Raw genomic sequence first — 71127 nt, 5'->3', positions numbered from 1 at the left:
GTCTTAGAGTCAGAAGATGAGTCTCACTCCAGACTCAGACTCATGTGTTAATGTCATAAAAGACACATGTGAGACTTGGAGTGAGTTTGGAAGATCAAAACTTATTTCTAAACTTTGCATGGGGAACAAAATGCAAAAACTTTTAATCCCGGGTCAATCAATACTTGTCACCTCACCTAACAATTCTTTTTTTTTTTTTTTTACAAAAAAAATCATTTAAGATATTTTTTATAAAAACATAAATATATTTTTGAGAGGATAAGTGAGTCTTGGAATAATGTGTAAATTTGAAAAACTCTTGTATGAATCTGAATAATAAAAAACATTTAAAAGTAAGTGAAAAGGTGATGTGGAAGAGTCTGGAGTATGGGAATAAACTTGCTCTAAGAATGTACTTTTGACATGGTTGATATTTTCTCAAGGTTAACACCGTTTCCTCCATTGAAATACTCCTACCTCCACCTCCTTCCTCATTCGCTTGATCTCCACCATTTCCAATACAATCTTCAATAATAATAAGCTCAATGGCAGCTTCAATGGAGGGCTGGTCAACTCCTGGGGTTGACCATGCCCTTAATTTTACCCTTCATTCATAGGGTTTTTGTTTATTTTGATGGAAAAGTTGTCGATCATTGGTGGAAGTTAAAGATGAGGAAGATGGTGTCGGTGGAAAGTGGGCACGATGAAGATGATGGCGTCGGTAATATGGTGGGTGGAGACCGGGTAAGCTTAAATGGAGGAGGCTTCACGATACACCGTCAAGCCAACAAACAGAGTTAACTAGCTGTGCAATTTAGTTAATTAAGCTTCTATCCTCATCACTTTTTATGGTAAGAGTTCGAATACAAACAACACATATCTAATCTGTCTCATACACTATTGCGTTTATTCACTTACATAGTTATATGCCACAAGATATAAATCAAAAACATTAATAGGGGCTCCCTATATATTACGAGTAATTCGGTTTACTTCGATTCAATTCAAAAGAAATGGGCCCATATTTACCCCAAGTCCCTCCCTAACATCATAAATGGCTCTACAAGATCTTCTCTCTTCCAATAAAATAAGTTTCACCTCAAAAAAATTCATGTACTTTTTATGTCGACCAGATAAAAAAAATCTAAAATTAGTGTACCATGAGAGAGAAAGCGTGTGATTGCGAAAAAGTTAAAGAGATGAAGGTCCCATTGAAAAAGATCTATGAACCAAATTGGAAATTATGGGCAACATTTTTAAAAGGCATAATTCAACTGAAAAATCCAGGAGATAGCCAATCCAATCCATTCTTCTCTCTTTTTTAACCTCCTGATCACCTGGAAAACCTGTATTTAATATGCCTACTGTTGCAATTGAACCGCTTCTTCATCATTCTATCAGACAACCATGTCCCAGAATTAATCCAATTAATCCTCGGAAATTGCTACCCTTTTCACTCAATTTCAGTTCGAGGGCAGCTAGAATTTGTGGGAGTTATTCTAGCTATGGACGTTCAAAACCCCTTTTTGTTACTGCTTGTTCTGCGACCAGTACTCTTCCTGTTTCCTCACAACCTACTGAAATTGTTTACAGTGAGACATTTGAGCTGCCATTGGTACAAAAGGTCTGAAATTTGATTACCCAATTCTTATTTTTATGTTTGATGAAATGGGTTTTTGTTGTTTGCTGGAAATGTCTATTATTTTTGCCTAAATTGGTGTGATCATAATTTTGCTTATGGGTATCTTATATTTTGGTTTTTGTGAAATGAATTACTCTTGTTCGATGATTTTTTCTTTTAAATTTTTTCATGCATTTTGTTGAGTTGAGGTTGATGATATTGTTGAATTATATATATGTTTTAAAAAGTTGGGTTGTTTAGTTTTTGGTAAAATGTTTATTAGTAAAGATTTTGATTGATTTGGAATTGTAAAGGTGGAGGGCAAGATATGCATTAGCCTGGATCAAGGGAAGGATGGAGATAGTTGGATATTGAAAGTTGGGTGCACTCTTCCAGGGAAATGGGTTCTGCACTGGGGTGTGAATTATGTGGGTGACGTCGGAAGGTAATTTCTTTCCATCTATTGTTTGTGTTTGACATGTTTGAATGTTAAGGGTTTCTTAGTACGAGTTTGGTTATTATGATCTTTGTTTATACTTGTATTTGGTTAATTTGGATTTTCTTTGAGAATTGCAATGTGTGCTATTTAGACTCTTTATTTGAACCCGTAATAATTTGTCTGACCCTCTGATTCATGAATTGAGCTGGTCTTGTAGTTGATGTCTTGATTCACACCCATACTCTTTTTCTTGTTTCCTATTTATTTGGTAGGTTGATTTATTCATTTGTTTTATTATTTAAATGGATGTTCAGGGAGTGGGATCAACCTCCAAATGAAATGAGGCCTCCAGGTTCTGTTGCTGTTAAGGTATTCATGATTTTAGTTTTAGAGCTCGTAATATCTTGGAGCTACTGTTTTGTGTGTATATAGTTTAAGGCTATTTGTAAAATTTCAGGACTATGCTATAGAGACACCATTGACACAATCATCCTCCTCTGAGGGCTGTCTTCATGAAGTGACCATTGATTTCAATTGCCATAGTAAAATTGCGGCTATCAATTTTGTGTTGAAGGTCATTCTTTCAACTTTTAGAGCTTGTGTATTTATACCCTTATGCTTTGGCTGTATCTTAGTTTGCCTTCATGTTCACCATTTAAACAGGATGAAGAAACTGGATCATGGTATCAGCATAAAGGGATGGATTTTGTGGTCCCTCTTGTTGATTATCTCTGTGATGATGAGAATGTTGTTGGAATGAAGAAGGAATTTGATTCATGGCCAGGTGGAATATATCATGATGCCAATTTTTTCACTGAGGTTTATTGTTTGGCTTTGAACAGTCTGTTGTCTGTTGACTCTATTCATTCCATGACTAATACATGAACGATATCAATATTACCTTTAACTCTTTAAGAAATACAATATTTATTACACTTCTCTATGATGTTGTTGCTTACTGGTTCTCACTTACAGCATATAATTGTCAGATACTCCCACTGTCCCACTAAGATGCCCCAATTTCCTTTTATGGTTTTCCTATTGTGTCCCATACTCTTTTTGGAGTAGAGAGATAGACGTAAAAGCTTGGAAAAGGACAAAGTAAGAATCCCACATGCCAAACTTCAACGAAATTTTAAAAAAGTGAATTCCCCCCTATGGGGCACTCAGTTAGATTTATATTCTATCAGTGGGATCACATTGCTTTTCTTGGTTTAGAATTTTTTGAGTTACTAAAAATCTAAAATAACTTCTTCCATTGGGTATTTGGGTATTATATGAAGCATGCTCTTCACAGTTATCTTTGTACTTACTGAAGTTATTGTATTGTGCACTTTATGATTTGTATGTCGACAATTCTATATTATATAGTTAAAAAGATGGTCAATTTAGTTTGTAAATTTTTAATACTGCAGAACCTTCTTCTATACCAGATTAAGCAACTGATAGCATTAAATAGCCAGTACATAATCTGGGTTTGGAAAGTTCTAATGAGTGAAATTTAGATTGTTGCTTTTCTTTGAATTTTCTGTTATTTTCACACTGCAATGTCTGTTGGGATTATAATGGCTGTTCATTTGGTATTGGCATGACTAATTTGGCCTCCTAAGTTGATTTTCTGAATGAGTGGCTTTAATATAGATAAACAGTTCTTGTAAAACAAAATTTTAAGAACATGATTGCTCTCTTTATGCTTTAAAAACAGATGTATAATGGAGAGGGCTCTTATGAACAATTTCCTGTGATCTTGCTTGATGTAGGAACTTTTGGACAGTTGTCTAATATGCTTCTTGAAAGCGATGGACCTCTGTGTAATGTTGAAGGCATTGATGAAGCGTCTCCTGAGCTTGCTTTAGCCAATCGAATACTTGAAGGGTTTTATGAAGAGCAGCCTATAGTAAAAGAAGTTCCTGTTAGCAATTCACTGTTTGTCTCTGCGAGAAAATGCTCAGAAACGGATAAGAATATCGTCTTTTTGGAAACTGATTTGTCAGGGGATGTTGTAGTTCATTGGGGAGCATGCAGAGACAATCCCATGAAATGGGAAGTACCAGAAGCACCACATCCACCAAATACCGAAGTATTTAAGGACAAGGCGTTGCGCACAAAACTGCAGGTATGAAAAGAAGTACAGAAGGGTATATCTGGTTAAATTTAATATAGTGCTATATCGCCTATATGTATACATACTGTTGATTAGTCTTCTGGTCCATACCTCAGTGTCCTTTTCATTCCATCTAAAATATAGGTAATGTTACATTGCCAATAATTATAATCTGCATTTATATTCTTTGTTTCCTATCTCCTCTCTGCTGGTTAATTTCAAAATAATTTTCTGCCCCTACTACCTTACAAATTTACCATTAGCGCGTAATTTTCTATGCTCTTGTTGTTACTAACTGTCCACTTTATTGGCTTGCGATCACAAGGGTGCTAAATATATAGATATCTGAAGCTAAGCTGTCTATGGTATAGGACCGAGTTAGTAAATCATACGGTTTTTTTTTTAATTACATCAGGACAATGTTTGTTTTGATCCATTCTTTATGATACCATTTCTTTTTTAATGAATTGTCTAATCTCCAGCCTCATTCTTGTCTTTTGCAGACTAAAGGAGACGGATTTGGAGCTAATGGACTTTTTACTCTAGATAAAGAAATTACCGGATTTCCTTTTGTCCTGAAGGTGAATGATCAAGTGTGGTTAAACAATAGAGGAAATGATTTTTTTATCCCTCTTTCCAGGGCCCAAAGTGTGGGTGGTCCATCTGATGAAATAGATAAGAAGGTATCTTCAGAGTCATTCTCTGGATCTGTGACAAAGGATGAAGACCCACCAATAGAAAATCAAGAAATTCTTCAAACTACTTTTACAGATGGAATCATCAAAGAGATACGGAAACTAGGTACTGACATCACTTCTGACACGAAATGGAAAAGAAAAAGTAAAGAAGCACAGGAAACTATTCTGCAAGAGATCGAGAAGTTGGCTGCAGAAGCATATAGTATCTACAGAAGCTCTACTACAACCTTTCCTGTAGAAGCTGATTTAGAAACTGAAGAGTTAGAAATTCCAACTGAAATTTGCTCTGGGACAGGGAGTGGTTTTGAAATTCTATGCCAGGGGTTCAATTGGGAGTCCCATAAATCTGGAAGATGGTACATGGAGCTCCTCGAAAAAGCTTCTGAATTGTCATCACTTGGGTTTACTGTAATTTGGTTGCCACCTCCCACTGAATCTGTATCACCTGAAGGTTATATGCCAAAAGACCTTTACAACTTAAATTCGAGGTTAGCTTTGTCACCTATTAGTATTTTGGCTATAAGTGAAATATTTTTCAGCTCTCTAGCTTATTATTTTTCTATATTAGAAAGCATGCATTTTACTCTCCAGTAAAGATGGAAACTTAGTTCATTAATGTGCTTTTGACATGCAAAGTTTAGACGAGTTCATGACTACATTTCTTTTTCTGGCTGTCACTACTTTGGGAAATAGATATGGTACAATTGATGAGCTGAAGACTGTTATCAAGGCATTTCATAAAGTTGGTATTAAAGTTCTTGGAGATGCTGTTATAAATCATCGTTGTGCACACTTCAAAAACCAAAATGGTATTTGGAATATTTTTGGAGGCCGCCTTAATTGGGATGATCGCGCAGTTGTTGCTGATGATCCTCATTTCCAGGTTTCTACAATTTTTATTTATTTTTTGTATTAAAGTGCATTATCCATATACATATTCTTTCTCCTTTACATCCAGTCATTGGTTGGACTTTCCAAAGTAAGATAATGTGGCAGAACTTTTACCTAATTGCAAGATTAATTGAGTAACCATTGTAATTAGAATTTACCTGCTGTGTTTCCTAACTGATGGAAATAATTATAAATACCTCAAGGTTGACTTAAACATTTGATGGGAAACTTAAGAAACATAGTGACAAAGTAATAAATGGTTTTATAAAAGGGATTTCTATAAGGTTTTGGACTTTTGATTGCAACTAGCTTGCCCCTTCTAAGCAGTTTCTTGTTTATTAGTCGAGATTTGCGCCCCGTGAACCCATATATATACCCGTTGCTAATAAACATTCAATTATGTATCAATATTCTATCTGACAGCTATGTGTACTGGCATCAATTAAGGATGCAACTTTTATGGTTTTTTGACACTTTGGTGGTACCTATTAAGTTTGCGTAGTGGATTTCTCTAGTATCCAAAATACTATGTGCATTTTATGTTTGCATTTCAAACTTGAATTTGTGTAATAAATTGCATAGTGTACTCCAGACTCCCAGAGACTTGCAACATGACAATTATGTCATACTATCAATAGATTTCTCGATCTAAATCCCCTTTTTATTTTTTATTTTTATTTTTTTTATTATTATTATTCTTATTGTTATTGGTTACCATGATTTGAGCACAGATATGTTCCTATATGACTAAGATTTTGGTTGTGCTATCCAGGGTAGAGGCAATAAGAGCAGTGGAGATAACTTTCATGCTGCACCGAACATTGATCATTCACAAGATTTTGTAAGAAATGATCTTAAAGAATGGCTACGCTGGCTGAGGTTAGTCATTCACTTGCTCGGTGTTAATTTATTATCAAATTGTTCTATATCTGGGGTTTATACTGAAGCTACAAGACTAATTTAGCAAATAATAGATATTTAATATTAGTGGTTTTCTAGGAATATCATTTATGATCTGCATGCTTTGTGCTATGAAATTACTCTTATTTTTCTGGTAACATAAAATGCAGGAAAGATATCGGCTATGATGGCTGGAGGCTTGATTTTGTGCGTGGATTTTGGGGTGGTTATGTTAAGGACTACATCGATTCTAGTGAGCCCTACTTTGCTGTTGGGGAGTACTGGGATTCACTTAGCTATACGTATGGAGAGATGGATTACGATCAAGATGCTCATAGGCAGAGAATTATTGACTGGGTTAATGCTACTGGTGGAACTGCGGGTGCTTTTGATGTCACCACAAAAGGGATTCTCCATTCTGTATGTATCTACTACCTCCGTTACATATTAGTTGCAACTTTTGTCAAAACGGGGTGCTACACATTAGTTGCAACTTTCTATTTTTTTCCTATTTTAGTAAGTTTTTTTAACAAAAAAATACAAAAATACCCTTACTAAAAAAACTTATAAACATAACTAACTATCTAAATCAGATTTCATTAAATTCCTAATCTAACTTATTAACATAATATTTTCACCTAATTTAACTCATCTAACACATAAATTAAAAAAACAATTCAATTCCAAAAATCATTCAACTCAATCAACTCCCAAGAATTATCTGAACACGACCTTCACAACCTCGTCGCTGCCGCATCTAACCACCATTGTTACCGTTGCCGCCGCATCCACCACCACCGTCAACGCCGTCGTTGCTCATCACCATATTCAAAGTCGCCGCCTACTCCTTCAGTGTTCCTTTCTCACTCCTTTTCTCTCTCTCTCTTTTTTTAATAGTGTAGATCTGATGGTTTGAGGGGTAATTGGGCTAGTTTAGGGTTGTTTATGGATGGTTTAGTGTGATTCAAGGTGAGGAAGGGTAGTTTTGGGTTGGTTTAGGGTAAGTGTGGGTTATCTTGCGGCTGATTGAGGGTGGTGGTTTTGGGGTGGTTTATGGCGAGTGTTGGTTGCTTTAGGGAGGTTCGGCTGTGAGAAGTTGGTGTCGGTGTGGTTAGAGTTGAGAGGGGGTGGTTTCGAGTCGTTTGGGTTGAGAGGGGGTAATTTTGGGGTTGTTCGCGCTGCGGGGGGTGGTTTTAGGGTTGTGAGATGGGTGGTCGGCCTGATATGGGTGGTTTCAGGCTGAGAGGTGATGATTTTGGGGTTGCTCGGGGTAATAGGTGGTGGTCTTAGCGTTGTTCGGAATGCGTGTGGGTGGTTTCTGAGTGGTTCGGCCTGAGAACAGGTGGTTTCAGGCTGTGAAATGGGTGGTCTAAAGGTGGCTGATGTTGAATGTTGGTGTGGTGTGGTTGTTGTTGTTGGTGGTGGTCATCTTTTTAATTACCTCCACTTTCTCTCTCCTATCCTTAATTTACTATACTTTAATTCATTAATCAACCATTATGAAATTTTGTCTTAGAATCCGTGTCAAGCTCAAAGTTGCAACTAACTTGAAACGGAGGTAGTATTCAAGTTCTAGAAAAGTAGAAGATAACATTTAATATATCTTATCAGTCTCATAGAGGGTTATGCTACATTGCTATCCTGTTATCTCATTTTTATTTCTAATTCTATAAAACTTTGGATTGCTATGCCTGCCAAGCTTCAGATAAACAAAGTATGTCTTTGGTTTATATTCTGCCACATATATTATTTTCCCTTGGCAATCAGCACTTGAATTCATTAATGTATCTGATGTATAGATGATTTGTTCACATGTATGGCATTTAGGATGGAGGGTATTAGGGCGAATAAGTGATGGGAAGAGTTTAGAAAATCTTAGGTTGCATTTTGGGTAATTATTTAGGACTGCAATTTATTTCTTTAGTATTAGGGGGAGATGCATATTCTACCTTCCCTTGGGCAACACTGTAACAATCATCCCCTTTGGACATGCATGACAAGGTGGTTATGCAAGAAGATGGAAACATATTTTAAAAGAATCTTATTAGATCTCCTTTTTTGGCTAGCCTTTTTGACAAGTCAAGTTGATCAGTCGCCACATCTGCCTACTACATATTTACCCAGTGTTTAAGGTACATTGCTTTAGTTCATCCTGTGCCTTTCTCCCCTGCCAAAGTCAGCAATAAGAAATCATAGTCAAGTGTTTTTAACACTGTTAGACCTATGAGTGAGGAAATATTATCTTCTCGGTGAATTACTCTAATAACTTTATTAATCATTCTCTCATACTTTGCCTCTCCCCTCTTCAAGGTAAGCAAAAACTAGAACCATGCCTTGTTCAAATTGTGAACTTAATGATGTAAAATAGAGTGATATGACAGAGGGAGAGGTGAGTTTCTCAGGAGCCAACATGCATGCCATGTTCAGTATCTCTTGTTATTGTTGGCTTCTAGCATGTTGTGATATTCTTAATTGACTTGCATAGCTTCTTTTCCAGTTCAATCATCATACTTAAGTACAAGAAGATTTTAAATTGTACTCATTAACTGATGTCACTTGCCTCAGGTCCTGGAGAGATGTGAATATTGGCGTCTGTCAGATCCAAAAGGAAAACCGCCTGGGGTTGTTGGCTGGTGGCCTTCTCGTGCTGTCACCTTCATTGAAAATCACGATACTGGTTCTACCCAGGTGCATGCTTCTTTTTCTCTGTTTTTGTCATGTCCATGATCGAGACTCAAGATTGCAAAATTGATTTTCAAGACTGTTTCCTTGTTCAATGTTCTCAAATTTGTGGTCTATTCCTTAAATTGGTGGATAATGCTTTGTTTCCAATTGTGCTCCAGTCTCTTACATCCCCTATATGTTGGCATTTTTTTCTGCATTTATTTTCATTTTTGCTAAATTCAGGATTTTATTCATTTTACGCTTATCTTGTTAATTACTTTGGATTTTTTTTTTTAAATAATCTTTCTTGAAATGTTTGCTAGGGAAGAAAAGATAGGTATTGACGTATTTTATCCTTTGGAACATGCATGCTTTTTCACTTTTTTGGAAGACTTATGGTCGTTATGGATACATGCATGGTAATAAGCAAAATTACCTTAAATGATGGCCTACCTTCGAAAATGATTGATTATGAAAGTTTCGTAGGTAAATTTATCAGAAGATTTCATTGATTTTTCCAAGGTAGCTTCGATTTTTAGAAATGATGCTAATATGTAATGATTTTGCACTTTCTCAATCCAATGGATGTTATGAAGGTTAGTCATTTGTTTTTGGATATTGATTATGTAAGATATCCAAAAGTGGCACATTTATTCCCTGACTTCCCAGGTTCATACCTGATGAATTCTTTTTCTCATTCTGTGTGGTCTATTTCTTACCATTTCTCAACAATAAGGATATCAGAAATGGCCATATCATTTTAGCTATGAAAGTCTCTACTTTATAACATTGCTCCTCCATTTATGTTTGAAAACACGTTATTTTTGTTAGCTAAATTGCAGTTTCTCACTGTCTTTACTTGTATGCTTCTGCGAAGGGTCATTGGAGATTTCCTGGTGGCAAGGAAATGCAAGGTTATGCTTACATCCTGACTCACCCTGGAACACCAGCAGTTTTCTATGACCACATCTTCTCAGACTACAAATCTGAAATATCTGCACTTATCTCTGTCCGAAATAGAAACAAAATCAGCTGCAGGAGCCTTGTAAGTATCTTTTAAGAATCTTAATTATGTGAGATTCTCCGTAAGTTTGGTCATGTTTTTATAATTTATTCAAGTCACAAAAAGATTTTTTTTTAGCTATCTACCATGTCACTGATAAGTTTCATATGGTACTGTAGTTATAGACCTCTAAACTTGACCTTATTATATATGTGGCCTCTGATAAGTGAGAACAATGCTCATTTAAATTGATTTAGTCTGCACTAGTGCTCCCTGTTTCCAATTACAGTGCTATATAGACTTCCAGGACATGGAGAACAAAAGCAGATAGGGATATATACAACTGAAAATTACCTGCTGGATTTTTTCAGGTTAAGATAACCAAAGCAGATAGGGATGTATACGCAGCAGTTATAGATGATAAAGTGGCCATGAAAATTGGACCTGGTCATTACGAGCCACCAAGTGGGCCCCAGCAATGGTCTGTGGCTGTTGAGGGCAGAGATTACAAGGTTTGGGAATCAAAGTGAGAAATCCCTGAATTTTTTAGAATCAAAGTGAGGAGCATATCAGGATGGAATTTCTCAGTGTAGATCATGTAGTAAAGTAACCCTCACAAATACACAGGGTCGGTCTTTAATTGTACAGGAAAACCAGGAAGGATGATTTGCATTGGCAGAAATTGGCTCTGCTCTGTAGTGTATCTGGCATATTCTTGCAATCTACTGATGATTGAGTATGAACTTGATGTTGCCTTTCAGCGTGTAAGTGTGGTAGTATATATGGTCTGTATCTACATTCTTTAATAAGCAGAGGATGCAAGTTATCCTTGTACTGGCAAAAACTGTAATACCCATTTTTCTACATTACAGCAGGATAATCATGTTTATTCACTCTGATTCTGAATAAATGTATCAGTTATTCTGTCTACTTTTTTGCACTCTATTTAATCATAAACTAGTGTGTATCTCGGGCGATGCACCGAGTTTTACTTTAAATCTCAACAAATATTATTTGACCTATAAAATATAACTACAAGTATATAAATAAAATAAGGGGAGCAATAATAATTATGAAACCAATTAAGTGCTCTCAAATTGATGTTTAATACAAAGTATTTAGTATGTTTTAATTGAATATGAACATAATTAACGATAGCAAAGATGGTTATAACATTAGTTTATTTCTTATTGGTCTTGTGGATGATGTGGCATATAATACTTGTGAAAGGTGATGTGGCATATATCTAATACACGTGAAGAGTGTCATGTGACACATATTCCGTTTTAGGAACGCTTTTTAATAGATGAGTATAGATAGATATAGATTTGTTGGGTACAAATATATGTATCAGGCATGTATTCTGGTTTGTCTTAAATTTCTACACGAACATACTAGGTAGAAAACACATCAACTCAGCATAGTGGGTGGAGATATCATCCATCCACCAGGTTGTTTTTTTGATAATCCTAAAGTACATGGTGTAATTTGATAAACAATGAGCATAACCAGGAGCTTATAAAAGACTGAGCTTCCAAAATCCAAGTATGCAGTCTGCTGTGTTCCTATGTTTCCAATTAACACTAAGCCAAATCAGTCGCTTGGTCTAATGGTAAGGGTTTGGCTTCATGATTAAGGTAATGAGAAATTGAGAAAAATCTTTCTAGGGGCTATTTGGGGGTGGCAATTCTCTTATACTTCCCTCTCTCTCCTCATAACCAGTGACCTGGTCATCCATTGGCCTCACTCTAAGGAAACCCATGTTTTTGTTTTTTTAAAGCAAAGAAACCCATGTTGAATCAATCTAAATTTGGAAAATCTAATACTCCTTCCGTTTTTAAATATTTGCTCCATTTCTCTTGGACACAAATGGTGATGCTAATCTTTGATCACTAATATTTTTAATTGTCAATCCATGCTTGCGCCAAATTCAACTATAGTAATATTCAAAAAATTTATAATCTGATCATCTGATTAAGGATATAAAAGATTAACAGCCGAGCCAATCAACAACTACATTCAGAGTTGTAATATTGTTGCTGCTGCAATGCCTGCAAGAGGGTGTCGCTACTGATTGTAGATTATAGGCTGCCAAATTTATTTTTCATTTATTCAAAATCATATGTATATACGTAGTACTTGTTATACAAGTATATAGAAATTGCAATGAATGTAGATATTTTATGTGTATATATATTTCAGTTTCTCTTTTTTTTTTTTTTTTTTTTTTTTTTTTTGTATATACATGTGGGGTAGGGGTGGTTAACTGCAGTAACCATGGTAAGTTGGGAGGTAAGGGGTATATGGTAGCATTAGGAATTACAAAAGTTTTACGTATATCATATTATGGTAGCCATTAGGAATTACAAAAGTTTTAGGGTGTTATTATAATTTGATATTTATTTCTACTCAATTCCCTTCACAACGCAAACAAAAAACTGTCAATATTTTATTGTATTTCCAATTTTATTCTCAATCTTTTAATCCCCAAACCCCTCCTAATCCCACTTACCAAACACCCGTACAAGTAGTAATTATCCCTATAATTAATTTTTTATTATTCCTGCTGAACGTATAATCCTTCAAAAGATAAAAAAATAAAAAAAAAATCCTGCTGAAGGTATAATCCCTTAAAAAAATTATATAAAAAGATGATAAGCTTGATATATTTTAATTTTTAAAAAAAATAATAAAAGCTTGATATATCTAAACAACCTCTTTTTTGAGAGAGAATTGATTTAAACAAGAGGTGAATTATTGGAAAATCAGAAAAGACTCGAACTTTTCCAAAAAAGAAGAAAGGCAAATATTGCAGAATTAGAATGACGAACAGGGATTTGAATTGGGAAGATTGGGATTTATACGATGGAGAATATTTAAAAGATTTATGTTTCAGACTACCATGGTTTGAATTTAAGGAAGACGTCAAGGATTCAGTGAAATTTGTTTCAGGCTGCACCAACAAGATCATCCATGCTTGCGCCAAATTCAAGTTACCTAATGTATAGTAATCTCTGTCTCTTTGATTGTTTATTTTATTGTCTCTTTGATTGTTTATTTGATTTTTACCAATTAATTGATTTTATGATTTATGATCTGTTGATGTTATTTGTTTTAGTGCTACTGTACAAATAATTCTCTTTGATTTGATAGGGTCAACTCTTGATTGTACCAATTTTATGAGAAATTTGTGACACTTGCAACATCAAGTGTTAGTATAGCCTCTAATCAAATAAAATAAGGGGTGTCAAGTTTATCTCCTTGATAAACAAACATACTACCCACCCGTATAAGAGTAACAATATAACAAGACACCGCTCTAAAGTAGTAATAATATTAATATTGCTTTAGATTCGAATAATTGAAAACACTTAATTAACATAACATGGAAGGCTGATTTGAATTTGATTTTTCTATGAAATTGCAGTTGTCCAAGATTCTGAGGAGAATGAAGTTGAGAAGAAGCTACTATGTACCACTTGATAATGAAGCAAGTAATCAGATTGATGATATGAACAAGAACAAGGATAGTATAGCAAATCAACGTGTACGCGAGTTCGAGTTCAAAATTGGAAAGCATATTGTTTGCTTAACTGTGACCACCAAGGTCAAGAGAGACTAGTGTAGAGTGTAGATGCAAATCAAAGTTACTCAAAGACTAGTGTTTGATTAACAAACAGAACTACTACTTTGTGTGTGTGTGTGTGTGTTTGTAGAGATATAACAGTTGAATATTTGTGCTTCATAAAAATCAAACTTGCATTGTTAGGATTGTTGTACAAATTGGCTGTTTTCTTCGATTAATTCTATAACATGTTTATGATGCAGAGCTTTCTATTTGTCTTCGTTGTATCTAATTTTCTACTTCTTCTTTGAGCAAATAATATTGATTTCCAGGAGCAACAAGTCACATTGGCGCTGAAACTGCCCGTGTGCTCGTGTTGCTCTTGTTATATAATAAATTTCTAGCTTCTCTCTTTTTCTTATTTATTTTAGTTTAGCATTTCATTTCCAAAAGATAATTACACCTGTTGAACGTATATAAAAAGTAATTCATCTTGGGTGGATCCGGTCCACAATAAACTTATAGTGGACCAAAAGTCTCACGTGCCCAAACCACCAAATAGAAGACAGTAAAAAGTCTCCAGCCCATCCCACTAACCCTTAAACCCATAAAACCCCAAACAATTCATGCATCTTCTTCAGAGCTCGAAGTTTTTTCTCTCTCCTTCTAATCAATCTAGGGTTTATAATTCTCTAATAATCAATTAATTTCTCCGAAAATCATGGCAAATTCTTCTATACATTCAGTTGAAATCGATCTAAATCAAAATATACAGGACAATGTAGAAAATTTTGATATCAACGTAATCAATTTCGATCTGAGCGATGATGCTCAAATCGAATGCTACTACGAAGGTAAGAATTATAAAAATTATTGATTATCTATTTGATTTTGATCAAACTGTGCAAACTTAATTTATTGATCATTGTTTAATTTATTGATCAATTCGGACCTGAATAAGAAGATGAAGTTGTTGAAGATGTAGAACAAGCAATTATTGATGCTGAGGATGAGAATGATCAACATGTAATACAAGTTCAAGGTATTACAATTATGCGAATTATGCGATTTAGAGTATATGCAAATTATGCAATTGGTTTTAGAATTCGATAATGTGAATGAATCAATTATGCAATTGCTGCAATTTCATAATGTTAAATAGGATTCATAAAATGTAAGTCAATTATTCTCCAATATCTACATGTATCAATTCATGCAACACTTGTTTGGCACTTTAAATGTAAGTCAGACGTTTTATAAAATGATAAGTATAATCACTTTAATTATGATATAGTCACTTTAAATGTAATATAATCAATTTTATAAAATTTCTGCAAAATAATAATCTTACATTTGGTGTACGGTATAAAAATTATTTCAATAATCATTTATGTGATATAATTCTATTTTATACTCTATAATCTTCTTTTTCGCATTATAATCATGTGTAATGCAGGGAAGGGGAGGGAGTTGTGTGCTGCATGTAGGCAGGGGAGGGGTACGGTTGTGAGAGTTTGATTGATTCGTATGTGGTGATTTAATGTATTTAGTGTATTTTGCACTGCTGCACTAGGCATTGTCTTATGGTGCTATAATATTTTCAGTGGCCTCTTGTTTTTGTTGTAACAACTTGAACAAAGGGGGTGCTTGGAGGGGGGAGACATAGCTGAAAATAGTCTGATTTATAATAATATAATCTGATTTATAATGATATAATCAATTTTATCTTGGCTATTATATTTTCACTTGCAGACAATACAATTTAGTTTTGAAGAGCCATAAATAGCAAAAGCAAGAAAATTTCTTGAAGAAAATTTCAAAAAGACCAACATTATTGTTGACAAAATAATCAAGGAAGATGAACAAAGAAGAGCAGCTGAAGAAGCAAAAGCAGCTGAAAAGGCAAAAGCAGCAGCACAACAAGCAAAAGCAACAACAACTGATGGAAGTCATCAAGCATTGTCATCGTCAGGACTAACTATATTGGATCCCGATAGAGCAACTACCAAAGGGAAAGATAACAAGAGAATCAAGGGGCATTATGATTTATACAAAAAGCCAACAAAAAGAGGGAAAAAAAGACATAAAGAATTTGGTTCCACAACTCCAAAAGTTCATTTGTTTTAGAATTTTTGGTTTATTAACTTTTCTATCTCATATACAACATAATCAATTTTGATTTGGCATAATCTGTTTGTACTTGACATAATCAGTTTTGTATTGGTATTTGATTGGGTATAATCAGATTTCAATTTTTATAGTGACCAAAATAGGAGTCAATATTTCATACAAACTTGACCATAGAACAAATCTTCTCATGCAAAAGTAAATCAAATATATCTGCCAGCCATGTACTTAATTATGTAACCCAAAAGAGGAGGTGTTGTGAATATGTTAGCTTTTCATCTTATATACTCATATTTGGTATACTCATAATCACATATAATCTTATATAATCATATATAAGTTGTTAAACACTTGAATACTACTATTATGTAACCCAAAAGAGGAGGATGTTATGAATCTATTAGCTTTTCATCTTATATACTCATATTTGGTATACTCATAATCACATATAATATTATATAATCATATATAAGCTGTTAAACACTAGAATACTATTATGAACTTGATTCATTGATTTATATAGATGTCATTACATTGTTACTTGTTAGACATTGTTAGACATTACACGTGTAAATGTCATTACATACCAAAAATATTAATCCATATTATCTACTTTTAGAACTCTACAATTATTTCTTCTTCTTAGTTGCTACAATTTTTTGTTTTTTGGCTTCGAGTTTCTTCATCTTTTCTGCTTTTCGGGCCTTTTTCCTTCTGTTCTCTTCAATTGTCTGCAAAGTCTTTGACCTTTTATCTTTGAATGCAATCACATTATCCAACAGAAGAGATCTCACTTTATTCATGTCTGATAATACAAGGCTTGCACATATACAAGCTCTGCATATCTTTCTATCATTCTCCTGAAAATTAATAATCATATAAAACATTATTCCTTACCTAAACTCTTAACTTTTTTCTAGCATACACAAAATGATATAAAGTAGTAGAACTTACAGTATTCAAAAAAGGGCATTCAAACACATTTGAACCGTCAAACAACAACATATTGGTCAACACGAAAGCAACACAATCCAAATCCAAAAACAACATATTGGTCTTCCACCTCCCTTCGATCTCTTTTATTTTAAAGAGTCCAATATCACAAACGATATTTAAGTGGATTAACTCGAAGAAATTTCCAATTAAATCAGCCTACAATAAAAAATAAAAAAAATAAAAATAAATTGTAAATAGTATTCTTAAAATAAGAATAAAATACAAATATGAAAACCTGAAAAACTGTAGAACAAAAGTGAAGTATGAAATACCAATACAAATCCAATTTCTTCAACTTTTTTCTTATAAGAAGGATCAACCAATAGCTTGTTGTCAAGATATTGAATATTCTGCTCTTTAATATTCAGCACAAACAGAAAATAATGATGCTCAAATAAGACTGGAAAAAATACCTGAAATATTCAGCACAAACATCATTATATGATATTAAACATCATTATATATACACAAACATCATTATATGATATTAAACATCATTATATATACACAAACATCATTATATGAAAGATGTGATATAATCACAACTGATATCTTATTATCATATTTATATTGATATAGTCACTTTTATATTGATATAATCACAATTGATACCTTATAATCATATTTATATTGATATAATTACAATTGAAATCTTATAATCATTTTTATATTGATATAATCTAATTTTTAATCATATTTATATTCATATAGTCAGTTTTATATTGATATAATCATCACAATTGAAACTTATAATCATATTTATATTGATATAATCACAATTGATATCTTATAATTATATTAATATTTCGTCCAGTAATTGTTTTCTTATATTTGCACACATAAGCACACATTCTGCAATTTCTAAAGCTTTTCGACTAAAATCAATAAACTAAAACTACGAACAACGAACACAAGAGAGAGGAAAACCAGTAGAATTAAGCTATTGTAAAAACTAATTCCTAAAAATCAAATCAAATACTAAAATACCTCTTAAAAATGAAATTTAAACACTAAAATTGAAAATCTGAAGTTAAATTAATCAGAATCGGACGATTTACACAAAAATTGAACTAATTAATCGAAAACCTAATTAAATACCTTTGCAAGGCCGCCCAACTGATGATCGTAATCCTCTTCGTTTACTCCAATTTGATGATCGTATCTGATTAGGGGATTTTTCCCACCAATCACCATCTGACAAGTGGACCAATCAGGTTCCGCCATGTGTCCATCACATGGGCCAATAGGAGCCTGCCACGTGTCAAGCAATGATCCGTCCACTATGGACCAATTACGACACGACACGTGTCCTTCCCATGACACCTGGGATAACTGGTCACCAAGGCCCAACGTCCGAGGGAAGCCCAATCAGCCCAAGGTTAACCTAAACCTAGATTGGCACGTTTCCCGAGGTTATAAATACCTCCCTTAATCCTCATTAAGAGGGGGAACGCAGATTACACACATAAAACTCTCTCACCTAGAGAGACCCAATCACTTTAATTTTCGCATTAATTACTCCTTAATCAAGTACTAACTTGACCATCGGAGGCGGATCTCCAATCATCCGGAGCATCCGTTTGTTTTGCAGGTACAGGCGTCCGATTCCAGTCTCGGAATTGTAACTCTCCCGCAGGACATCAGAAAACCCCGAAACATCTTGGCGCCGTCTGTGGGGAGAGTACTTCTGAGATGGCATCCACGTTTGTACCGACTCCTGAAGAGAGACGTCCCCTGGACGACCCTCTAGTTCAGTCGGACCACGATACTGAGAATGAATTTGAAGTTGAAGCTCACACAGCTTCAGACGGGACCCTAAGGGCCCGACGTACCCGTCATACCGAAAGGAGGGAACGGGAACATCTTCATACAGGAAGCAAGCCAGCAGGCGCACCGCCTGTTCGGCAACAGCCGACTGATGGGTCTGCTCCCATCACAAGGAACGAACTGATGACCTTCATGAGGGACTTCAAGGGAGAAATTCAAGAGTTGATCAACAAGAAGCCGCCTGCTCTGGACAAGGAGCAGTCGGCTAAGAAACCCTCCACTTCACAGAAGAGGAAGCCAGTTCAAGGGCGAGAGACGACCCCTCATCCTAAATCTAGGAAGCGGGAGCCACCTGCCCTTGATTTCACAAAATACCGTTTTCCTACTCTAGGAAATAGGAAACCTGTTCGTCATATTCAGGCGGACGGGTCGAGGAAAACATACACAGACGCTCGGCTACTGCTAGAGCAGAAGAAGAGTGACCGATTGTCAGAGTCGACCTCTACTTCAAACCTCCAAGACAGTCTGCGAAATACCTCGATGAGGCATACTCAGTCGTATCATGAGAGTCAGTCAGGCGGCACCTCCCGTCAGTCCGGCTATCATAGCGACCAGGCGGTACCAAACTTACCGTTTGTACCGCAACAACAGTATTTTTTACAGCCACCTCCGTTTGGTGGACATGCAGCAAAAAACGTCCAACCTATGGACTGGTAGCTACGGTTGCTTAGACTTGGCGAACAGCCGTCGGCCTTCTCCAAGGAAATTACTGAAGCCGCTCAGCCGACCAAAGTGAAAAATGTATTAGTAGGCGCCTATGACGGCACTACTAACCCAGAAGACCATCTGATGGCATTCACCAACCTGATGTACCTTCAAGGGTTGGATGATCCCACTTGGTACAAGTGTTTCCCAGCGACTCTCAAAGGAATCGCACAACAATGGTTCGGCAACTTGCCGACTGCTTGTGTAAATAGCTTCAAGACGCTTGCTTATTTATTCACCTCCAACTTCGCCATGAACATCCCTGCGAAGAAGACGACCCTTGATTTAGGAACAATTCAGCAGGGCGAGAAGGAGGGTCTTCGTTCTTACATCAGGCGGTTTAACCTGATGAAAATACAGATTCAAGGGTTACCGGATGAAGTAGCCTATACTGACTTTTTCAGAGGTCTCAAAGACGGGTCGACCTTCAAATTTGATTTGGTCCGAAAGAGGGTGGCGACTCTTCAAGAGGCCTTGATTGAAGCGGAAGCTTATATACAGGCGACTGATCTTTGTAGTACGGTAAAACAGTCAGACGGGAGAAGGTCCGACAAAAGAGAAGGACGACAGAAACAGTCGTCAAACAAAGACGAGAAGAGAAAAGAGGTCTGGGCGGCTGATTCCTCTAAACAGCCGGCCCAGAAAAAGAAAAAAGAATTCAAACCATACTCCCCAAAGTATGCGTTTAACAAGGATAGCCAATTTATCCTAAAGGAAATCAAGGGACGGATCTCAATTGAGAAGCCGGTCCCCATGAAGGGTTCTGCAAACAACCGGAACCAAGAAAAATTCTGTGATTATCATGAAGATGTTGGTCATCACACCAATGAATGCATCAGTCTCATGCGGTATCTGGACCGCCTGGCTGAGCAAGGTGATCTTGACACTTATGTCAAGAAATCTACGGGGAACACTTCCTCGAAAAAGCAGTCTTCATGGCTGTTAAAAAATTGAAGCCCTACTTTTTGGCACATGCAGTCGTCGTGTATTCAGACCAACCTATCAAGCGGCCACTGACCATCATGGAGTCGTCAGGACGAATGATCAAATGGGCCATAAAAATACAGAGCCTCAAAGTTACTTTCGAGCCTAGAAAAGCAGTGAAGGGGCAAGCCTTTGCTGACTTTATTGTTGAGATGACTCGTCCTCCTGACTCTCAAGTTACAGACCAGGTCTGGAAGGTATATGTGGACGGAAGCTCTACTTCAAATGGTTGTGGAGCAGGCGTCATATGTCAGTGGCCAGAGGGCGACAGGTACGAGTATGCTCTACGCTTCAGTTTTCAGGCCTCAAACAATGAGGCAGAATATGAAGCTTTACTAGCCGGAATCCGCATGTGCAAGGCGGCAGGGGCAAGAAAAATAGACGCCTGCTCCGATTCACAATTGATAGTGAGTCAGTACAATGGCGAATACGAAGCAACCCATCCGGCCATGATCAAGTATTTACAGGCGGTCCGACAACCAGTCGGCTCCCTTGAGGATTTCCATCTGACCCAAGTGCCGAGATCAGAAAACAACCAGGCGGATGCACTGTCAAAATTAGCATCATCCGCCTCCTGTGATACTCCTCGAACTGTTTTTTGGGAAGTAATGGAGAAGAGAAGCATCGAGGAAGACCCTATTGGAATCCTAGACAGAAGCTCAACCTGGATGGATCAAATCAGGGCATATCTGACAAACGGTACCCTGCCGGATGATCATCAACAGGCGGCAGCACTGAAAAAACGAGCAACCAGTTTTGAAATAATAAAGGGAGAACTTCACAAAAGTGTGTTACTCCAGAAAAGGGACGAGAGATACTAGACGATCTTCACTCTGGTTACTGTGCTTCCCATATAGGCGGTAGGACGCTTGCTCAACGGGAAAGGCGGCAGAGCTACTTTTGGCCTACTTTAGAAGCAGATGCAATGGAGGTGGTGAAAAAATGTGACAAGTGCCAAAGGTTTGGCAAGCTAATTCACCGTCCGGCTACTGACCTCACTACCATTCATAGCCCACTACCGTTTTCTAAGTGGGGCATGGATATTCTGGGTCCATATACGCCTGCTACAGGCGGAAGGAGGTACATACTTGTTGCCGTCGACTACTTCACTAAATGGGTAGAGGCGGAGGCTGTAAAGGGAATCAATACGAAGGATGTAATTTCATTCATTTGGAAAAATGTCATCACTCGGTTCGGGGTTCCCATATCTATGGTTTTTGATAATGGTCCCCAATTTGAGACGCCTGTTCTCAAAAGCTGGTTGGGTGACCAAGGAATTGCACACTACTTTGCATCTGTCGGCCGTCCACAAGCAAACGGCCAGGTAGAAGCCTTTAATAAAATCATCTCAGACGGTCTCAAGAAAAAGATTGAACGAGAAGGCGGCCTATGGGCGGATGAATTACCACATGTTCTCTGGGCCATTAGGACGACTGAAAAAGGGGCGACTGGAGAAACTCCATTCCTCCTAACTTATGGTGCGGAAGCTGTTATTCCAATAGAACACTACGAGCCGACTCTTCGAGTAATGCTATATGACGAAGAGGCAAACTGGGAAGCCATGCGCCTGGCATTAGACTCACTTCCTGAAAGAAGGGGCAATGCTGTCTTGCGCCATGAAATTTACCGCCTGAGAATGACTAGATCATACAACAAAAAAGTACACAGGCGTCCACTCAAAGTGGGGGACCTTGTACTTAGAAAAATGGAAGCAGTTGGAAGGGCTAATGAGTCTGGCAAACTAACTCCCAACTGGGAAGGACCCTACCGAATCTGTGAAGAGGTCAGGGACGGTACCTACCGTCTGGGAACACCAGACGGACAACCGTTACCTCGAACTTGGAATGTAGATAATCTTAAGAAATATTCTTTTGAATGATGTAAATAGTCAAGGGCTACTTAATAAAAGTTTGCATACTTAATATTCAATTTTGTACTAAGAGGGGCATGCCTACTAACAAACAGTCGGCTACTCTCCATACTCAGTTTTTATTCTTACTTAAGAGAGGCAGGCCGCCTATACATTTACAGTCGCCTACTCTCCATTGAGTATTTCACTTTATCATCGGAGGGGCATGCCGTCTGTACCTTTACAGTCGGCTACTCTCCATTAAGTATTTTACTCTATCTTCAGAGGGGCATGCCGCCTGTACCTTTACAGTCGGCTACTCTCCATTGAATATTTTACTCTATCACCATAGGGGCATGCCGTCTGGACATATAGTCGGCTACTCTCCATAGAAGAGGGCCGACTGGTTCCAAAGCACACAGCCACCCTCCTCTTACTTAGCACCTACGTTCACCAAGAACTAACCAAGGCCACAAGCCGAATGATCAGTCCAGGCGCCAAGCCAACTGATCCAATCTTCAAAACTAATACGACCTGTCCCAACATCATAGCAGGCGTCCGGCGGCATCCCTCCGGATGAAATTCGTCGCAGAGAGCAGCTCCCTTTTGGGTGGAACATTGCTCTATAAACTAATTACACGGCACCTATACGACTGTCCCCAAGGGCAAACACGTAGCCGTTTTTGAGACAAGGATAACTCTATCACTAACCAAACCAGTGGTAGCAGTTGGCATCTGAGTCAGATGACCGCCTGTATAACTTGGGATAAATGCAGGGGGTACCTCTTGAGTTAATAGCCAACAAACATTGGCGAATCAAAAGGTTCAGCCGGCCTCCGCCGCCTGGTACCTTTACTACTCAAGCAGGAGTGACGGCGACTGAGTAACACCAAAGTTAACTCATAGTCACTCTCTCAAACTTAGTATGGAGCCTAAAAGGTATGAGTCATCCGCCTGTTTTTAGCAAACAGGGGCTCTCAACCACTACTCCTGCTAAGTTAACAACCTATGAGTTAAAAGCCAAAAAACATTGGCGAATAAAGGGGAACAACCGGTACCCACCGCTTGATACCTCTACTACTCAGTTACTTGGCGGTTAGGTAACAATCATGTTTACTTGGTCACTCCCTAAAAAATTTAGTTTGAAACTAAAAAGATGTTCATACAGTCGGCCCAGACGGCCTAAAGTCTCTAGCCTAAAAACATGACAAGTAGGAAACCACTTTCCTACTTGGTTAATTTTACAAAGGACAGAACCGCCTGCTTAAAGGGAATCCAGTCTTTAAGATGGTTCGAATACCGATTGGATAAATGGCCGACTAATCGTCTAGCCTGGAAACAGACAACCAGTCGTCCAGGGGCATAGGCGGCGTGACTAACTATCCGTACCTGTCTGCAACTATCGGCCATGTAAAACAGTCGGTATAGTGTACAATTGGATATCAGAATATTCAATACTTAAACAAATTTGAAGCAAAACAAAAAAAAAATTCATTAAAGAAGCCGGTCATTAAAGACCGGCAAAATATTCAGAGCCCCGGACCCCTGGCCGGGTAAATACAAACAAACGGCACGCAGGCCGTGGAAAGAAGACATAAAGCTTAAGAAGGGGGCAAATCTTCAATATTAGCAGCTGCCGCCTGGTCAGCACTCTTCTTGCTGGACTCGGCTTCAGCTGTATCCTTCTTTGATGCATTACCCCCAAGCGGCACAAGCGCCACTACCGGCTGCTCCTCCTCCTCAACAACCTCTTCCTCAGCAGCCGCCAGGATCTCTTGATTATATCTATCAGAACACTGGCGGTACGTTTTTTCCCATGAGGCAAAGTCGGCATTGGGGAAGAGGCGGCCCCAAGTCATGCGCTGGATTTGAGCAGAGTCTTCCATCATCTCCCGGACCAGCTCTTTCTTTTCTTGCTCGGCCTTTTCCGAGAGCTCCTGAGTAAGACTCTTCTCCTGGGTCACCAGGCGTACCTTTACGCTCGCCAAGGATTTCTCCAAGGTTTCGTATGAGGACATCTTTTGGCGAAGAGGTCTCAAATCGGCTTTGAGGTTGTTGATGGTCGCCTCCAGCTCGCTATTCCTCTTATGGGCCGCCTCTAACTGAGCCCGGATAGCGGCGGTAGCCTGCGCCTGATAATAAAGAATATCAATGGTCAGAACTTCATTTTGGGCAATTTGAAACATTGCCTTATCACAGTCAGAGGCGGCCATAGCTTTTGCAGCCTTTACCTCTTTGTTCTTCCGGTCAAGCGGCTTGCGAAGGCCGTTCACTCGGAGCAGGGCCTAAGTAAAAAGGGGAACAGGCGTCAGTTTCCAAACAAAAAAGAAAACAGGCGTCCTGGAATTCAAATACTCAAAAATATGCTAAGTATACCTCAGCAAGGACCCCTGCAATCCCGTCTAGGTCAAGGGTGCCGACACCCCTGACCGCCTCCCTTTCAGCTGGAGGAACGACCTTGATCATAGACTTGGCCACCTCGACCAAGTCAGGCTCTTGAGGGCCGGCTGCATCAAGCATAAACAAACGGATTAGACCTAGTAAATAAGGGAGCAAGTCTAAAATTTACAAGGATAATTTCATACTTCTAGGTGCCCAGCTGGAGTTTTAGAAGAAGTGGCCGGCTGCTTCTCAGCCGCCACATGTTTCCTGGCAGAACCAGGAGAGCTCGCAACAGTCGTCCTCCGTGCCTTGGGGTCCGGCTGTTGGGAAGAAGAAGCTCTTAGAGCGCCCGTCTAAAAAAGAAGAAAAGAGTCAGTATATGCATAAACACAACTCCAAAAAGAGGGTGAAAGGTTCGAAGCCCACCAGGGGTGCCCCCTTGTTGGGGGAGTCGGTTGAAGACTGTTGCATGATGGAGGCCCGCAACATGGCCGCCGCAGTCTTGGAGGCGGTAATTTTGCTCATGGCGTCCGCTGCAAAAACAAATAGCAAAGTTAATAAAAGTCATAACACGAAATGCATAGAACAACAGAGTATTCGACAGGCCGGCTACCTCTTGAGCACCGACTGCTGAGGCCACAGGCGGCCAAAAATTACTCGTCGTAGAGCCATTTGAAGCTCGGGACGCAGTGCAGGGGTACTTGCTCTCGTACCCCTGAAGTAGAGTTCACCTTCGACTCTACTTTGAAGAGTCCTTTATCTAGGATCTCTTTTTTAGCCTTGGGGGGAACAGGCGGCATGCTGCGGCCGCCTGCAAGAAGGGGCGGATTCCTGTTCCACCTGTTGAAGCGCTTGTTCAGCTCTGTGTCTGAACTCTCAATAATAAGGAAGGTGCTCCGCCAGTCCTTCCATTTGTTTGCTTTACCTCTCGTCATGAGGTAGCCCCTGTGGCTCGTCAATTGATACCAGCCGCTACCGCCTGCCTTAGGGGTCCGGCTGAGGTAGTTCATGTGGGCGAAAGCCTCGAAGTTCGGCTCAACCCCGTGCAGTTCGCACCCGGCCACATAGCCGAGTACGTTGACCCAGGAGTTCGGGGCTAACTGCCATAACCCCAACTCATACCCATCCAAGATCCGCTGAACAACCGGATGTAGTGGGAAGCGCAGCCCAGCCTTGATGGCCGCCTCGTAGCAGCCAAAGCAGGCGCCATCATAACTGGTACCAGCCGGCCAGATGACTGTATCTTCTGGATCCGGCACGAACACTAAAAAGCTGGGGCCAATTGTGTTGTTTGCGATAAAGCTCTCCACTTTCTCTTGCATGGCTGTGATCCGGCCCTGAGGTACCGTGCAGTAGTAGGGGGTATTTTGCTCTCGGTGAGAGGCGGATGGCTCCGCCCAATCGTCCCCCTTCTCAACTGCGTGAGAAAGCCTCGCCTCTTGTAGGCGACTGTTTTTCTCTTCTGTGTCCAGAGAAGCATGGCCAGAAGAGCTAGACTCGGAATCGCCCTCTGACGAGTCCGAAAAGGACGACTCTTCCCCTCTCCCGGAGGGGCCCGCCTCCTCTCCTTTAAAAGGAGCAGAAGAGAATGTAGAATTGTCAACTGTAAAATGGGAAGGGGTCACTTTGACTCCTCCCTCAGAACTGCCGGCTTTCAAGCCGCTTTGTTCACTTCCACATCTGGCGCCTGGTCAGATGTTTCACTAATCGGCACCCTGTGGGAGGAGCCGTCTGAGTTTGAGATCCTGACAGTCTTTTTTGTTCTGGCCATCATGCTCTGCATAGACACATATACAGTCGGACTTTGTATAAAGGGCAAAGATGGGTCCAGAAAAGGGCAGGCGGCACTCCTAGTCCTAGATTCAGCCGTCCCCGGTGACCGGCTGATCACTAACCTAGGTCGTGTCGTGTGCTTCCGTGGTGCCATTTCAAAAAAAAGAATAAAGTAAAGAGAAAATTAAGAGTAAGAGAACCGACGGTTACCTGAACGAGTGACGATTGATGAAGTTCTGAAAATCCTTTGCAGTCGGCTTGTCAGAGCAGGCGATAGGCAGAAAGGGTCCAAAATGTCAGAGCAAGTTCAGGGGTCCGAATGTTCTCTCACAAAGTTTTCAAGTGTGAAAATGACCGAAGTCAACACTCCTTTATATAGGCGAAGTGAGAAGGCGAAGGGTCACTTCCAGAAATCAAAATTTTGGCGGGAGAATCTCTCGGCCTCTCGCCGAGTGACACCTGTAGCAGGTCGTCGCCTGTTACAGGGTGATACCTGTCACAGGTAACACGCGACCAGTCACGTGCCACCTGTGAGGGGCAAATGATTAGGGGATTTTTCCCACCAATCACCATCTGACAAGTGGACCAATCAGGTTCCGCCATGTGTCCGTCACATGGGCCAATAGGAGCCTGCCACGTGTCAAGCAATGATCCGTCCACTATGGACCAATTACGACACGACACGTGTCCTTCCCATGACACCTGGGATAACTGGTCACCAAGGCCCAACGTCCGAGGGAAGCCCAATCAGCCCAAGGTTAACCTAAACCTAGATTGGCACGTTTCCCAAGGTTATAAATACCTCCCTTAATCCTCATTAAGAGGGGGAACGCAGATTACACACATAAAACTCTCTCACCTAGAGAGACCCAATCACTTTAATTTCCGCATTAATTACTCCTTAATCAAGTACTAACTTGACCATCGGAGGCGGATCTCCAATCATCCGGAGCATCCGTTTGTTTTGCAGGTACAGGCGCCCGGTTCCAGTCTCGGAATTGTAACTCTCCCGCAGGACATCAGAAAACCCCGAAACAGTATCGCCTTCACCATTGTTGATTTTAATGAACTTCCTTCTCTCGCCTTCACCATTGTTGAAGTGTACAGAGAAGAACATCAAAGGAGGAGAGAGAAAAAGAAGAAAGAAGAGAGAGAAAATGATATATCAGGAGGAGAGAGGAAATTAAAAGGAAGCTTCCCAAAAAAGAATCTGTGATAGTCATGTGATGGAAGCTCGGTCCACAATAATATTAATGTGGACCGGTTTTATATTAGTCTTGACGCTAATTTATAAATCTAAACTTTTAGCCAGGTTACGAGACATCGACACTTGGCGTTTTAACTTTTCGCCAAGTGTCGCGACACGTTGGATACATTTAAATAGACTTCATAAGATTAAAAAGTTAACTTAAAATTCTATTTAGATACTTCGTTTAATTTTAGGATAAAATTGTTAATTTAGAATTTATTTTCAATGAAATACCAATATTTCAGAGATACAAATTGAATATAATTTTGTTATAAAATTTTCGATAAAATATAGCAAATCGTCATAAAAGCACAACAATTCCTAACTAATTTTGTATCAATAATATATTTAAAAATTTGACATATAGATTAAAAATTTATCTTCAATAAACAAACCGAGCATCACACGGGGCACAAAACTGTATATTTAAAGGGGAATTTTTCCTCGAGTTTTTAGAGAGGCGCGTAGGATTTAATTTTCTTAGCGCGCCATGTAAGATTATAAATTTAAGTGGTAGCCAATTAAATAAGAGATTATTAATTTCTTTTACAATTAAATAATTCAAATTCCACGTAAGCAAAATTGGCGAATGAAATTTTAAAGTTTAAATTAATTAAATACAAAATATTATCTTTTGAGATTAGAAATTTTATCTAATATTTTAAAACTAATATAATAACAATTTTAATAACCTAAATATGAAAAATAATTTTTTTTTTTTAAAAATACTAACAAACCGTGCATCGTACGGATTTATTGGGGTTATACAAGTAGCTTTTATGCAATTTTACTTAAGATTTAACCTAAGCGCAATCAATCAAATCTTACTACTCCGTAGTCCGTACGGTCTTGTTTGTAGGCCAAAAAATAAATAAATTTTAGGAACGAAAAGAGTATTTGTAATAAATTTTAGGAACGAAAAGAGTATTTGTTCCGTTGGGTAATTTTTGTTTCGAGAATCGGATACAGGAAAACTGGGAAAGCATAATATAAAATTCGGTGTTACAAAGAGCTTCATACAACATAGTTCGTATTCCGTAATACGAAACAGTTTTGTTAAAAAAAAAAAAAAAAAAAAAAACATAATACGAAACAGAGTACAAGGTTGAAGTCATTAACTAACCATACCATAATAATCAGTGTACACTTGATAGTTAATACTTTCAATGGATGATCACCGTTCTCTCTCCTTGCTTCAGGTACTTCTCCAATTATTCAATTCTTTTGGGATTGTTTATTTATTTTGGGTTTTGATTAAAAGTTCTAATTTTTTCGTTAATTACTTTGTTGGGTTAGTTCATGAAAGATGGTGGTTTGGTGCCGTCTTCTGAAGAAATACTCAAAAGAGAATCCATCATTCACAGCCTCAAGAAGGTCCCATATCTTTTTCCGTTTCTTGGATTTTTATTTGATTTAATTAGTGGGATTTTGCTTATAGCATTGTTCATATTATGAAATTCACGATTTTGGGTATGAAAATTGAGATTTTGATATGCAATTACCTCAAATTTCATGCCAAAATTCATTGTAATAGTGGGAATTTGCTTATAGGATTACCCATATTCAGAAATCTTTGTGCTTTTATCCACCTATTGTTACATTATGTCTTTGGTTGAATACTTGAATCCTTATTCGAGTCGAGGCATAAGGGTAATAGAAGTGGCCTAGATTTCTTCATCAGGAATTTATGTTTTTGAATGTTGACAGTGGTTGGGTAATTTGAGTTTTCTTATGCTAATATTGTATAAAAATGTCACCAAGGTATTAGATGTGGAATTACTTTGCAGCAAAAAATGACATTGCTTCAAGCTTTGTAAAATCGAAGCAATCAAGTCTTTTTAAAGTTGTAGGAAGTAGTAATATAGGTTTTTTGAGCAAGATATAAATCATTTTTTTTACCCTTTCTTGGAGGTAGAGATTAATATTAACTTTGTATGCTTTCTAATTTATATGATTGGCACATATATATGATACTCAAAGCCATTAGCTAATTTGTGGAGAAGTCATTAAAGGTCATGCTATTAAAGCTATAATGGTATTAGATTTTTGCTCATGATCCTAGTCAGAATATTGTTTTTAAAGTGTGTCTTCCGTCATATCCGTATGTGCCTTATGTTGCTCGGTAAGTGCCCAAGCCCAATTGCCCAAGTGTTAGACACACCTATTTAAAATCTAAATTATACATGGTTGCGCAACATATGGCTAATGGGCGGAGACCACTGACTCTATTTTCCTTGGATCTTTTACCACTTCACCAAAGCAGAAATTTGAACTGAAGAGCTCTAGCCCCACTTGGAGTAAATTTTATGTTAGCAATATAGCAGTGGGCTTCTTGAATATTTTTTGGTATGCTGTTCAAGGGTATGGTTCATTTATAGCCATGCTTCTATGAACAGTGGTACTGTATACTCATATCTCCAACTCCTCATACAGCTGATGGTTTATTAAATTTGATAGTCATATGTACTGCGAGTCTGCGACTGCTTTTTCTTTGTGTTCTATGCATCTAGTTCTATCTGTGCTTGTGTCCGTGGACTCACTAGCTCATGGTTATCAATTCTGTCCTGTAGATTGTTCAGCATTGGATCACAAAAGTTGCTTGGCAGAGGAAACTTCCTGAAAATTTAATTAGAGATGCATCAGCTACTATATTAACTTATGGATCTTTTGGTCTTGGGGTAAGAATGCTGTTTCTCCCTTGTACTATGTGCATGGTTTCATATTTTATCTTAGATCTTACACCCATGAAATCATTTTTCACAATTATGTTTTTGAGGTTATTGTGCTTGTTAGTATTTTCATTCTTTATACTTTGTGCTCAGTTTGCATTTTATGATGCTTAGACTCTTCTCATCTATTTTGAGGTCCTGTTTGGTAAAAGCCTCTTATTGATTTTGACCGATCCAAAACTCTCATCACTGCAAAATTCAGTTTTTGATGAAGTAGTGTTTTGGAGTAGGATTTAAAGGTAGAATTAGCAATTAGACCAGTGTTTCTTTATGGTACAAAATGTTTGAGCTTCTTAGGAGCACATTAAAAAGATGGAGGTTATGGAAATGCGTTTGCTAAGATAGATGTGCGGTTAGAGTTCTAAGAGGTAGAATCAGAATAGAAGTTATTCGCAAGAAAGTGGGTGTTGCAAGCATTGCAGACAAACTAAGGGAAAATCGCTTGCGTTGGCTCAGGCATGTAAGAAGAAGACCCCAAGGTGTACTGGTACAAAGAGTGGGATCACAGAGAGCTTGAGTGAGGTAGAGGAAGACCAAAAATAACTTGATTGGAAGGAGTTAGGAAGGATATGAAGTAAATAGATTTGCATGAGAATGAGGTATTTGATCGTAAGGGATGGGGGAGGAAGATTTTTGTGGATGACTATTATGGAATAATCACTTTTGGTTCATGTAGCCGACCCCACTTATGTGATATAGCCTTTGATTGATTGATTGATTTTAAAGTAGAATTTATGTTCTGGAAAAGCTAAAGAAATAGCTTTTTGAGCTGTAAATAATTTATTTCATTTTCATTTTATTTCAATCCAATTTTTTGTTTTATAAAACACTAAAATATGAGAGCTGACTTCTAATAGCCTAGAAACAGTGACAGCTACATCAGTTGATAGGGCCTTGGGTTTTTTTTAAGGACCTTGAAATCTACATGCTAGTGAATTTATTATTTGAGTGATCCACCATATTTAGAAACTTATACTTCGTATAAAGATTTGGTACCTTACTAGCTAAAGTGAACTGGATTTTTTTAAATAAATGGTACGAATACTTGGTTGAAGCAAGCAAAGAATTCGCATTTATATCAGGTTGTGTTGTTAGATCCACTAGTCTATGCTTCTTTCTTTGGGGGGGGGGGGGGAGGGGGCCGGGGGCGTGGAATGTTTAAATTGCTTTTTCTCTGTCTGTTCTGTTATCAACCTGGACTCAGGTTGCAGTGTTGGACACAGGTTTAAGCCGAGGACTTGGCCATTTATGAATTTTGAATTTAGTTGGTCCAAAATATAGTGTTGAATATTTATATCCGTTTGGTTGTGTCAAATATCCAGCATGATTATCTGAGGTATTAAATTACTGCAAATTAATGTAATCCTACTAGGGCTACTACATTCGAAGATTGAGTCTGCTCCTAAAAAAGCTCTTCATATATCTCAGAACCAATGCTCTGAATATATTTTGGTTCAACTTTCAAGAGATTAAGTAAATTAGGTTAATGGTGCATTAGACATACGTGAACACTTTTTTTTAGAGCTATTTGTATGGCTGGTGATTACTGAAAAATATAATCCAAAATGTTCAGTTGTAATTCTACTTTTATCATTTACCCAGGTTCATAATTCAGAATCAGATATCGATGTTCTATGTGTTGGTCCTGGGTTTGCTACTATGGAAGTAAGTTTCCTTTTTCATCTATAAATGGAATTGGTGAATCATGAGTGGCTTTTGTGTTAGGTTGTCTCATATCAGTATTTCGCATTTCAGGAGGATTTCTGTATTGTTTTATACAATATTCTCAAAGGCAAACCTGAAGTGTCTGAAATCAATTGCGTTAAGGATGCTAAGGTGCCGTTAATGCGATTTAAATTTAAAGGTGTCGCTGTTGATATGCCGTATGCTAAACTTCAAGTTACGTCAGTTCCTGAAGTAAGGGCTTTCTGCTTGAAGATGGAAAAATACTTTGTTAAGTTATATATGTAGTATATAGGGATAAATGAGAAATACATATATTTTTTTCATAATTGAGTCTGTACAATGTTTTAGTTTAAGTGGTACAACGGACACAACTTTGCAAAATTATTTTCTTGACTTGCCAAATATTGTAATTGCAGAATGTGGACTTGCTGAATCCAGTGTTCCTGGTCAATATTGATGAAACTAGTTGGAAAAGCTTATCTGGTGTACGTGTTAACCAATGCATCCTTCAACTTGTTCCAAACCTGGAGGTAGTATATTTTAATTTCAGTTTTTTTTTAAATATCGAAAATTGTGTCAATCCTTTTTGAACATGCTTCTTATGCTAGCCTAGTGTATGTGATTTGATTTGGTCAAACAAATTGTTGAGTATGAGTTTTTGCGAAAAATTACTACATGAGCTCTTAATAATCAATGTGGAAATACCAAGACCTGTCTAGTTGCATTTTCATCCAATTCTTTATTAGTTTATTGTCTTTTATAACTATTAGTTCGTTCATTCTTATTCTTCGTGGATGGCTTCCAGGATTTTGATACTGAAGTAAGATCCATTATAAATTTTTGAAAATATGTATATGTGCTTTGTTCAAGTGGGAGAAGAATGAATTTGATGGAATTAGGATTTGTTGGTTTTGGTCAGGGGATAGGAGCTTGGCACTGTTGCTTATGGAGTTTCTCCTAGACATAATAGTTAGTCAATTTGATGAAAGATGTGAGTTGCCATATTTTCATAACATTATGTGTATCTTCTCTATATTGTATAATGACTAGTTACTTCATTTTTTGAGTATTCATTATATTATAGGTTTCTCATATTAATGGTTCATATGCTGCAGAATTTCCAGTCATTGCTGCGGTGCATCAAGTTTTGGGCCAAACAACGTGGTATTTATGGTAACGTAAGTCTTCTTTGCTCAATCTTTCTCACTAAGAGATGGATGTTTTGCCTTCAAATTTATGGGCTTCATGACTATTTATTAATCTTTAAAAGCATAAAACTGGTGTTTGTACCTGTAATTGGTACGACTAGAAGAAGAAGCTTGTGGAGTGCTACTTTCTTAACTTACTGATTATCAAGAAAAAAAGGGAAAGGAGGTTGTTATAAACTATCCAAAATAATAAATGAATCTAAGGAAAAAAAAAAAAAGTATTCCTGTAAAAGTCTTTGAAGAAAAGAGTGATAAATAAATTACCACGCCAAATCCTACGAAGAATGGTATTTGGAATTTAGCATTTTAAATAGCAATATAGCATGTCCTTTAAAGTCTGAATGAGGTGAGGATTTCATTAATATGACAAAATGTATTGCATCTGTGACTTGCTGAACATGCTCCTCCGTTGCATTATTTTATCTGGTTTGAAGGGTTGCCACTTTAGGCTCACTTTGCTCACATGCTATTAATATGAATATGCATAAGTCATGCTTCTACACACACACATTATTTGGTTTGCACCGGTTATGTATTGGCTGTCTGGCTTCATTTAATTTGTGTACATGGTTGCCTATTTTGATGACACTTTTGATGGCCTTTTGTCAGTCCTGATAATAACTAAGTACCACTCTAATTGGATTTTAAAAAAGTACCACTCTGGCTGGAAATGGACATTGTAACTCTCTATTTTGTTCTTAAATTTTATAACAAAAAAAGACACGAAAGAAAATTTTGGAAATAAGAGATTTCACTATTTAACATCTCGTATGCACCTTCAACGTTCTAAGTTAGTCTCAAAGGTTTTTTCCCTCTCCGTATTACCGTATATGCAGGATATTTGACTACTCATTCTTCATTTTCAGCTGTTTGGATACCTCGGAGGGATACATTTAGCTATATTATCAGCTTTTATTTGTCAAACGAGTCCAGATGCTTGCTTAAGTGCCCTTGTTATGAACTTCTTTAACACATTTGCCAGTTGGCCCTGGCCTACTCCTGTTGCTCTGCAAGATGGAATGATGCCAGTTTTGCCAGATGTGACTGAGAAAAGAAATTGGATACCTATTAGACTGCCTTGTAGCCCATATCGATGCTGCCAATCCAACGTCACACGGAGCACATTCAACCGAATCAGAGCAGAATTTCTTCGAGGGCATAGAATCACCCAGGTTTGCAAATTTTTAAAAAAAAAAAAAATAAAATAAATAAATCATATTTAAAATTTTTATATATTGGAGTAAAAGATACAATTATGTCTGTCCTTTGTCGTTTTTGTATTTTACATATTTCACTAACATATAATCATATATACTTATTATTTTCTATCTTTTATATTGCAGGAGATCCTGCAGCCTGATTTTGACAGAGATAGTTTATTTGAACCTTACATTAATGCTTACAGAAAGCTGTATCCCCGTTTTCTCAAAATCTACCTTTTAGCTTGTGCAAAAGATGGTTTGGGAGATTGGGTCGGATGGGTGAAGTCACGTTTTCCCTCCCTCATCTTGAAAGTAAGTGATAGTATTTGTTTGATATCTTTTGGGTTATTGGTGTTTTGAGCTGTGGGCAGTGCTTGTTTGATTGAGCTCTCTGGTTTTTTAGTCATGGGCTTATGAAATTTTGGTCGAGGCTTCCATAAAGATGGCCCTGATGTGCTCTTTTGTGTGTGTGTGTGTGTGTGTGTGTGTGTGTGTGTGTGTGTTTGTCTGAAGAATGCTTAAGAAAGAAAGTAAAGATAATAGAAAGTGCCTTTAGACTCCAGCAATTATCACTTGTGTGTGTGTACAAGTGCTTGAGTGTATGAGCGTGCACATTGTCTGCTTTTTATCCAGCCCCTGTTTGTTATTTCTGATGATTTCCCATTTCACTCACTCCGGTGCACACAGTTGCACACATCAACACTCATGATTGTCTGACGGTTTTCTCATGTTCGGTTTTCCTTGCAGTTGGAGGAGATCCGTGTTTCTTGTGACCCCAACCCCACAGAATATGCTGACATAGGAAATGTAGACTCAGAACCAAGTGTGGTTTTCTACTGGGGCTTGACAAGATGTATGGACATCAATGTAACTTCACTTGAGAAGGACTTCAGGGACAGTATCACTAACAACTACCGAGGATTGCCAGGGAAGATGGAACTGAGTATCGTGCCAGCTTCAGAGCTGCCAGACATTTTGCAGTTTCCTACCAGAAAAACAAAGGGAATGAAAGCATGCTGGAAAATTCCTGAATATGATCAACAAAGAATCCCTGTGTACTCTAGGCATCTTCCGAACTATTTCATTGGTTATGTAGCCAGTGAAGAAAAGATATGCTAGCAGTTGGATATAGGCTTACACAATCAGTTAGTGCAATTTTGATTCTTTTTTTTTTTTTTCCCTCCGATTTCTTCTGATTTTATAATGAAATTGACAGAAAAAAGTTAATAAAATTAACAATAATTATTGACTGTTACTTGATGTACTTACTGCTAAGGCGATAACTTTCAAAGTTACAGTCATAACAAATTTTCGCCATAGTTAAGTCCTTAGAGTATCTTTAACTCTCAAACAGTCAAAACTTCACAAACCACTGCAGCAATCATTAACATGTGAAATGATACCATAGTTTTGAAGTACTATTAATTTGATAAGTATTTGCTAGCATTATAAGTCCATAACCAGCATTCAGAGGGCTAAAACATCATTTCTAGCCACATACTTTGTTTATGGTATCTTGAAACAACAATAGAAAGAACTCAATATAAGATGGTGTTTTTTTATTTGAGGTTTAATTAGAGACAATGGTGTTGCTATGGTGCGAATGATAGTCAGACATTTTTGTAAGACTACGAAAAAACAAATGGTGCAAACTGCAAATTAAAAGGATTGGAGGGAGTAAGCAAAAGGCTATATCATCGTAAATATTTTATACTACATTGTTTTCCACAATTTTATTTATTTATTTATTTTTTAATGTGCGAAGAGGCTCACAAAGGGCAAATATTACTTGACTTCATATCTTTAATACCATCTCGTGACTTTAAACTAACTCACTAATATAATTGACATCTATGATCCATTCCTACCGATAAGTTATGGGAAAGACACCATATCTAAATAAAAAAATAGAAAATAAAAAAAAAAAAAAAACGCAGAAAAGAAGCCTACACAATTTAATTTAATTTTATTTTTCGAGGAAAGCCTAAATAACTATTGGTTCCTTGATGAGGCCAACTAAAAAAAGATATAATTATTTTTACACCCCATATTATTTATACAATACAAGTTGTCACCTTGGCTTACTTCTAATTCAGGGTAGGAGACAGAGAGATTTCCAACTGCTCAAATGGGGTGTTGATATAAATCTTCCTCTAATTACATCATGAATTGAATTAACCACATTACTAATTTATTTATCAAAGTATTTGGGTTAATTCAACCACAAAATAAACATGGAGAAACAAGATTTAATGTTTCTCCTAATGTGTTCTTTATCTTATTTCGTCTTGGCTTTGGCACAAAATACCACTTTGGAGTCACATAATTATTGGAAACTACGTGAACGAGAAGCTAAGAGGAAACTTGAGGGAGCCTACCATCCTCAACCCTATAATGTCACAAACCACCTTAACCTTCGTTCTCGAATGTGAGTTAATTATATTGTTTTTTCTCATCTCGAAATGTTATATCTAGCTACGTCTCAATAAAAACTCATAAGGTGAAGCATCGTGCATCAAGCATGCACGTATTTTACTACATCCATCTAAGATTAATTATTACAATGAACCAACCAGTTCGTCTTTATAATTAAAAAATCTCCATATCGACAAATTTACATCATTAAAAAAGATAGAAGAGAGGAATTTATGTTATATACCTTTAAGCATTAAAGTTAATTTGTATTTATTCATAATACTCCTAATACATCACATACATGGACAAGGCAAGAACCCCTAATGTGTCATTTGATAAAATGAATTGACCCTTAGATAAAATGTTTATATCAAATGTGAAAATAAGGAATAAAATAGAATAAGGGCAAGTTATATTTTTACACAATGCATGTTTTCTATTTCATCTAATTTCATTCTCCTTCATTATGTGTAGTTTACAAAGCAGGTGGTTAGAAGATGAGGTAGGAAGAAACAACACAAGGAGAGAATTAGCAAAGAGATACAAAAAAGGATGCATGTATACGAATCCAATCGATGCATGTTGGAGATGCCAAGCTGATTGGGAGAAGAAAAGGCGAAAGCTAGCCAAGTGTGTGTTGGGGTTCGGAAGAGGGACAACCGGGGGCAAAGCAGGGCGCAAGTACTTGGTGAAAGACCCCTCAGACGATGATATGGTGAACCCTAAACCCGGAACCTTAAGACATGCAGTCATCCAAGATGAGCCATTATGGATTGTATTTGCTAAGCCTGTGATAAGAATTAGGCTTAACCAAGAGCTTATAGTGAATAGCAATAAGACCATTGATGGCCGGGGTTCACACGTAGTCATTGAGGGTGGGGCTGGGATCACATTGCAATATGTGGAGAACATCATCATCCATGGGATCAAGCTTAGGGACATAGTCCCGGGTTCTGGAGGACTAATCAGAGATTCAGCTAACCATTTCGGTTTCAGGACTCAAAGTGATGGGGATGCCATATCTATCTTTGCATCACATAATATATGGATTGATCATTGTTCATTCTCCAAGGCCTCGGATGGACTCATTGATATCATCAAAGGCTCAACCGCGATTACCATCTCCAACTGCCATATGACTGATCATGACAAGGTGACACTAGTGTAGTATATTCGTGGTATGCAACTACTAATGCTGTCAAATCTACATGATGCAGTCAATTAACTAAGTAGGTCATGTATATATGCAGGTATTTTTGTTTGGTGCATCAGACACCCATTATGAAGATAGGAATATGCAAGTAACAATTGCATATACTCACTTTGGGAAAGGATTAGTGCAAAGGATGCCAAGGTGTAGATGGGGATTCTTCCATATAGTCAATAACGACTACACTCACTGGCTAATGTACGCCATTGGTGGTGGCAAGAACCCAACCATCATCAGTGAGGGCAATCGTTTCATCGCCCCAATCAACCCAAGAGCTAAGGAGGTATAACATCATGTCATGCATCTAACTCATCTTTTAATTGACATTTTGCCAACATTTTAAGAATAACATGTTCAGATAATCAATCAATAAACCTCTCTTGTAAAAGCAATGAGGATTACAGGGTACTTAATCAAATTTTTAGCTAACTATTGTTTCATTTTGAGCATAGGTTACTCACAGACAGATACCATCATCACCATGGGATAGCGGGACATGGATTTCAAATAGAGACGTGCTGATAAACGGGGCTACCTTCTTGCAGTCACGCTCACCACTGCAGTTACAACCTATTGAAAGTAAGATAATAGGTTCAATGCATGGGAGATTTGCCGGGCGTGCCACAAAATATGCAGGACCATTGAAATGTGTACCTAAACGAGCTTGCTAACATAGTTGTACAAGGTTACAGTAGAAGAAATGTTTTGCTTTTGTTATTGTTTCAGTCTACATTTGTAGAAACAGAGGATTGCCAAATCGGACAAATTGTGTAATCAACAAATGACAATCTATATCCACATTCCGATTCTTAATGAACATCAAACGTCCACAAATGTTGTCTCAACGCGAGCATGACTTATTCTTAAATGATCAAATGTCCATAAATGTTGTCTCAACGCGAGCATGACTTAAATGATCAAATGTCCATAAATTTTGTCTCAACGCGAGCATGACTTATTCTTAAATGATCAAATGTCCATAAATTTTGTCTCAGCACGAGCATGACTTATTCGCATATCTTGCAGTCACAGCAAACACCAAACCACTATCGCTCAACCAAAAATCTCCTCCATTTTCATACTTGAATTTCTTCACAATGGCAACAATTGCAAAGGTTAAATCCTGTAGGAGAGGGAATTTACAAATATATAATGAAGTATTGAACACCTATCGCTAAAATCATACTCTAGCTACATACGTTAGATCCAGTGATAAATAAAAACTAGAAAATAGTACAAAACAAAAATACACAATGTTTCATTTCGCAGTGGTATACTTCACATTCTGCAATCTGATGCAAAAATATTTCGGTGGATATTTTAGTATTTGAATAATAAAAGGTTCATTGTTAGATCTTGAGCTCAAGATGTACATCAAACTTTGAACATATGAGGTTATGCAAAAAAGCTTTAGGTAGCCCATAATTTTTTTTAAGCAAGTAAAAACATCGCAATGGTTTTTCTTCCTACAACCTTTCTGCTCACTAATATATACGGTTTGTGAAATTTATTGCCATATATGACCTTCTCCAACAGCAGCCTGAAATTTCCAGAACTTATAAGGCCTTGACTGAAGCAGACCTGAAGAGATTAAAACCCACTGAGAAAGGAAAAGTAGTAACAATAAGCATCAAAATTTGAGATCAAAATATTGCTTCCAGTAATTCTCACATTTTCCATTAATCATTTTTTAATATACTTTCACTTTATATCAATCAGTTTATACACATTTAGAATCACTGGCAGATCTATGTTGCAACCCAAGGGTGCACATTTAGTGTGGGAGACAGCCCATGACAATGTATGTGCTACCAGCCTACCCACAACTATGAAAAATCAGTTGGTAACAAACTATACCAAAACAGTAAAATTTAATACTGCATTTATTATTGACACCTGACTACCCGAGAGTTTATTAGAAATTTTAATCTATAGGTTGATTTTCTAATGAATATCTTTTTGATTTTAGATTATATTAAATGACATGATATGATACTGTTAAAATATGGTGTTCACCAAATGACAATTAGATATCAATTGTGTATAATTTGTACGGTAATAAATTTCATGAAAAATGTTTCATCAATATTTATAATGATATGTATGTTGGTATGCCTTTCTAAAGGTTTTTTGTTTGTGTGTGTGTGTGTGTGTGTGCTTCTCAGTTATAAATCTTCAACAAAAATAAAGAGCCAAGAAGTGTTGGAGCAATACAAGTAGATGTCCAAACCTTGTCAAGTTCGTATAAGGATGGTCATTCAACACCTTTGATGGATCTGATCTCATTTGCTGAGTCTGCGAGTGCTTTGAGGCCCTGAAGATGAAAAACAAAATGACATCATTAATATGTCAGCAATGCTCTTCATTGAAATTTTGCCTAGCTCTTAAGAAAAACAAATTATTGAATAATAACAGAGAATTAATTACTAAAAGTGCACAAAACAACAATATAACTTTTCCAAGGAGCTAAGATTAGATGCTAAACATCAATTTATATATGTCAACAGTATATATTGCAAGAAAATGGCTTCCAAGCTGCCACGCAAACAAAAGTTGGATAATAGAGACACAATTTTAGAAATCATCTTCATTGAGATCTTTGGGAAGTTAGGATTGAACCTGGAGGCCAAGAGCATTTGAAGATGGGAGCTGAGCACGCATTTTGCCAAGTTTAAGTTGATCCTGAGAGACATCAGTCAAGTAGCATGTCAATGACTCATATACCACATTGACTGGCAATTCTTACACGAGACAATCTCATAAGAAGTTAGTTGGCATAACACAGTTTAAAGCACAACTGAATGCAACTATGAACATATAGGATGATACATTTCTTGAGATGACTTTTAGTAATTAACCAATCAGTCTTGCACAAATACTAAGATTTACTGTCTATATATAACACTTTGTATAAAACTAGTCCATTCAACATATAGCTTCTCATGAAGAAATAATCTTGTCAGATAGAAGTCACACAAACATGGCATCACACAATATCTCATTTTATTGCTCATTCAACTACTAAACCTGCCCAACTCAAAAGCTCCTTATCCCTTTGCCAGTTTGCCTCACACGTATGCAATAAAAGGCTACTCAGTATAACAATGTCTAGCAGCGCAACAGATATTTGATTCCATTTCTAAAATTTATATCTAGCCCACAAATATAACAGAAGCAGCTTCAGCAACAAGTTACAACAAGCAGATATACAAATGGTAATTGCCATGTAGACTTATTTATCAAGCTGGCAAAAAGTAGGTTGTATGAACTCTAGAAACATACCTGAAAGTTTTGAGAAAGCCCTGGCGCCTTTGAAGTCTTCCCATCAACAAAGTTGACCAAGTAATCCACACCCATAAGTGTAAGTGTCTGTAGAAACACAAATTATATTACTTGGAATGAATATGCATAGCTAAAACCATCCAAATTCCAGTACATGCTATGTAAACCATGTTGAAGTTTACTAGATTGCTCACTGGTTCGAGACTTCTGGGAAGTCGTCAAAACCCAAATTTAATGATGAAAGCCTTAAATAATTTTTTTGAAGCGAACAAAAAAGGTCAAAAGAAACACCATACCTGTTTCTCTTCGAATAAACCCATCTTGTCATCCTGCCAAAAGATAATGAAAATAAAGAACATGGACTTATTAATTTTATAGATGAAGAAGTAAAAGCAGATTAGGATTTCATGCATCAACAAACTTTTTATAAGAACACACAGAAATTATTGCTGAAGAAAAATCAATTTCCAAACTAAAATTCGAATAGCAATAATTGATATAAGAAGCATCAGGTCTAACAGAAATCATCGCTTCAGATGACAAATACTGTAGGTTAATTGCAGCATCTGCAAACTAACAATTCTTTTAATAATATAAAAGAGATGCAAGCACAAGGAAGCAGAAGTCCCAAGAGGCCAAAAACCAAGATAAGATGATACAGTTACATTTGGAGCACAACCAAAATAATTATTGCGTGGAATGCATATATCTGCAGAAAGGAGATATTCATGGCAACTTCACACATTGTAACACACTAAACATAAATGGAGCATGACAATGACCAATAGCTCAGGTTACAAATGAATATTTAGCATCTTACACACATGTAATTGGCATAAGCTATGCCATACAGAAAACAATCTGGCATGCTGGTGCACCTTATATTACACTACGTACATGCTAGCCCACTCACCAAATTGATCAATCAGGGTATATTGGAATAACTTAGGGTCCAAGTTATTTGTAGGACTAGTCATTGGTTTTATGTGACAAAATGATCGAGCAAGACTCCAATTTTTGGTTTATTGGTCAAGGATACTTGTTTTCTAGAAAAAAGCATTGTTTCTAGAAATATGAAAGCGGCTTGAGTTTATCATATTATTCTCCGGATCTCATCTCTTAAATTATGAACTAATTATGGGACAATGTACATACTTTCAACCAATAATACTAAGCCTATAAAAACATTCTCAATTCACCATTGGAAGGCCCTAACTTGCTTTATTATTTTATTTTTTCCCGGCATCATATAGATTTTGGGAATTTCATATATACAAGTCCCTCCAGCAGTCCAGCTAATAGGGCTTGTTTTGACTTAGAAGATCAAATTTGGCAATGTTTGGTCGTCAATATCTTTAAAAAAAACACTAACTCCAGTAACAGAACTATATGTCTATTATTTATTTTTATTTTTATTGCAGAAATTTGCTTTCGTAGCATAATATATTACAAATATATAATTTACAGACATCAATGGTCAAAATATGGCTTTAAGGCTGCTGGACAGCAAGGGAGAATAAGAAATAAATCAAAAGACTAATTCAAGTTAATGAGGGACTCTAAGTCAAAATCATTATTCAACTCCACATGCTAGATAGCATGAACAACAATGTTAACAAAATTGGGATATAGGATTACTCATACAATCAACTCACCAAAATGGAAACTGTCTCCTGCAAGGAATATAGCTGCCTGGTAACTTTGTCAATATCACCACGAGTCTTACAGACCTGATGCAGAGGCATAAAAGCTTAGTAAATTATTCACATATCACCATTCCAACACTTAAATAATCACTTATCAAGAATTCTCAATGAAGCCTATAGTTCCATTACTGACAGCCATATCTATTTGATATATCATAGACCAAAATCAAAAGGACAACTTTATTCATCTTTAAAATTTTATAAATAATCAAGTGCCTTCAGGATCCCAAAAATAATAGTCCAACACTCCACTGCCAAAATAAATAGTTTTGAAGGTCAAACTACATCATGTGACAAAACATTATCATGTAGAATCTTGTTAAACTTGCTTTAAAAAAATACCGATTATATATTTAAACCATAAGATATTTTGGAGACTGAAAAGGTATATGTTGACTTCTTTTCAGACAGAACTACAACTTAGTGGATATTATCTCAATGATGGAATTCTTGGGTACAAAAATTTCACCATCTATACTGATATAAAAACCTGACCAGCCAGTTGGACTCAATAGAAGGTTGTTTCACATGGTTCAGCCATTTTAACAGATTTTACATCAAGCTTTGAGAAGCTTAAAGTACAAATAAAAATAAGTGCCACACAGCCACAGAATATGCACACAAATAAGGTCTATTCTGTATGTCGAAAATTCCAGAAATAGCTCGACAATATGTTCAAATAACAGATATAGCTTTTATTTTAAGAAAAAAATGGTGACATGTCATGGAACAGAAGATATACACAATACACACGATAATCATAAATAAATTTCCAAAAAGATTCAGAAGACGAAACCACTTAGGGCAATGAATTAACTAACACCAAACACTAGTGAAATGGTAAAGACTTTCATCACTCAAAACTAATTTGCACAAAGAAGTGAAGGACAGCTGGCAGAGTAGGCATTTGTCAGCCAAGTACAAAAGATTGGAGATTATGATATGCAAAGTAGAACAAGTAGACCAGTAAAAGACTAAAAGTAAAGGGGTAAATATCCAAAGTCCACCTGATCATTAATATGTTTTGAGATCTCCCTCTGCTCATCAACTTTCCCATCCAGGTTCTCAATCCTTTGAGTCAAGTGTAACTTTACTTTCTGCAGAATAGAGAAATTCAACACGCCCGTTAACAGGGAAGAGGGGGGGGGGGGAGAGAGATAATAAATTTAGCAGACAAAGAGCAGTAGACATAACAATTAATGAAAACTACATGATTTGCAACATAATACTGGTGGATAAAGACAAAACTCACAAAAGACCACACACAACATCAAAGATTGTATTGAAGAAAGTCATTTGATCCATGTCCACATTTTAAGCATAGGAAATTTTGCAACTTACAGCGAGTCTGTCAGTGATATTATCCAGATTTGCTGTCAAATTTGCGACTGCCGTTGCCATATTACGCTTGGTCACGTACATAAGATCAGAGAAAGAAAGACCCTGAGAATATACCATGAAAAAAAGCAATTTTGTCATTGATCAGTTTCCTCATGAGAAGGTAAATATTAAGGGGGACAAGCTGGCTAAAAGAAAAATATGCCTACCTTCCACCACATATACCCATAGCCCAAAGCACCCAAGGTTGCAGCCGGAAGAATTAGAGAAGAACCATCTGCTTAAAGCATAGCATTAGCAAAAAGCAAACCTAGAGGCACCGACACAAACATATACAAAACAAAGAGCACTGTAAGAGCAACTGTTAGTTTAAACTGACATACCAATTCCACCAGACCCATTCACCACAGTAATTTGCCGCGATGAGGTTAAATTCCGAATCTCTTGTGCCAACCGGCGTACCTATAAAGGATTCTATGTGAGATTTTAAACAAAAACAAACCCTTTGAAACATTCTATGGAAAAATGCATGGCAAAAAGAGTTCTCTCGGCCCTTGTTAGTTTCAAGGTTTGCAATAAAGAAAATGGAAGTTTTGAGGAGGATAAAATTATACACAACTTGGTAATCTACCTTACATAGAGTATGGATTCCCTAAATGATTAAATTCATACAGACATAGTTCAGCAAATTAAAATTACTAATTTATATTTACAGCAATTTCTTCTTGAAAATAAAGGAGCCTTACTTTAGATTAAACAAACAACATCATCCAATTAACTGTCCATTTTAGCACATTACCTTAAACGAAAGCAATGTCTAATTAATATATTATCATACAATTAAAAAGAAAAATGACCCACTTCAGCTCTCTAACAAAGACAATGATATTCTTTAACCTGCCTTGGCCCATGGGACTATAGAATGTCTCTAGTAAATCACATAGCAATTGATATCTTTAGTTTTGCTCCCCCACTCCACATGAAATCCAAGGAGGCAATAGAAAAAAGAAACCCTAAAAAAGTAACCAGTAACCGTAATTTTCCCACTACATCCAAACTGGTCCTGATGACCTGATCTATTTCAGCCTCTCCTTTTTCAGGTTTTACTCCTTTTCATGCCTAATAACCTCAAAATAAAAATCAATAAATAACAAAGCCAGTTTCCCCAAGAAAATCGACATTACTTAATACTTTACTTGCTACCTTCAGTCCTTCACATGATCGTCTGAGGTAAAAACATATAAATGCTACTCCCTCCATTTGCATTTTTTATTTTTCGGCTGGAATTTATAGGTTGAGGTAATCTTCTTAACTATTTTCAATGCGTCAATCACTCACTCAATCAATCAAAACCTTAATCTCATAAGTGGGGTCAGCTACATGAACTAAAATTGATTATAGTCATCCAAAAAATCTTCCTCTTCCATCCACAAAAATAAAAAAATAAAATAAATAACACATGAACATATGGGGCTTGTTTGATTTATTTTGATGGGTTTTTATAAATGTTACTAATACAAAACTAGAGATATTAATGGTCGAAGACATGCATCAACAAACATGAAAAGTTAAACCAAAAACATAAAAAAGAAACAAAGGGTGTTTTTAGAGTCCCTTAGCTTATATCATTAAACCTTTAACCACAAATGTTTTAACAAACACTGATCAAATCTAATCTGAATAGCACGATCCTATGATCTTATATTAGCTAAATGATCTAGACTGGAAGTAGAATCTCAACATAGCAGGTAAGGCCATGAGGAACGGACAATCCTATTATTTACTTAGATCATTGATCAGTCAACATTGTACAAAATTGACTAGGATTGTCATCCTGTGTAACTGCGTACTCATATAAATGAACCCAAATGCAACCAATTATTTTCTCTAAGCTTAATGACAACCCAGCTACATAAACTATGAACTTTGACATTTTTTATGCTTAAAATATGCGTATTTAATCATGTAAAAACCATTTTATTCCTCCTTTTTTTCATAATTTTGTATCTGATTTAACAGATTCAATTCAAATCACATCATTATTGGACACAGCACAGTAAGCTCCCAATTCTATGGGATAACCTTGGTCCCCCTCCTAGACTAATGCCTATAAGGCTACAATAAACCCCCTATTCTATGGGATATCCTTGATTCTTCCTACATAAACTTTTATATCCACTCCACACAAACGAACAAACATGCGAAAAACAGAGGAGAACGAGAATATATGAAATCAACATTCAACAGTTGCAACTTGAAAGAACACGTCAGGTGCATCGATTAACTGTTGTGAGGTGATGCTCCTAAATTGTGGCCAGTGCCCCTATGTTGTTGCCAATGGTGCACCAATTAGGTGCCTCTGATCTGTTATCACCTAACTGCATCTAATTATCCACACAGCATTTGCCTAAAACTCCCGAAACATTTTTCTAAGGTCACGTGAGGCTAATTCAATCGGAGTCATGATTTGTCTCATGAAAAAGAAAGTGCACAGCAGAAAACAGAAAGGAAAACGAAATACTTAGATTATAATAAACGCAGAGTAGTCCTGTACTTCTGCTAAATTCTCCCTAACTACACATATATCTTCATCCGAGAAATAAAATAGTGAACGATAGACAACTCAATTATGGTTCTTCAAATTCAAATTTCGTGCCAAACAATTAAACTCAATGCATCATACAAAATCTCTCAGGCTCTCAGATTAATCCACTGAGACCTTGCCAAAGAAAAAATCAACCTTTTTCGATTCGCAACAGCTCTCCGATTCCAATTTGTAACTACAGAATATTTAAAGCTATAAATCTCTCAAAAAAAATTGTGCTAAAACAAACGACGACTATAAAAAGCATAATTGTATAGCAGTTGAACAACCACAAACCTGTGCAGCCATTTGCTCAGAATCAGAATTTGCAGAGTCACCTGAATTCTCCCAATTCTTCACCAAAGCCTGAAGTTAATTAAATCACAATAAATACAATTTCAGCAATTAATAACTCAAAATTGAGCACAAAAATTTCAAAAAAAAATAAAATCAAAAATACCTGAAGTTCGCCAATTATGTCAGCTAATTTGCCGTTTTTGACAAGAACAGTTCCAGTATAACCTGCCAAAAAAAAAAAAAAAAGTGTGATCAGTATTAAAATAAAAATAAAAAAGAAAATTGGAGATGGAGGAGAGAAAAAGAGAAGGAGAAGTACCAGCTCCGATAAAGAGGAGGAGTCGAGAAACGCCCATTCCAGCTTGAAGCGCCATTGTAATGGAGGAATTTCGAGATCGACGAGGAACCCTAATTCGTCCGTCGTCGTAAGAAAGAAAGAAAGAAGAGGAGGTGGAGTTGAATTAATTAAACTTTTTCGTAAGTGATAAATTCATGGTTATATTAATTACGACTGGATTGTAGGTGCTCCACGATGTCGTTTTGATTAATTTTATTTTCTTTTGTCCACGAGTCACGGCTCTTTTCTTGAGTCACGACTCACGAGCTTTATTCAGCTTAAAATTTTAAGGGTTTTTTTTTTCTTTTTTTTCTTTTAAACCAAAAATTTAAAATTACCATAAAACTCAACTTTTTTTTTTTTTAACTAAAGCTAAAGAAAATGACATTTGACTATTTTCCTAAAAAAAAAATTGACCTTTGACTGTACATGGGTCAAATATTTTGAGAGCGTGGATTAAGGAATTCTCACCTTATAGTGTTTCTAGTGATTCAATGGGAATTGAATCCTCAACTGGTGCAATTTTTTAATGTAAATCAAGCTTAGTTAATGTTTTAAAATCCGTCTTGTCAAAAAAAAAAAATTGTTTTAAAATCCGACCTGATTTTAAGTACATAATATTTGTGGCTTAAAAAAATTCGTAGTACTGGAATTAAAACTTTTTTGTTAGGAGTTTTTGAATAAGATATGTTTTGTATATTTTGATGTATATCTTTTGTTAGGAGTTTTTGAATAAGATATATTTAATGTATATCCCTCACTCTATAGTCTAATATAATCTTGATAATAGTACGAAAAATACTCGTAATAATTTAGCTTAGTCACAAGTTTTTTGAGCTAAACTTTATAGTGTTAGCTAGTGAAAATTTCGAATCGGGATAAATAGCTCACAAACTAGATAGGGCTTTTACAAAAATTGGACTTTAACTAATACTTCAAAGAGTATTACTTTAGAGTTTTTTTTTTTTCCTTTTTTCCTAAATTATAATTTTGTGTGGTTGATCACATTGTGTGACCGCTGCGGCGCAGCCAAAAAAGAAATGGTAACCCCTATACTAAACACCTCATGAAAATAGTAGAGGAATTAGTTACTGCAATGTTGACATGACTACCACTATCTTCACGAGGTGTTTCAACAGTAACCCTTACAACGCTATATAGTAATCCCAATAGTGCTAACTAAGTAACCCCTATAACACTATATAGTAATACTATATTTCTAATTAAGTAACCCTTAAGTAATATTATATTTCTAATTAACCCTTAAGTAACATATTATTTCTAATTAAGTGACCCTTAAGTAACATTATATTTCTAATTAAGTTACCCATATAACCTTCTTTAAATCTGTTTTTGGTGTTTAGAGAGCCACAAGGGCGTTTGATGAGAATCAATCCCAAGATCTCTTGAAACCGGGAAGGAGCTCTAACCACTTGATCTATCCTTCACTCTCCACCTTCTTTAAATCTGTGGATTGCAAATCTTTATCACTCCGTATTATTGTAAACTAGCATTTTGGTCCGTTCAATGCACGGGTTATAATATAGGTTATTTTTATATAAATGTATGCTTTTCAATAGTTGAAACTCCGAAGTTATTGTTACATGACTTTAAAAGTAAATGTTGTGAGAACTTTTTTTTTTGGTTAAGTATATATAATTGAGAAAGAATATCTAATTTAGTTAAGTATATATACTCCAAAGGAGTACATGAATATTGTAGAATATAAAATGACATATTAGTTTAAGCTATATTTTAAGTTTAAGAGATAAGACTATTTTTATTATACTTCATATGTTTATGTAATAGTTAATTCAACTTTATTCTATCATGATAGAAATTAAACACTTCATTTTCTTACTTAAATGTGCAAGTTACGGAATGCACAAAGACTTTAACATTATGTAATATTTTTAATTTAATTTTTTTTAATAATGAAAAGGTAAGGGAAGTAACATTTGCATATGAGTAAGTTGTGAGGACATGTGGCATACGAATAAGTTGTGAGAACATGTGGCATATGAATGATTGTGGTTTGAGTTTTTAAATACTAAGTATAGATGTTCATATAGCTATTTTGATAATATTCATCTTACCCTTTACAATTTTCAAGTGTAAATTTAATGGTTATATGTAGTCCAACATTTGCCTAATAGTTTTAATCCGTGGTTTATACACACAGGTGTACAGTGCTCATCGTACACCCTAATAAATAAAAAAAGGCGGAAAGAACATACATGTATTTGACAAAGAACATGTTTGTATTTGACAAAAACATGCATTACCAAAGAACATAAAGATATAATAAAAAGAATGAGATAAAAACTTGATAAAATTTTCTGAAAAATTACACATTATTAACGGGAAAAATTTAGAGGTGATAAAAATCGAGTAGGGCCGGGCCATATCATAATTTCTCGTGCCCAAACCCGTAGAAAAGTAGCGGATTTTCGGGCTTTTTTCGAACCCGGTTCGAGTTTTAACTAAAAATGCATTTTTAGGTTTGCCCAAACCCACCCTATTTCGGGCCGGATCGATTCGGGATGCGAGTCATGCCAATGTTGATCACCTCTTAAAAAATCCTTACCAAAGATATCATTTTCCCAAAAAATAGTTTTCTATCTCTCCAAAAAAAAATTCAACTTCCCATAATAATTTAGTTATTTTACTCTAACATTATTTTCAATATCAAATTTCAAAATATCATATGTTAAAAAAACATAATTTATATTGTAAAGTACATATAGTTAATACCTAAATAACACATTAATCAAACTCAAAGAATATATGATAATAAAAGTAATTTAAAAATAAAAATAGAATTTAGGCGTCACTACGACCTTAAAGAACATACACGTCAAATTCAAAGAAATACTTTGTATTATTAAACCCAAAAAAAAAAATGTTTATCAACATATGTTAAATAACATAAGTTATAATGTAAAGAACATATAATTTTACTCAAAGAACACATTGATCACACTCAAAGAACATATCAAAGGTATGTTCTTTATCAAACACTATATGTTCTTTCCGCCTTTTTTTTGTTTACCCGGGTGAGTGCACCCGGGTGTATTATCTAATTTTCAAATAGTTTTAGGTATGACTGATAAAATGTGTAAAGTTCCTAACCACTCAAAATGAAAAGACTTGACACACAAAGTTGGGTTAACCTCAAGTGATACAGCTGATCCTCCAATTCTGCCATGAAAGATGTTGTCAATCTGCTCAACCCTTCATCTCATTCTGGTTCCGCCATGGAAGAACCATAACTCCAACCTTGTATTTCATCACTCTAAATCACAATCACCCTTTTTCAAACTCTTTCCTCATTCTCTTCATACCATCAATTCTCTTTCCAGGGACGAAAACCAGGTATCCCATTTCTCTCTCTTTTTATAATAATAATAATAAATTTCTCTCATAATATATTTTCCTAATTTATTTATTTATTTGGGCAGTTGGGATATGATCCTTCAGATGAACTATATGGAATTGATGTGAATATACCACCAAGGTTAGAATACTCTAATACTTGTCTATGATTATTATCTTGGCATTTGAAATTGTTTGTGCATTTTTATATACAATACTAGTACATTATTGTAATCTAGAGGGAGACAAAAGGGCAATGACCCAAATAGCCAATGATGTTTTTATACAAAGTTTGATTGGGTTTGGGTACGACCTCCAAGACTTTAATCGACTAAGTTAGTAGAGATTAATTTATTTCGGGTCATGTTGCTTGTGTTTGAGATATGAAGATATCATAATTGGGAAAGAACAATGGGAAATGCGCTGTTATTGGTAAAATTATTGTCTACCCACCACTAATATAGAGTAGTGATAGCAGAATCTAACTCAACAAGATTAATATTATTTTAATATTGAATTAGTATTGGCTAGTGGGTATCCATATTCAGTTTGAATTTGCATAATTGTTGCAAAATGTAAGATGTATAGGCTGACAAATCTTTGTTGAAACTTGTGCTCGGCCTGTGAATGGCTTGATGAATGGGCAACCGAAGTCTTGTGTTGAAATGGAGACGAATATGATTAATGTCTATTAGTATTTCAAGTTTTGTGAAATTTTATTTTGTACAAAGATAGAAATACCTCACTCCGTAGTTTACCTTGTTTCTCTGTTGGATTGTGAAGTCTATTTTCCATTCAGCAGTATAATCTGAACTACTTAAGAAATTCGGCTCATTAATTACTAGCTTGTTTAGTGGGGGCATAGTCTTCATAACACTTGGTTGGAAATAATTTTGAACTTTATGATCACCCGCTGCCCTCCCACAATTTTGAAACTGTCCTCCTATGCACGGGGTTAAGTTAAGTTCGTAGTCTGCTATGTTGTTTCACTGAGCTTGCGATGCTTACCTAAGATCAATTTTCGAATTTTACAAGTCTCTCTAAAGATGATGTAGATTATGCCTCGCATAAAGCTTGGTACTTCAGCAGTTATGAGCTATTAGTCTAATAGAGTAATAGAAATGGTTGAAAGTGGCTCAATATTGTAAATAATGCTTCTCTGGATTTGCTGTCACTTTAATATTTGATGAGGAATCGGTAACCAAACTTATTTGATTGATTCCAGGGATGTTAAATCAGATGCATTTGAACCTAGATCATGGTTTGGGCCCAATGGACAGTATATTAAAGAACTTCCCTGCCCAAGTTGCCGGGGAAGAGGATATACTCCATGCGCAGAGTGTGGAATTGAGCGGTCTAGACAAGACTGTTCGCTTTGTAGTGGGAAGGTATGATGGTTGTATGCCTGTATGTTGACATATTATGATGTGCTTAAGCCCAATGGTACTTACAGTGTTACTAAAAGCATGTTTAATACTTGATGTAATGCTTAACTTATCATTAAGTTATATAGTTCTAATGTTTAGTTGTTGCTTACTATGTTGAAGGGAATTATGACTTGTCAGCAATGCTTGGGGGAGCGTGTCATCTGGGAAGAGTCAATTGATGAAATCCCATGGGAAAAAGCACGCTCCATGTAAGTTCATTGCAACTTTTCATCTACATATTCTTCAAGCATTTAATTTTGATACAGCCATTCTCAGCAGAAAGTTTGTTCTAGAAATTGAGCATTCATGGTCTAATATCATAAATTTCCTTAACTTGTACTTACATCGCTATCTTACTTCCATTGTTCATGCGTTGCAATGCTTGTGACTGAGATTCTTGTCTGTGTTTCTCAATGTCAATGCTGTATCAATTTTCAGTTCTCCACTGAAAGTCAAAGAAGATGATGAAGTTGATAATTTGGAGCTAAAACTAAACTCAAGGAAGAAATCAAAGCGAGTTTACCGATCTACTCCTCCAGAAGTTGGGCTGAAAATCAGTCGCTCCTTGAAAGTTAGTTTCCTGTTTGGAATGTTCTGATTGCTGTATAATTTGAAACCATTGCATATCATATACTTCGTATTTGATTTATTTTTAAAATATGTAGATCATGAAGCGTTTAGATTTCCTTGTAAATTGTTGTTCTTTATCTTGTTCTTTTAGTTGACTGAATGCAGAGTCTCAATGCAAAAACAGGACTGTTCAGCAAGAGTATGAAGATCATCCATCGTGATCCTGCTCTTCATGCACAAAGAGTAGCTGCAATAAAGGTTTCTTTTTTATTTATTATAGGTGTAGTACTTTTTAATTCAAGCTGAAAATCTGAATTAAGATACTGATATATTTTTATTTTTTTTGACCAAATTAAGATACTGATATTGTACAAGAAAGTCAGCATAAAGTTAAATAGTCTTGAACTGTAAGTCTGTAACTGACTACTGTCAAATATGTTGATTCACCCAGCTCCGGACAATGATACCGATTAGAGTGTTTTTGAACTTAAGTATAAATGAGATAGTGATTAGTGAAGCATGACACATGTGTACAGTGTACTGGCTTATATTTAAAGCAAGAAAATTGAGGCTATAGTAATAGATATGTAATTTTACACATTTACATGGAATGCCTCAATGCCCCTTGTGAATGTTCTTGTATGTTTTTTTAATCCTCCATTGATTTTCATTGGCACTTTTTAGTATCTAGAGACTTGATCTTTAGACTGTAGATATGAATTAATGAACTTCAAAAGAATAAAGACGTGCTTTTTAGTGGAGATGCATTATCAATTTATCATGGACATACGTTTACGACATTTCTTCATGAAAAAGTTACATATAGCCTAATATGTGCTCCATTTATTTATAACCTTGTGCCATATAAGGCTTGTGGGATTCGTAAAACTTCTATGCTTCAGATATATCTTTACTTATTTCTGGTCCATTTGTTTGTAGCTAATAGCTATGGTCGACTTCTTTTTCCAACATTGATTATTCTGCTGAGTAGCAGTAGACCATGAAAAAGGCTGTTATTGTACATATTGTTGTATCCTTGTTGGTACATATTGTTTAATTTTTTTTGGTTTTGTAGAAGTATGTTATAATGTTATTGCTTCCCTAATTTTAGCTGCAAATGATGCGTTGATAATTCATTAGGAGCCATTGTTTTGTTTTAAACATGTAAAAAATTTATGGATGGAGTATTCAATTGTGAGAAACAATTTTTTTTAATTAGTTTTTTTGTTTTGTGATTTAATAGAATCCAATGACTGGACTTCCTTTTTACAATGTAGCTTATAGTATATGCATTTTGTTTTGATTGCAGAAAGCTAAAGGGACACCTGCTGCAAGGAAGCATACTTCTGAAACTCTGAAAAACTTCTTCAGTGATCCTGAAAATCGCCGGAAGAGAAGCATTTCTATGAAAGGTTGGTATGGTTATAACAAACTGCCAAACTTGTGAACTTTAGTGAAGCATGGCAATCACTGCTACATGTTTGGTTGGCCTGAGAGCTTTTAATGCTTTAGAAATGTACCTATAATGAGTATGTACTGCCCCATTCCATTCTTCAAAGAGTTCACACTTGAAGGATCATGTAGGCTGCGTTTGACAAGAAGGAAATTCCTTTCCAGATAAAATTAGTGAATTACTCTCATTATCTTCTGCTTGGTCTGTTTAAGAGTGGGGGAAAAACACCAACATTCTACGGTTAAAAATAGTTTTCCAAAGAGGTATTACAGAGTTTCATCATGTAAGAAAAAAAAAATGTCACATATTCCTTGTAATCACTTTCCTTCTCTTTTAGGAACAAAGCAAAGGAATATGTATTTTTTGTAGAAAGTAAATATTATTCAAATTGTTTTAAAGCTGACTTTTTCCACAATGTATTTTTTGTAGAAAGCAAAATTTATTCTAACTGTTTTCCTCCGAGTGAAACACAGACATAGTTCTAAACACCAATAAAACAATCATTTCCTTAATATTGAGTTTTTGAGTACATTAAGATTAGGTCATAAGTTTGAATCCCTCTCCTGCCATTGTAATATTGTATGTACACAATTATTGGTGTGTGACTTAAAGCACAAAATAGGGAAAAAAAAGTGATCACTCTTTCTTAAAATCTAATCTGCAGGGATTAAATTTTTCTGCAAGAACTGTGGACAAGAAGGGCACAGGAGTTATTACTGTCCTGAACGTGGAGAAAACACTGAAAGGAGATTCAGATGTGGGTTGTGCGGTGAGAAGGGCCATAATAGAAGAACTTGTCAAAAACCGAGGACAAGTAAACCAAAACAAAGAATTCTTAAGGAGTACCATTGCCGTTCATGTGGCAAAACTGGTCATAATCGCAGGACTTGTTCTCTGAAGACCGAGCTACAGTCAGACAATGTCATTCATGAAAATAAAAGCTTTGTCGAGCATTCAAAGGGATGTGTTAAAAAGCATCATCATCGATGCAGTGTTTGTGGAAAAGGTGGTCACAATAGCAGGACATGCTTTCTGAAGACTGAACTAGAGTCTGAAACTGTAGGTTCTCTTATGAAATCAAAGGGATATGTTCGAAAGCATCTACATCGATGTAGTGTATGCGGAAAGAGTGGTCACAATAGCAAGACATGTTCTCTGAAGACTAAGCTACAGTCAGATAGCGCTACATTTGAATATATTGGCTCTCTCAAAAAAATTCAGGGAAACGCCCAAAAGCATAATCATCGATGCAGTGTATGCTTGAAGCGCGGTCACAATAGCAGGACATGCTCTCTAAAGACTAAGCTACAGTCAGATAGTGTCACACTTGAAAATAAAGGCTCTTCACAAAAGCTAAAGGGAAATCTTCAAAATCATCATCATCATCACTATCGATGCAGTGTATGTGGAAAAAGTGGTCACAATATGAGGACTTGTTCTGAACACTCGATTGGAAAATTCGATGTGACTTCTGGATTTAGCCAACGAGCAAGACGACTATATCACTGCAAGATTTGCGGGGTACTCGGCCATAATCTGAGGACTTGTGCCGAAAAGGGAGTTGCAAACAATGTATATATCGAAGTTGATTCTACATTCTGAAATTTGTAGTTCACTCTCGGCTTTCTGAATTATTCATGGCTTAGTCATTAAGTTGTTGAACGTTTGGAAATGCTATGAGCTCTGCCATATATACTATGCATTCTGTTTTTGTGGTTTATGTTAAAGACTCGGTGATTAGTTTGTAATACAGAATTTTTATAAGGGAAATTAGGATGAAAGCTTGTAGTATTTTTATTCACATTCAAGGCGACGGTTACAATTATAAAATAAATATAGTTAGCTTGAGGTTACAACTTTGAATTCAAATGCTTTATACAAAAGTTCACATAACATTTACTGTTCTATTGCTTTACCAATACAAAAGGTACCCTTGTATTAATTAATTTGTCCAGATCTGCTGCTTAGAAAATCAGTCCCAAACCACCACTCTTCTTAGTGCTCTCTTAATGACTTGTTTTCTTTTGCTACTGTGTTTCTGAGCTCCCCTTAGTTTTTGTTGAATCTTGTTGCTTTGCTTCTACAATGGACTTAAGTTGAATGTTTTGAGGAATTTAATTTTAAAAAAAATGTACGAAGTATTTCAAATCATGATACTCCGTATGTAGTAATCATCTTCATGATTTGTATTTGACATTTCGACTATATATGAAAATGCACTGTCTTGAATATTTATTTATAATTTGTATTCATTTAGGTACGTATTATGTCATATACAAGACTACAAGACATGTGAGTTGGAAAGATCTATTGACAATGAGGCTATACGTGGTAAGACATTGGATGCAAACGAATGTTTTACACCAAATAGAGGGACAATTTTGCATGTGTTTATAAAGCTTTTAAAATCTATTGGATAATTTCCGACGATATATTACTTAAAAAAAAAAAAAAGATAATTATGATAATTTTCTAATATTTTAAATACGTTGAAAAGAACTAAGTGTGAAATATTTTGTGAGATTGTTGAAAATGGAGAATGAGAAAGGAAATATTCCATTACATTACACAATTGTTGGAAATCACATTGAAATTATTTGATCGAACTAGAGTATCAAGCCTAACTAATGGGGTAATTCACTTACTTTTTTTTAATAAAAAATCATATTAAAATTATTTATAATTTTAAAAAAATAATGAATTATTTAATATTGAATGATAATATGCAAATTTTAAATTATATAAATATATATATATATATATATATATATATATATATATATATATATATATATTACATTGCATATTATATATATATATAATTCACTTACATTTTGTTTTGCCTAAACGACAAGATAAAGAAAAGCAATTTGTTGCATTTGAAGTCATAATTGTCATCGCTATATGCTTGATGCAATGAACTGCAGTTGTTACCTTAAGAGTATTAACCTGAAAGAGTCAAACCAGAACTCCAATTAATCAAAACCAAATATTTCAGTTGAAAATAAGGAATTCTTGATATCACACTTGTAGTGGCACCATATAACTTCAGATAGTTATCTTGTTTTTGCAAGCATACCTCACTGCTTTATCTATTAACATACATTTACTGATCCCTAATCAAAAGCATAAAGTCTAATAATAGTATAATACAGGTAGTATAATACAGGATTTGAAGTTCACAATTTACATAAACTACAGAAGAAATTAAATGGATCGTTGAGCACTCTGCTTATAATTTACTTCATATAATAAAGTAATACATGGCTGTCCATTTTGGATCAAGAGTGTGTTATAAAGGTGTAATCATTGAAGATAATTTAAAACAATAGCTCAATTCTGAAATCATTAAATCTTTTAATAAACAATTATTGGAGTCGTCTTTTTTACATGAAAAGTTACCGAAGAGCAGCAGTTTCAAGATGGTAACGCGAGGGTTCTTGACTCCTCTGCTAGTCAGAACTAATTTTCTAACAACCTTCATTAAAAAAATAATCAATTAGACATTTAACAATCTTAATCAAATAAATAAATAAATAAAGCCCTAACTTTAGAATGCAGAGAAATCAAATCGCTATTTTTTTTTTTACCAAATTGCATCGAAACTACCCCAAAATAATAAGCTAATTGATTTAAACTGGAAAACTACAATTTTAAAACGATTTGAATTGATTTGAGAAAACCCCTCAATTTTAAACGAACTCAACTAAAACAAAAGCCCCCGATTTCTTATCAAATTGAATTGAGAAATTCTCAATTTTAAAATGAACTAAATAAAGAAAACCATGGGAATGAAGAGATACCTTAGTAGCAAGTTTCTAAGTAAGAGCCATTGAATTAGTTATCCACATATCAAGAACACACACACAAATACTCAATTAAGAAAGGAAGCACAGCAGCCCCCAACAAAACAAACAACCCTTGCAGCAGCAAGCACAGAACAATAGTACTTGAGAAGAAGAACACAAGAACAATCACACCACAACAACTAACTCACAAGCACCACACAACAATCTCACACCACCATAACACGAAGGGAAAAAAAGACCTTGGAAAAGCTCGTCACATTTGCACACAAAGAAGCCAAGATTACATCTTGAATTCTAACAAGGATGAAAAAAATGAGTGTTTACAGTAAGACCATTGCAGAGACATCTAACCAGCAAAACTCTCTCCCAGATTTATCTATACAAAGTTAAAACCTTAGGGGGTTTCAGTAAAGTAGTAGGTTTGCTGTGTTCCATATTTTCCCTAAATTAAAACATGAAACCATTTCTGTTGAAATATTAATTCAAAAGCAAACTTTATAAAGTTAAAGTTGATATATAAGAGAAAACCATTAAAAGTGGTTTAAGGAAAAGTGTGTTGTTTGTTCTACTTCCCACAGCCCTTCATACCTCTTAACTAAAGTAAGCAAACACTGCCCAATTGCAAGCTCGTTTTTCACAGCCACGTCCAACCCAACATGTGACCCAGAGATCAAATTAGCGTCGACATTCAACATGATAATACCTTCAGGGGGGGGGGGGGGAGGGGGGAATCCAACCTGATGCAGAAGGGTAGTCATGAGCTGCAGTTCTAACGAATACTTTGTGTGTATAAGAGCCATACACCTCAACATATTTTACAAATCCCATAGTTGTATACACTATGGTCAATGTTATGTTTTCAAAGATGAATTTGTTCCTGCAAAACCAAGTAGCACACATCATAGCAAGTACAGTTGCGAGTCAAGAAGGATTACCACAGCAAGGATAGGAGGACCTTTCCCTGAAGAAGCAGCATGGTTTGGAGCCACATCCTTCCTTTTATTCCCTGTCATAAGACAAATTTGGAAGATTCAAGGCATAAAGCATATAAGTCTTATGATCTCGTACTTTATTGAGCACAAACCACTACAGGTAAAAAAAAATTAAAACACTATATAGATTGCAACTACATGTTAGAATTTTACGAACTTGATTAGTATTGTTAGAGCATGCTACATTTAAATAACTAACTTCAATCACCCCTGCCATGCACTGATTTAAAGTCGCAGACTTTACCAGAAAATGATTCACTTGCACTTTGACCATCTAGCAGCAAAATCAATAGTCCCCAAGTAATGAAAACCCCTAGCAGACTTCGCTAAGAAAATAATCAATTAGATACAGAAAGATCCTAATCAAATAGATAAATAAATAAATAAAGAAGACTGACTTTAAAATGCATCGGAATATAATCCCAATTTTTTACCAAATTGAATCAAAACCACCCCATAATCCGGAAATAATTTTTCACCCTCCATTTCTGCATACATAGAAATTAAAGCACCACTCATAATCAAGGTACAAGAAATACAACGAAAAAAAAGGGAAATGAACACAACCTTAAAGGAAGAAACAATGAAGCCCAACCAATCTTCATGAAACAATTACTCACGAAGAACACAAAATAAATAAATAAAATAAATAAATTTCAAATCGAATTTAACAATAATGGTGCAAATATAACCTAATTCTGGCAGCTGATCTAGCGTTTGATGGTTTTGTCATTTTTAGAGCTTAAATGACTGAAATTGGTTCAGATTGTAATTCAGATTTTTTATCAAAATAGTATGAAAAACATTGTTCCTCGAAGTTGCCATTATAAAAAATGTAAAGAAAATTCTATCAATCTGTTACAAAAAATATGATGAAAATTAAAATTGCCCATAATTTAACAATAAACGATTAAATGTAGCCTTTTTCTTTTTATCATTCCTTAATTGTGGGTAACTTTTCCAACTTACAAAGTAATTAAGTAACAAATCTAAGTACCCATTATGCGTAAGATCATCATATTCATCAAATGAAATAAAAAATTAACAAAATTACTAAGAATATGAAATAATTAGTAAGAAAAAACGAAAACAATTAAATGAAAGAACCAATCATGCATAAATTTGCACGAAAACAAACACCACCAAAAAATAAAAAAGAAGAAATTAATCAAACTCTAAGATATCAAAGTAAAATAGAGCAGAAGTATACCTTTCCAGTGAGAAATTCTTCAGAAAAAGCTAAAACCCAGAAGAATATGATGAAGAACAAGTTTGTTCTGCAAGAAAATTGAGGAAATTCGAAGACATTGTAGTAAAAGAAGTAAGAATAAGAGGAAAATGAAGATAAAAAGTGTAGAATATAAATGAAAAATTACAGTTTGTTAATTGCTATTATTAAAAGGTAATGAAGCTTTAGCTACATGTGTTTCTCTTTTATAAGCTTGACTTGAAAGGTTAGGCATATATTATTATAAATCAAATTCCGCCAAAGAGATAATGCTTTGGGGAAACGGACTCATACAAACAAGTTCCGAAACATTAAGAGTATCCCACCGAGCTACAAGATGGGCTACCGAGTTGCCTACCCTTCTCACATGTGACGAAATAATAACATCAAACATACTTGACATACTCCTACTATCATCATAAATTAGGCAAATTGGAGAATAGCCTATGAAGCTGTTATCAATCTTCTGAAATACCTTAGCAATCCAGATGTTCAAGATGCCCAACATATGTGCAATTTGCATTCCAAAACACACCGCTTCAGCTGCCTCCACCTCTGATTACGCAGCCACTCTTCGAACAGCAGCCCACAGCAGCTGCCCAAGTTCATCCCGAGCAACCGCACCAAGACCTACATATTGAGCCGTGATGTGTGCATCACCAAGACCTACGTACAATAAATCCAAATATTCCTATTAAAACTGCAGAAATTTACTCAAATATCCAAAATACATCCAAACCCCTATTAAAAAGCCAGAATCTTAGTGTACATAAAACAACTCCTATAAAACTCCAGGAATTTTCTTAATTATACAAAATACATCAAATATATGCATATTCAAGTATCAAATCTCAGTCATTCGACCAATATACTATGTTCAGTAACTTAACAAACATCATTAAGCACTTGTTTATCAATTGTTAGCTCGAATCTCTGTTATTCTTCCCTATCTCAGTATATAGAGCAGCAAAAATCAGAGAATAAATTCAAAATAACAAATACAAATTGAATGAAATCTTTAATTTAGACAGATCTCCGCAAAATAGAACATCTAAACCCTAAAAACCAAAAAAAAAAAAAAAAAAAAACAAAAACAAAAAAACAAAATCAAAAACCAAAAAAATACAAAAAAAAAAAAAAAAACAAAAACAAAAATTAAAGAAAACACACAAACCTGAGCAGCTTTGTAAGCATTCAAAGTATCTTCAGCAGCAGTTTTCTCCTCTTTTTTCCTTTCTCAGGTCAAAATCAAAAGGGAGAAATCACCACTCCTTCATCAAGAATAGTTCGATTTTCCAATCGAAATACAGAAAATTAATTAAGAAGAATTACCTTCTATTTTTCAATCGAAATTCAGAATATTAATTAAGAAGAATCACCCAAAAAAAATTTCAATCGAAATTCAGATTATGAATTAAGAAGAATTACCAAAAAAAACATAGCACAAAAAAGGATTCAACCCCATTAAAAACGAAACGATTTCGCTCAAATACACCCACAAAGATTCAACCCAAATAATTCGAAAACATATCGAAATCAATAGGAACAGACATGCAAAAAAACCACGACGATCGAACAAGTAAAGCCCAAAAATTTGAAACTAAATCGAGAAAGAGAATCGAGATTGAACCTGATGAATATGACGATCCGAAAAGTGTCTTCCACAACCTCAAACTCGAAGAATTCGAAGCACCATCATCGGTGGTCTTGAGTTACTGAAGTTTTCTCTCTCTAGGTTTCTCTCTCCTTGTTTCACCTAAGAAATGCTCTGACCCTTTCCTTCTGAGATGAAAACAGAGAGGGAAGTCGGTGAGAAGCAAGGGCAATTACAGCTGTGATACATAATGCAATTGGCTAAGAAAGGGCAATTTCGGCAGTTCCTTAAAATTAAGGGCAGCTATGTAATAACACCAAAAAATACTATTCATAAGGAATAGGAGCAACTTTTGCATTTTTATAATGGTTATGGATATATCGTCGGAAATTATCCAACAGATTTTAAAAGCTTTATAAACACATGCAAAATTGTCCCTCCATTTGGTGTAAAACATTCGTTTGCATCCAATGTCTTACCACGTATAGCCTCATTGTCAATAGATCTTTCCAACTCACATGTCTTGTAGTCTTGTATATGACATAATACGTACCTAAATGAATACAAATTATAAATAAATATTCAAGACAGTGCATTTTCATATATAGTCAAAATGTCAAATACAAATCATGAAATACAATAAAGATGATTACTACATACGGAGTATCATGATTTGAAATACATCGTACATTTTTTTTAAAATTAAATTCCTCAAAACATTCAACTTAAGTCCATTGTAGAAGCAAAGCAACAAGATTCAACAAAAACTAAGGGGAGCTCAGAAACACAGTAGCAAAAGAAAACAAGTCATTAAGAGAGCACTAAGAAGAGTGGTGGTTTGGGACTGATTTTCTAAGCAGCAGATCTGGACAAATTAATTAATACAAGGGTACCTTTTGTATTGGTAAAGCAATAGAACAGTAAATGTTATGTGAACTTTTGTATAAAGCATTTGAATTCAAAGTTGTAACCTCAAGCTAACTATATTTATTTTATAATTGTAACCGTCGCCTTGAATGTGAATAAAAATACTACAAGCTTTCATCCTAATTTCCCTTATAAAAATTCTGTATTACAAACTAATCACCGAGTCTTTAACATAAACCACAAAAACAGAATGCATAGTATATATGGCAGAGCTCATAGCATTTCCAAACGTTCAACAACTTAATGACTAAGCCATGAATAATTCAGAAAGCCGAGAGTGAACTACAAATTTCAGAATGTAGAATCAACTTCGATATATGCATTGTTTGCAACTCCCTTTTCGGCACAAGTCCTCAGATTATGGCCGAGTACCCCGCAAATCTTGCAGTGATATAGTCGTCTTGCTCGTTGGCTAAATCCAGAAGTCACATCGAATTTTCCAATCGAGTGTTCAGAACAAGTCCTCATATTGTGACAACTTTTTCCACATACACTGCATCGATAGTGATGATGATGATGATTTTGAAGATTTCCCTTTAGCTTTTTTGAAGAGCCTTTATTTTCAAGTGTGACACTATCTGACTGTAGCTTAGTCTTTAGAGAGCATGTCCTGCTATTGTGACCGCGCTTCAAGCATACACTGCATCGATGATTATGCTTTTGGGCGTTTCCCTGAATTTTTTTGAGAGAGCCAATATATTCAAATGTAGCGCTATCTGACTGTAGCTTAGTCTTCAGAGAACATGTCTTGTTATTGTGACCACTCTTTCCGCATACACTACATCGATATAGATGCTTTCGAACATATCCCTTTGATTTCATAAGAGAACCTACAGTTTCCGGAGTGACACCGTCTGACTCTAGTTCAGTCTTCAGGAGAACATATATATATATATATATATATATATTAATAAATAAATATATATATATATATATATATATATATATATATATAATTTTTACGAAATTTGTTAATTTATAAATAATTTCACGTCACAAATTATTTAATATTATTTGTTTTATATAATTTTTCTGTTAACTAATTTATTGCAACTATAATATTAGAAATATCACAAACTAAGTCAAAGGGCACATGTATGAGATGGAATTAGAGAGATTTTGAGGTATAAATACCCTTTCATTTGTTAATTTCTCAATAAAAGGCATAGTTAACTTGTGTGCTTATAATTTGCAAAAATTGACAAATTTGTATCTTTTAGATCCTTTTCCCTCTCATTTTGGCAAACCATTTGTAATACATTGCTAAAGGTTGGTGTTACGTGATCAAAAGAATTATAAAAATAATTTAGCGTTTTTGAAAGGAGGATTAGATGAAGAAACATGTGAAACATATAAGAAAAGCATCAATTCATATATCGGTGGTCATTTTAGTTGTTATTACCTCATTTCTACCTTTATACTCAGCTTATGCGGCTTATAACATCAATAAAAAACCTTCTAAATTGAATACACTGTATTTTTATTGCTTTATCGAAAGCAATAGGGTTTCCATGCTCGCTTATGTGTTAGCAGTTATTGTTCATCTATTCAGTATGTCATAGTAAACAATATTTCTGAAACTTTTTCAAGATAAAAAACATCTATCATTGGCAACTGCATTAACAATTGTATCCAATGGATGATGGATATTGCATTTGCTGCTGCTTCTATGACCATTTTTCCAATGATTCCAGACATCATTGCGGCTGTATTTATTTTATATTCGTTTTTTCATCTAGCTTAGATGTTTGTAACTTGTAGGTGGCTTGATGTAACACAACAAGCACTTTGCAAAGCTGTTAAGATAATTGATTAATCTTTCGAAGTTATATGTGAAAATGATTTGGTAGATCGTGGCTTCAAGCTTCGCTCAAATGCATCAAACATTTGCGGACTGATAACTTGGTATATGCTCTCGTACATATAAGAATAAGCATAAGTAGGGTGAATTTGTGTAGAGGTGCCTGCTAGCACCGTGATTGAACTTGTGAGTTCTATGTAAAGATACTTTTTTTAACAAAGTCCTATGTTAAGATGATTGAATCCGTTTATCTTATTATTATGTATTTTGTCTTATGTATTCACCTAATTCGCTGGTTTTCTTTTTAAGCATTTGCACCAAACATATAGAAGTTTCTAATTTCCACTTGTTCCATTTCTTCTTTCTTTGTTGAAGTGTTTCTGCAATTTATCTATATATATAAAAACTCTAATTTTATTAATATACAAAATTGAAAGCTCTACAGATCTTGTCATTGCAATAGTTTTCTATGTGATATCTCATATCGTTGCCTTTAGTGGAGCATGCATATTCAAGTTTAAGTTGCCTTATAATTCTGCGTGTTCATTACTTTAGTCTATTGTTGATATGTATATGTACTTTATCAACAAATTGTAGATGGCACAAGAAAATCTGTTTATTTATTAATAATTTTACTATTATTTGTTTTATAATTTTTATACCATATCAATTAAATTAGAGTTTGAGAATTTCCTGTGATTGGTGTGTACAAAATATTTTATAGTGACCGTCCAATATCCATAATATGCTTACACCTAGCTGAGATGTAAAAGAGGCATTGTGAGACTACAACATTTTTGTTGTGTAACAGATAATACGAGTACTGCATTGTGCAGTTTTTTCTGTTACGGTGCTATTCTTAACAAGTTTGAAGTGTATCAAGATTTGGAGGCAATTATAGGTGAACGTGTAGTTCAGATTGTGCAGGAATATTGCACAATAAAGAGCCAAAGATTAGGGAGTACGAAGTTCATCGACGAGAAGAACTGTTGTGATATTTGGCTTTGGCATGAACTTTTACAGTTCAGGAAGCTAGTTTGCAAAGATCCTAAGACCATATATGTGTAATCAAATAGTCAAGTTCGTTAATCAAGCATTGTATTGTAAGATCTAATCCTGTGAAATTTACAACATTTTATAACATTAACAAAAACTTGTTGCCTAGACTTTGGATCTGTTCTCATACGATTATTTTCAGTTCAGTTCAACTCTAATAAGTTCAGTTCAGTTTAGCTCCTAATTTCCTTCTCTTATAAAATATTCATTTCATTTCAGTTCAGTTCAGTTTAGTTCAGTTCAGTTCTAATAAGTTCAGTTCAATTCAATTCAGCTCACTTCCGTTAATGAGAGCAGGCTTTTTGTCTTGTGACAGAGAGTCTTTCACATAGATTAATTAGACTACCAATGTTTTTCCATATTTGATACTCCTTCCGTGTTTTAATAAGTGTTATACTTACACTTCATTTTTTGCAAAAATCTACAATTTAATAGTATTATATATTTCTCTTTTCATGGTCTCCACTCAAACCCACTATACTACTCCCTCCGTCCCCGAAAGAACGACCCATTTGGGTTGATTTTGCGGGCATTAAGAAACTTAATTTGCAAGTACAAATGTATGGAAAAACACAAGTCATCAATAATTCTTAGTACAAATGTATGGGAAAACACAAGAAAAATTAATGGTGGCAGGAGAGAGAAAAAAGTTTAGAAATTTAGAGAGGATATATGACAAAGATCTGAAAAAATACAAGGGTAAAATAGGGAGAAGGAGCTATATGACAAAAATATTTGAGGATGTATTGGTAATTTTGTGATTTTAATAGATGTTGGGAAAAACAAATGGGTCATTCTTTTTTGGACTAAAATTAGGCCAAATAAATCATTCTTTCGAGGGACGAAGGGAGTACTAGGAGTCTAGTATTAGAGATATACATTGTAATGTGAATTTCCTCCAGTTTGATTTTATGTCACAACATTAATGTTATTGTTAGTATATTTAATACTAGGAGTCTAGTATTAGAGATATGATGAAATATAAAGATAATATTGTGATATTATATTGTACTCGTAATAATATTTTGGAGAATAACTTGTGAAGTTGTGAAAAGATATGTGTGAGCTATTGTGATTAGGAAGTTATTTAGGAATGTTAGAGTTAGATATTCTTATAGGATATACATTGTAATGTGGTCGAATACTCGTACTCATATTGTAGAATTGTATAAACTTACGACTTGATCTTTCATTAATCGAGGCAAAACATATATATACAAGGTGAATCCCTAGAGTTACCTTAATTAGGTTACTAGGAATTAGGAAACAATAACAAAAGATAACACCCAAATTATTTCACAAAATGTATCCCACAATACCCCCCTCAAGTTGGAGCACCATGGTCATAAGTTCCCAACTTGGAAAAAAGATGATCAAACTGATACTTCCCAAGAGCCTTCGTGAAAATGTCGGCCAATTGAGAAGTTGTAGAAACATAAGAGGGAGAAATCAAGCCTTCAACAATCGCATCTCGAACAAAGTGACAATCTACCTCAATATGTTTGGTCCTTTCATGAAAGACCGGGTTCTTTGCGATGTGCAAAACAGATTGACTGTTACAAAATAACTTGATTGCCTTAGGGTGTTGCACACCCAAACTCAACAACAAACCCTTAAGCCATTTGAGCTCACAAGTAGCCACAATCATAGCTCTGTACTCGGCATCTGAAGAAGACGTCGCCGCAGTTGGTTGCTTTTTAATTAGACTTCTAAGAGATAGGTGAATGCCCTAAAAATACCAACCAACCTGTGACTGAACGACGAGTTAGAGGACAGCAAGCCGCCCAATCCAAATCACACCAACCTTCCAAGGTGAGATCACTATTAGCACTCAACAAGATACCCTGACCCGAGGTACCATTCAAATAACGAACAACACGAAGAGCGGCTTCCCAATGCTCGATGCGCGGCTGTTGCATAAACTGAGACAAGATATGAACGGAGTATGCCAAATCTGGTTTAGTTACCCCAAGGTAAATCAAACGGTCAAAACGACGACGATACACTTCCGAATCCGAAAGAAACTTACCTGTTGCACGACCGAGTTTATGGTTTTTCTCCTTAAGAAAACCACTCGGCTTTGCCCCTAACAGACCTGCTTCAGAAATAATATCCAACGTATGGTATATTTTCGTTAACATAAAAATAAACCTGAAGTACTACTAGCAACCTCTATGCCCAAAAAATATTTCAAAGGACCTAGATCCTTCATTTTGAAACAACCACTGAGGTATGCCTTGAAATCGACAAGTGCAGCGGAATGATTACCAGAAATACTAAGATCATCAACATATACTAAGACTTTAATCTGAATTGTGCCTTTTGTATATGTAAAGAGAGAATAATCAGAGTAAGATTGGATGAAACCGTACCCTTTCAAAGCCGTTGTTAACTTTGCAAACCAACACCTCGGCGCTTGTTTCAACCCATACAAGGAATTCCTCAAACGACACACTAATGAAGGATCTGCACTCTCAAACCCGAGAGGTAATTTCATATAGACCTCCTCAGCAAGATCACCGTGCAAGAAAGCATTATGCACATCCATTTGATGCAGTTCCTGGTTCTTTGATGTTGCAATTGCAAGAAAAGCCCGAACCGTGGTCAATTTTGCAACTGGAGCAAACGTTTCACCATAATCTATGCCTTCCTGTTGATGATTACCAAAAACAACCAAACGGGATTTAAATCGTTCAATGTCACCATTAGACAAATATTTTGTCTATACCCCCATTGACTCCCTAAAGCACGTTTACCATAAGGTCCAAGTGTCGTTATCTTCCAAGGCTCTAATTTCTTCCTGCATAGATTGTCTCAAACCTTCATGTTTCATGGCCTCTCTAAAAGATTTCGGATCATGACCACCAACAATAGCTGCCAGAAACTTACAATAATTCACAAAAAACTTGTCACAATTTATATAATGTGCTAAAGGATAGAGAGTACCTCAAGGAGGATTGGAAGACGGAGTGGAGGGAGACGGATTTTTAGCAAACATTGAGTGATTCACATAGTCACGAAAATGAGTCGAGGGAATTTTCTCCCGGAAACCACGAACCAAGGGAGCCGTGTCATGAGGCTGCTGGGCTGCGGAGCTGCTGTCCTCCTCGACAGTCCCAGCCAGCTGTTGCTGGTGATCCTCGGCAGTCCTAGCTAGCAAGTCATGCTGCTGTAGCTGGACTGGGGCAGACTGCGGGTTTTCGGCCACACTAGTATCACCATTATTAGTGCCCAAAACATCATCATTGCCAACATTACCACCCCGCAAATCAAACTCCACAAAATCATAATGAATATCATAATTCGACTCATAAATTTGTGACTCAATATTAACATCTTCTAGAGTAGCAAAAGGAAACACATTTTCCACAAACTTGACATCCCGAGACACAAAGAAAACCTTTAAATCAAGATCATACAAACGCCATCCCTTTTTTCCAAATGGATAGCCAACAAAAATACACTTTCTACTCCAACTAGCAAATTATCTCCATTTGTTTTCTAATTATGAGCAAAACATAAACACCCAAAAGTACGAATAACATCAACCAATGGGGGTTTATCAAACAAAATTTCGAATGGAGATTTATTGGAAAGCAATGTAGTAGGGGTTCGATTTATTAGATGATCTGCGGTAAGAACGCACTCACCCAAAAAATAAATTGGTTATTTGGCTTGAAATCTCAAGGCTCTCCAAACTGACAAAATATGTTTGTGTTTTCACTCTACCCTCCCGTTTTGTTGAGGAGTGCCCACACAAGAGGTTTGAAAAATAATCCCAATAGTAGCAAAATAGTCATGCAAGCAATTAAACTCTATACCATTGTCACTTTGTACAACTTTAATGTTTTGAGAATTAAAATTGTCGTTCTACCATAGCAACAAACATCAAGAAAGTACGAAAAACATCAGTTTTATCGTTCAACAAATAAACCCAAACCGCTCTAGAATAGTCATCAACAACAGTAAAAAAATAATGAGCTCCGCACGACACAACGTGTCGATACAAGCCCCACAAATCACAATGTACTTTCTCAAAAATTCTAGATGCTTTATTGTCACATAGAGGGAAACTATCTCTAGGATGCTTAGCACGCATACATACTTCACATCCTTACTAACTGTAGGAAGTAACTTAACTACTTTCTCGGAAGGATGACCCATACGACGATGCCACAACTCCAACTATGAATTTGCAGCAAGAGCACTCACGTGATGCACCGAATCCGATTTGCTAAAGTAATATAATCCGTCCCTCCTAGTTCTTGTTCCAATCAGCTCCTTTGTTAGGTCCTGTATAGCACACATAGAAGAGTTAAATTGGACAGTACAATTAAGATCATCATTGAGTTGTAAAACAGAAATCAAGTTACAACTCAAATTAGGAACATAGAGGACTCCTGTGAGAGTAATCTGATCAGACAAGCATACAAAGCCAATAAAGGACGACGACGAAACCGTGTCACCATTCGGTAACCCAATCGGACATTCAAAGCTCTTTGTGTCAAAAAGCCAACCTTTTTCACCGATTACATGATGCGCAGCTCCTGTGTCAATTATCCAAGAGGTATCATCATACTTACCACTTTATCGATTGTCGGAATTGCATCATTACCCATCAATCCCGTAATCGCCTTCCACTGTTCACTTAAAAATAGCCTACCCGAAGCAAAGGTACTAGAACCGTCCAAGCTCGAGCCACCTGTTATAGCATTTGCCTTCACCGAACTGCCCCCCCCGACTGCTAGTAGCGCCTTCTGGCCAGCCGTAGCGATCGTAGCAACGATTTTCTTCGTGCCCTCTCTTTTTACAAAAATTGCAGATTTTATCGGACCAACACTTTGCAGTTTTGTGTCCCACCTTCTTACATTTCTCACACACCGGCAACTGCCAGTCAGAGCCACCACTTCGTCCCTTCCCTGCACCAGTACGGACAACAAAACCTAGGGCATGGGAGGGGTCTTCTTTCTGGCGAGAAAATCCCCTGACTTTCTCGTCTAGCGAGACCTGCTAGTACGCCCTATTCAAAGAAGGCAAATGGTCTTGTGAAAGCAGGGCAGACCAAATAGGAGCATAAAATTCAGAATACAAGCCAAGTAAAAATTGCTGGAGACGATCTCCATCACGCTGATCAGCGTGTTGACG

The 71127-nt window shown here is 36.0% G+C and overlaps 6 protein-coding genes and 1 long non-coding RNA gene across 17 annotated transcripts; 5 read left to right on the top strand and 2 right to left on the bottom strand.

The window, feature by feature from the left end:
- Positions 1-929: 929 nt before the first annotated feature.
- Positions 930-11229, top strand: LOC110690443 (alpha-amylase 3, chloroplastic-like). The gene is made up of 13 exons (XM_021867275.1): positions 930-1603; positions 1915-2045; positions 2354-2408; positions 2497-2613; positions 2703-2823; positions 3800-4155; positions 4647-5329; positions 5535-5724; positions 6505-6611; positions 6803-7052; positions 9198-9320; positions 10174-10341; positions 10671-11229. The coding sequence occupies exons 1-13, from the start codon at positions 1337-1339 to the stop codon at positions 10827-10829; spliced, it is 2727 nt and encodes a 908-aa protein (XP_021722967.1). The 5' UTR covers positions 930-1336; the 3' UTR covers positions 10830-11229.
- A 1284-nt stretch (positions 11230-12513) lies between these two features.
- On the top strand, positions 12514-14144 carry LOC110690592. The gene is made up of 2 exons (XM_021867451.1): positions 12514-13301; positions 13727-14144. The coding sequence occupies exons 1-2, from the start codon at positions 13122-13124 to the stop codon at positions 13919-13921; spliced, it is 375 nt and encodes a 124-aa protein (XP_021723143.1). The 5' UTR covers positions 12514-13121; the 3' UTR covers positions 13922-14144.
- A 14514-nt stretch (positions 14145-28658) lies between these two features.
- LOC110690440 (nuclear poly(A) polymerase 3-like) lies at positions 28659-35836 on the top strand. The gene is made up of 10 exons (XM_021867271.1): positions 28659-28955; positions 29053-29130; positions 30327-30434; positions 32088-32150; positions 32241-32402; positions 32588-32701; positions 33287-33349; positions 34246-34551; positions 34723-34893; positions 35329-35836. Exons 1-10 carry the CDS (start codon positions 28923-28925, stop codon positions 35698-35700), a joined length of 1470 nt encoding a protein of 489 aa, XP_021722963.1. The 5' UTR covers positions 28659-28922; the 3' UTR covers positions 35701-35836.
- An 890-nt stretch (positions 35837-36726) lies between these two features.
- LOC110690441 (pectate lyase-like) lies at positions 36727-39025 on the top strand. Its single transcript, XM_021867272.1, has 4 exons — positions 36727-37009; positions 37471-38149; positions 38247-38489; positions 38659-39025. Exons 1-4 carry the CDS (start codon positions 36816-36818, stop codon positions 38875-38877), a joined length of 1335 nt encoding a protein of 444 aa, XP_021722964.1. The 5' UTR covers positions 36727-36815; the 3' UTR covers positions 38878-39025.
- A 394-nt stretch (positions 39026-39419) lies between these two features.
- LOC110690442 lies at positions 39420-47895 on the bottom strand. 2 transcript variants are annotated; one of them, XM_021867274.1, is made up of 13 exons: positions 47733-47895; positions 47577-47638; positions 47414-47482; positions 44916-44994; positions 44742-44809; positions 44536-44637; positions 44202-44291; positions 43144-43218; positions 41785-41817; positions 41489-41575; positions 40826-40888; positions 40437-40520; positions 39420-39806 (listed from the first exon to the last, which is right to left on the bottom strand). In XM_021867274.1, the coding sequence occupies exons 1-12, from the start codon at positions 47785-47787 to the stop codon at positions 40461-40463; spliced, it is 843 nt and encodes a 280-aa protein (XP_021722966.1). In that variant the 5' UTR covers positions 47788-47895; the 3' UTR covers positions 39420-39806; positions 40437-40460. The 2 variants fall into 2 exon arrangements, with proteins under 2 accessions (XP_021722966.1, XP_021722965.1); XM_021867273.1 differs by having other exon boundaries at positions 39420-39787; positions 47733-47894.
- A 2981-nt stretch (positions 47896-50876) lies between these two features.
- LOC110690438 (zinc finger protein 439-like) lies at positions 50877-56293 on the top strand. Its single transcript, XM_021867269.1, has 8 exons — positions 50877-51125; positions 51212-51267; positions 52351-52513; positions 52673-52761; positions 52991-53123; positions 53288-53380; positions 54432-54534; positions 55240-56293. Exons 1-8 carry the CDS (start codon positions 50964-50966, stop codon positions 56175-56177), a joined length of 1737 nt encoding a protein of 578 aa, XP_021722961.1. The 5' UTR covers positions 50877-50963; the 3' UTR covers positions 56178-56293.
- Positions 56294-56385: 92 nt separating this feature from the next.
- Positions 56386-62409, bottom strand: LOC110690439. Of its 10 annotated transcripts, none has more exons than XR_002505099.1 (9): positions 62235-62409; positions 61779-61875; positions 61080-61270; positions 60587-60653; positions 59775-59864; positions 59621-59697; positions 59340-59390; positions 59122-59261; positions 57795-58053 (listed from the first exon to the last, which is right to left on the bottom strand). It is a non-coding gene; the product is annotated as an uncharacterized LOC110690439 (long non-coding RNA). The 10 variants fall into 10 exon arrangements; XR_002505097.1 differs by having other exon boundaries at positions 59811-59864; XR_002505096.1 differs by lacking the exons at positions 59621-59697; positions 59775-59864 and adding an exon at positions 57387-57524 and having other exon boundaries at positions 57966-58053.
- Positions 62410-71127: the final 8718 nt, after the last annotated feature.

Source organism: Chenopodium quinoa, unplaced genomic scaffold (assembly GCF_001683475.1).
Source record: "Chenopodium quinoa cultivar QQ74 unplaced genomic scaffold, ASM168347v1, whole genome shotgun sequence".
NCBI classification, from domain to species: Eukaryota; Viridiplantae; Streptophyta; class Magnoliopsida; order Caryophyllales; family Amaranthaceae; genus Chenopodium; species Chenopodium quinoa.
Note: the sequence above shows the minus strand (reverse complement) of the source record. Positions and strands in the feature narration are given on the sequence as shown.

Excerpts from the sequence above, each read along its gene's own strand:
- LOC110690440 (XM_021867271.1), top strand. The coding sequence starts at position 28,923 with ATGGATGATCACCGTTCTCTCTCCTTGCTTCAG. Across the intron at positions 30,435-32,087 it reads ATGGATCTTTTGGTCTTGGG|GTTCATAATTCAGAATCAGA; the intron begins GTAAGAATGCTG and ends TCATTTACCCAG. Across the intron at positions 34,552-34,722 it reads GAGGGCATAGAATCACCCAG|GAGATCCTGCAGCCTGATTT; the intron begins GTTTGCAAATTT and ends TTTATATTGCAG.
- LOC110690438 (XM_021867269.1), top strand. The coding sequence starts at position 50,964 with ATGTTGTCAATCTGCTCAACCCTTCATCTCATTCTGGTTCCGCCATGG. Across the intron at positions 52,762-52,990 it reads TGGGAAAAAGCACGCTCCAT|TTCTCCACTGAAAGTCAAAG; the intron begins GTAAGTTCATTG and ends ATCAATTTTCAG. Across the intron at positions 54,535-55,239 it reads GAGAAGCATTTCTATGAAAG|GGATTAAATTTTTCTGCAAG; the intron begins GTTGGTATGGTT and ends TCTAATCTGCAG.
- LOC110690441 (XM_021867272.1), top strand. The coding sequence starts at position 36,816 with ATGGAGAAACAAGATTTAATGTTTCTCCTAATGTGTTCTTTATCTTAT. Across the intron at positions 37,010-37,470 it reads CTTAACCTTCGTTCTCGAAT|TTTACAAAGCAGGTGGTTAG; the intron begins GTGAGTTAATTA and ends CATTATGTGTAG. Across the intron at positions 38,150-38,246 it reads ATATGACTGATCATGACAAG|GTATTTTTGTTTGGTGCATC; the intron begins GTGACACTAGTG and ends GTATATATGCAG.
- LOC110690443 (XM_021867275.1), top strand. The coding sequence starts at position 1,337 with ATGCCTACTGTTGCAATTGAACCGCTTCTTCATCATTCTATCAGACAA. Across the intron at positions 4,156-4,646 it reads CGTTGCGCACAAAACTGCAG|ACTAAAGGAGACGGATTTGG; the intron begins GTATGAAAAGAA and ends TGTCTTTTGCAG. Across the intron at positions 6,612-6,802 it reads GAATGGCTACGCTGGCTGAG|GAAAGATATCGGCTATGATG; the intron begins GTTAGTCATTCA and ends CATAAAATGCAG.
- LOC110690442 (XM_021867274.1), bottom strand. The coding sequence starts at position 47,787 with ATGGCGCTTCAAGCTGGAATGGGCGTTTCTCGACTCCTCCTCTTTATC. Across the intron at positions 40,889-41,488 it reads GGCTTTCTCAAAACTTTCAG|GATCAACTTAAACTTGGCAA; the intron begins GTATGTTTCTAG and ends GATGTCTCTCAG. Across the intron at positions 40,521-40,825 it reads CAAATGCTCTTGGCCTCCAG|GGCCTCAAAGCACTCGCAGA; the intron begins GTTCAATCCTAA and ends TTTCATCTTCAG.
- LOC110690592 (XM_021867451.1), top strand. The coding sequence starts at position 13,122 with ATGACGAACAGGGATTTGAATTGGGAAGATTGGGATTTATACGATGGA. Across the intron at positions 13,302-13,726 it reads CCAAATTCAAGTTACCTAAT|TTGTCCAAGATTCTGAGGAG; the intron begins GTATAGTAATCT and ends ATGAAATTGCAG.